General features: G+C 37.7%; 3 protein-coding genes across 4 annotated transcripts; 2 read left to right on the forward strand and 1 right to left on the reverse strand.

Annotated features, from left to right (window-relative positions):
* The first annotated feature begins 23067 nt into the window (after nucleotides 1-23067).
* Nucleotides 23068-30778, forward strand: LOC104091004 (auxin response factor 19-like). 2 transcript variants are annotated; one of them, XM_009596245.4, is made up of 13 exons: nucleotides 23068-23680; nucleotides 24157-24269; nucleotides 25927-26025; nucleotides 26125-26181; nucleotides 26330-26485; nucleotides 26571-26655; nucleotides 26754-26844; nucleotides 27104-27268; nucleotides 27371-27569; nucleotides 27654-27795; nucleotides 27889-29684; nucleotides 29769-29959; nucleotides 30216-30778. In XM_009596245.4, the coding sequence occupies exons 1-13, from the start codon at nucleotides 23617-23619 to the stop codon at nucleotides 30349-30351; spliced, it is 3294 nt and encodes a 1097-aa protein (XP_009594540.1). In that variant the 5' UTR covers nucleotides 23068-23616; the 3' UTR covers nucleotides 30352-30778. The 2 variants fall into 2 exon arrangements, with proteins under 2 accessions (XP_009594540.1, XP_070046076.1); XM_070189975.1 differs by lacking the exon at nucleotides 23068-23680 and adding an exon at nucleotides 23877-24009.
* Nucleotides 30779-30878: 100 nt separating this feature from the next.
* On the reverse strand, nucleotides 30879-55677 carry LOC104091005 (L-arabinokinase-like). Its single transcript, XM_009596246.4, has 30 exons — nucleotides 55626-55677; nucleotides 55230-55314; nucleotides 51953-52060; nucleotides 51309-51377; nucleotides 51105-51188; nucleotides 43936-44012; nucleotides 42870-42936; nucleotides 41871-41928; nucleotides 41601-41668; nucleotides 41464-41526; nucleotides 40998-41051; nucleotides 40791-40893; nucleotides 40595-40704; nucleotides 40384-40503; nucleotides 38748-38804; nucleotides 38103-38275; nucleotides 37833-37995; nucleotides 37226-37309; nucleotides 36733-36852; nucleotides 34611-34741; nucleotides 34450-34531; nucleotides 33783-33870; nucleotides 33317-33360; nucleotides 33115-33210; nucleotides 32953-33029; nucleotides 32007-32225; nucleotides 31758-31923; nucleotides 31546-31617; nucleotides 31276-31464; nucleotides 30879-31172 (listed from the first exon to the last, which is right to left on the reverse strand). Exons 2-30 carry the CDS (start codon nucleotides 55311-55313, stop codon nucleotides 31053-31055), a joined length of 2946 nt encoding a protein of 981 aa, XP_009594541.1. The 5' UTR covers nucleotide 55314; nucleotides 55626-55677; the 3' UTR covers nucleotides 30879-31052.
* Nucleotides 55678-58808: 3131 nt separating this feature from the next.
* On the forward strand, nucleotides 58809-59432 carry LOC138901240 (uncharacterized). Its single transcript, XM_070188986.1, has one exon. It carries the CDS (start codon nucleotides 58809-58811, stop codon nucleotides 59430-59432), a length of 624 nt encoding a protein of 207 aa, XP_070045087.1.
* Nucleotides 59433-72089: the final 12657 nt, after the last annotated feature.

Here is a 72089-nt window from a genome sequence, read left to right on the forward strand (position 1 = left end):
CTCTTTCTTCTCTCTATCTTCATTTCTTGTTCATATTTTACTAAATTGCTTTTATTTCATAACAACATGTCTTGTTCATGTTTTACTAAGTTGCTTTTATTTTATAACAGAGTGAAGTTTTTCAATCGTTAACTTTATTTTATTTTTTCCAAGTGAAATTTATATTTAACAAAAATCAACATTCATGAACTTTCTTTTATAACTTCAGCTTTAAAGAACTTTTTCTATCTGAAAAATTCAACCCAAATGTTGTAAAAAATGCATACTAATTAGTGTATAGGGTAAATACTTCTATAATAGAGCGACACGTGGAACCGGAGAAAGATAGAAAGTGAGCCGGGTGGAAACCAAGACCGAGGGCAGCATCTTCGGTTAGCACCGGAAGACTCCCCGAAGGGAATATTGCTAATAAAGACAAATGAATGTCTGCCACCAGATAACATTTAATTAAAAATATTCTGCAAATATTAAATACACGGTCTGTTATAGAGAATTATGACATTTATAGCATGCCGTTACACATTCTTCAATGGCTCCCATAATTATCATTTAAGAGGGCTTGATCCAAGGACCTTGTTCCCTAGGTGCAACTATAAATAGTGACCTCAATACCATTGTAATGGGACGAATTTTCTAATAAACTTATGCTATATATAATTCAAAAGCTCAATAACATTTCATTTCTTGTTTATTAAGATTCACATTGCTGCCTTCGGAAGCTCTGCTCACAGAATCAAGTTATATGTTGTTTTTCCTCAATTTCAACGCTAAGTCTTGCATTTTTATTTAATTTATTTATTATTTTGAGATCAAATCGATTCGTTTGTCTATAAACCACATATAAATTCAACTGTACCATTTTACGGGTAAACGATTCAGCGCCCACCATGGGGCTTAGACAGTTGCGTAGTTGAGTTGATCATTGCATCTATTACTAACCTGTTTAATTCTTTGTTTCTTAGCGAAAAATCACAAAAAGGCAGATAATAATGTGAACGTCACACACAACGTTGAGGCCCAAAGAAATCAGCCTCAACACAAAGACTTGATCAGTAATTCCCGCAACGAGGGGGATGAGGCCACGCCACTCAACGGCCAGCAATATCCACGACATGTTCGGGAGGCAACTCTTGATGACGCTGAAGACGAGCACGTCATGAAAATAGTGACAATTCTGAGGGAACAACAAAAGGCTATTATGGGCCATCTCTCGCGACAGGATCGCGACAGGATCAGGTCATGATGGAGTTAAGGCAAGCATTGTCGGGTGCTTCCAACAATGCGAACGAACGAGTTCCAGCTCCTCCCGGTGCTCCCGCAAACCAAACAGCACAAATGGTTGATAATAACACCCCGAGGAATGAGGTCGGCTTCGACAGGGCCAGGGGAACGGCAGTGGATCCGGTAACAATAATGAGAATGATCCCTTTAAAACCAAACTCGTGCGGTTTTTGAGGAAAGTAAACGCCTGAATAGTTCAAATCCCAGGCGCACCGCCAGTGTTGAAAGGATCAGACTCAAATAAATACAGTCAGTTATCAATCAAACCAAGCGCGACACTAGATTTGATCCCGAAGCGATTTTAAGTGCCAGACGTGCCGAAATATGATGGAACTTCGGATTCTCGGGAGCACATCACCACCTATACAATGGCGGTGAAAGGAAACGATTTAGCTCCACACGAGATTGAATTAGTCTTGTGAAAAAAGTTCGGAGAGACCCTCACGAAAGGGGCCCTGACATGGTATTCACTTTTACCCGAGCACTCAATAGATTCCTTTGAGATGCTCGCGAATTTCTTTATCAAGGCCCATGCCGGGGCGAGAAAGGTACAGGTCCGAAAGGCCGACATATTCAGGATTGCGCAAGGAGAGTCCGAATTGATGCGGGAGTTTGTGACCAGATTTCATAAGGAAAGGATTTTGCTACCGGTCATGCTAGATGAATGGACAACTGGGTCATTTACTAAAGGACTAAATCTGAGAAATTTGGATGCTTCCCGAAAACTGAAAGAAAATCTGCTCAAGTTCCAGGCAACAACATGGGCAAATGTACGCAACTGCTACGAGTCGAAGATAAGGATAGAGGATGACCAACTCGGTTTCCTGCCATCAAGGATGCGGCAGAGGTTTCTGATTGACGGATAGATTCGCTACCGATGGGAGGACTAGTCGTGGCCGGAATAATAGATCATTACAAGACAAAGAGGTATCGGGCCCACGGGACTCAACCTACCCCAAGCTGTCCTACTACAAATTCAACATCAGCGTAATGGAACTAGTGTCGACTATGAGGAACATTAAGGAAGTACGGTTCCTGAGGCCAATTAGATCCGACCACATTCAGAGGGATCTTAATCTATGGTGCGAGTACCATGGGACCAAAAACCATCAGAGGGGGGACTGTCTACATCTGCGTGAGGAGGTGACGACGTTGTTGAAAAACGACCATCTCAGAGAATTCTTAAGCAACCGGGATAAAATAACTATGGTCGCAACTGGGATAACGGAGAACCCTCAAAAGCAGAAGAAGATCCTCCCCATCTAACGATCAACATGAATTTTGGGTGGAACAAAATTAACGGTGTAACCTTTTCAGCAGCGAAAAAGATAAAGTTATCGGTCTCTCATAGCAATTTACTCCGAGAAGTCGCCGGGGATGATATCACATTCACGGAGGAAGACGCAGATTGACTCCTACTACCACACAATGATGCCTTGGTAATTTCTCTCAATGTTCTAGATTTTAAAGAGCCCAAACAATATTATCCAATGGGGAGTGCTGGAACAAGTTGACCGGAAGCATTATTCCGCCCACAAAGCTCAATTTAGCAACCGTGACAACCCGAGGGGAAATTCTGTTGCCCACGAATGCCGAAGGGGTAATAAAGATGACCCTTTTTGAAGTAGTAGATGTCGATATGGGCTACAATAATTTTCTTGAAAGACCACGGTTGAACGAGATGAAGGTTGTGCCATCAACGTACCATCAACTTCTGAAATTCCCAATTTCGGAGGGAATTAAACAAAGAAGAGGAGATCAACCGGCAGCAAGGGAGATGAACGCAGTCTTAGTTTCCAGTAGTAAAGGGAATGAGCATGCGGCATAGCAATTACATGAACCGACGTCTACTCCCAAACCAAACGAAGTCAACAGGGTAGAGGAGTCGTTGGAATCCTATCAGGTACCAAGATATTTCCAGGTACCAGAAGAAACGAACGCAACCAAATCCACAACAGAAGAACTCGAACAAGTCGCATTGTTCAAGAAATTCTTGGAGAAGAAGTTCCACTTGGGGACAGGACTGAACCCCAAGCTCAGGTCATAATTTATAAAATTTCTTAAATTTAACGTTGACTGATTGCGTGATCGCATGCAGATATGACAGGTATTCCGCCAGATGTGGTCGTGCACAAGTTGAGCCTGGATTCTAATATCCCTCCGGTAAGACAGAAAAAATACCAGATTGCTAAGGTCAGAAACAAATTTGTCAAAGAAGAGATAACTCTATTACTTGATATCGGTTCAATCCGGGAGGTAAAGTATCCTGACTGGCTAGCTAACATAGTAGTTGTTCCAAAAAAGAATAATAAATTTTGCAAGTGCATAGATTATAAGGATCTGAATAAGGAGTGCCCAAAAGACTCGTTCCCATTGCCAAACATTGATCAAATGATTGAGCGACGGTCGGGCATGAGTTGATGAGTTTCCTCGATGCCTATTCTGGGTACAACCAAATCAAAATGAATCCGGAGGATCAGCAAAAAACTTTGTTCATAACGAACTTTGGCACATATTGCTATAATGTGATGCCTTTCGGGCTTAAGAATGCCGGAGCCACTTATCAGAGGCTTGTGAATAAAATGTTTGAAAAACAAATAGGGAAAACCATGGAAGTTTACATAGATGATATGCTGGTTAATTCTTTGAACACATGTAATCATCTTAAACACCTACAAGAAACCTTTGACATCCTAAGGAAGCACACCATGAAGCTAAACCCGAAAAGTGTGCATTCGGAGTCAGCTCCGGTAAGTTCTTAGGATTCCTAGTGTCACAAAGGGGGATCGAAGTCAATCCCGATAAAATTAAAGCCATTGAGGACATCTCCGACCAGCAATCAAACGTGGAAGAGGTTTAAAGGTTAACAAGAAGGCTGGCCGCTTTAAGTAGATTCATTTCCCAGTCTTCGAGAAAATGTCATCACTACTTTTCACTTCTGAAAAAGAAGAAAAACTTAGAATGGACTCCGGAATACGAGCATGCTCTAAAAGATTTAAAAATTTATTTATCGAGCCCTCCATTATTATCGTAGCCGGAGGAAGGAGAGCAGTGACCGATTTACTTAGCGATCTCGGAGGTAGCGATACGTGTCGTTTTAGTTCGTGTAGACGAAGGTGTGCAATCTCTTATCTATTATGTTAGTAAAATTTTAACTAGAGCGAAAAGTCACTATCCATATCTGGAAAAATTGGCCTTAGCTCTCGTAGTCACCGCTCGAAACCTTAGGCCTTATTTTCAATGTCATCTGTTAGCCGTGGTGAAAATCTTTACCCATGCGGAATATCCTTCACAAATCCTGAACTATCAGGATGACTAGGCATGTGGAATATCCTTCACAAGTTAACTTTGATGCTGATTTGAGTCCTGGACTATTGCCCTTGGCCACCAAAGAAGCGGTGATGGTGTCAAAATCGACATCGGGAGTTTGGACCTTGTTCACGGACGGAGCTTCTAATGTAAAAGGATCCGAGCTCGGGGTAGTATTAATCATGCCCTCGGGGGAAACCTTGAGGCAGGCCATAAGAATTGTTCCCTTGACTAAGAATGAAGCGGTGTATGAGGCCTTGATTGCAGGACTCGAGCTGGCCCGGGGACTGGACTCCAAGGTCATAGAAATCAAATGTGATTCCCAACTGGTAGTAAATCAGGTCTACGGGATCTTCGACGCCAAGAAGGAACGCATACAACAATATGTAGTGAAAGTCCTGGCTCTGCTTGCATGGTTCAGGGAATGGTCAATAACCCATATTTTGAGGGAGGAAAACACAGAAGCATATGCACTGGCCAATCTGGGCTCGTCCACGAAAATGAAGGGTTCAGACTCCGATACGGTCGTGCAGCTTATGCACTTGGTATTGGATATGGACGGTTATTATGAAATAAATGCGACCAATTTGGTCTGCGACTGGAGAAATGAGATAATAGACTATCTCGAGCATGGAAATCTACCCGAAGATCCCAAGGCATCCCGGGCGCTAAGCACTAAAGCAGCTTGTTACTGCTTCAAGGGAGGCCAATTGTATAGAAAGTCTTTCCAAGGTCGTTGGCCCGATGTTTAGGAGCCTCAGAGGCTAAGTACGTCATGAGAGAAGTCCACGAAGGAATCTGTGGAAATCACTCGGGTGCGGACTCCTTGTTATTAAAGCTAATTAGGGCAGGATATTACTAGCCTCGGATGGAAAAAGATGCGAAGGCATATGTTCAGAAATGCGATAAGTGTCAACATCATGGTGCATCAATCAACAGAACTATTGCACTCAGTTTTATCACCTTGTTAATTCATGAAATAGGGGATGGACATAGTCGGCCCGCTGTCACCGGCTCCCGGTAAGGTAAGATTTCTTTTAATTTTAACTAACTACTTTTCTAAGTGTGTCGAAGCAGGTCCTTACCAAATAATCGGTGAGCACGAGGAGAATATAATTTGCAAGTTCGGGATACCAAAACAGATAACTTGTGACAGCGGGCCACAATTTATAGGTGCAAAGGTCACAAAATTCCTTGAAGACTTGAAAATCAAATGAATCACATCATCGCCATACCACCCGAGCGCAAACAGCCAAGTGTAATCAACAAACAAAGTGATTGTTCAAAATCTCAAAAAGAGATTGGAAGCAGCTAAAGGTAAATGGCCCGAAGATTTACCAGGAGTGTTGTGGGCGTACTGAACAACTGCCAAGTCAAGCACGAGAGAGACACCTTTCTCTCTCATGTACGGAGCAGAAGCCCTGATCCCGGTCGAAGTGGGAGAGCCAACTATGAGATACTTTCGGGTAGACAAGAAGCAAACAACGAAGCATTATTGGTCAGATTGGACTTGCTCGACGAACACAGGGACTTGGCACATATAAGGATGGGGGTCTAGAAATAGAGAATGGAAAGATATTATAATCGAAGATCCAATCTCTGTTATTTCAAAGTGGAAGACTTGGTTTTAAGGAAAGTGACTCAAAACACCCGGGAGCTCAACATAGGGAAGCTGGGTCTGACGTGGGAAGGCCCTTACCGGGCTTCAGCTGTCACCGGAAAAGAATCATATGAATTGAAAAATCAAGACAGAGTAAAATTGCCAAGCAACTGGAATGTGGCACACCTCAAAAGATACTATTGTTGATGAGCACCGCATATACTGAAAGTATATGCTCCACTATTTTTCCCTTCGTCCAGTTTTGTCCCAATTGAATTTTTCTAGCAAGGTTTTTCATGAGGCAATAATAGAAAACATACTACAAAGGAAGCATCATCAGCAGAAATAAGACCTTTAAACGACAAGGCGTTGAAATAATGAACAGCTACAGGACGGTTAGATAATCGTTTGCTCGGTAGCAAAGTTCTTACCGGGAAATAAAGCTTGCTATCGGGCCAAAGGTTACTCGACCGTTCACGAGTGCAAGCCACTAGGGGTGGTTAGATAGTCTTTGCCTCTATAGCAAAAATTCCTAATGGGATGTGAAGTTTGCTATTGAATCAAATATTATTCAACCATTCATTAGTAGAGTCATCAAAGGAACAAGACTTTCAATGTTCAAATTCGCATTCTTCGCATTCAAATACTGGGGGGGGGATGATATGAGAATACAACAACATGATTGCCACATAAACCGGGACTACGAAATCCGAGAACAAAGTTGTATCATCGGGACCGGGGACTGCGCGGCCAACCCCGTAGAAACAAGTTGTACAAATTAGCCACAAGTAATGGCAATTTCGTTTTAGCATAATGCATGTTTATGTACTTTTGAAAATAGAAGGAATAAAGTAAAGTCCTTTTATTTTTATCTTGTTTCTTGTCCGAACGATGAATTAATTTTATCATTTGAAAGTTAATCAAGTACTTCAAATGCTAGTGCCGGAATGAACATGCAACGTTCTCTTCAAGAGAAAGGTAAAAATAAGAGGACCCTTTCTTATGAAACACTCACAGTAAAGAGTTGGTTCCCGAAGAACTTATGCACCAAATCCAAATGCCATCGGGGAAAAGTGCACGCGAAGCCTTGCATAACTCGGTGCAAAAAGTAAATTTTGCACAATGCTTGAACGAAAAAGTACTTTTATATATAACAAACGTGCCAAGCAGCGAAAGTACAAAAGTATGAAAAAGGCAAAGGGAAAAGAAAGCAAAAAATTAAGATAATGTGTCCCCGAAACTTGGGGGAAGAGAAGCATTTGTTCCCCAAGAGAAGTAGGTTGATCTGCCGATGGCTCAAGACCTTGGCCGTCATCGTCATCCCCTTCAAGTTCCTCCTCAGTTCCCGAGAATGCGGAACCGGAACTAGAAGATTCATATGCACCAGGCTGAACCGGAAGGCCCCTTCGGGCAGTTGACTCCAGTTCACGAGCCTTGGCGATCTCGGCATCAAAATTATTGAAGCTCGCTTTGGCCTCTTCTACGGTTTTTCTCCTCATGCTATACATTGAGTATGTTTTTTCAACAATGAGGGAAGCTGCTCAGTGTTGAAGCTCTTCCTTAAGCTCGTCAACCTCGGTCGAAAGTTTATTCTGCTCAAATCTAGCGGCCTGAAAGCTAACTTCAAGGTAACGGATAATGGTGTTATAAACTTTATTGTGCTCTATGACCTTCTTATACTTCTCTTCCATCCGGGCATACTTCTGCTCGGCAGAAGCAGCCTCTTCAGCTTTGGAGTTCAAGGCTACTTCCAAATTATATAGTCTTTCAGTAGAGGCAGCCTCACGCTCGGCAGCAACAAGAATAATATTTTGGACCTCGGGCGGTCACTACCTCTCTTAGCTGAGGGTCACTACCTCTTGCTCTCTCTGCTGCAACCGAGCCTCCAACTCAACGGCTTCCGTAGCTTATGCTTCCAGTACCGGGAGGCGAGCAACAATTTGCTCCCGCTCGGCCAATAGTTGATCCCGCTCAGATGTGAGTTTCTCTTTTTCAAGGATTAACTTCTGAAGGCCCTCGAAAGCAAGGAAGTTAGCCTTCTAAGCAAAAGTTCAAATTAAAAATCTCGTCATAGCAAAGATAGAAGAAATAGTAAAGGGAACAAATATCATACTGCTATTGTGTTGTGCATAACATTGTTTACCATACACTCCCTCGAGAGAGAATGTATTTTGTTCTTATCTTTCTCTGAAGCAGAGGCTTCAGGTAATTGGCGAGTTCTACCGATCGAGATAGCATATGGCGCTCTATAGAGATCGAGAGGAAGACACACCTTCTCTTATGAGGATTTGCGAAGGGGGACGAATATTTATGCCCCAAATTCCCATGGACTGGGGATTGGGGAGGAGTGACATCCTCCTCTCGGATATTTGTGGCCAGTGGGAATGATGTAACAGTTGCTGGTAGCGAAGGCATGGTTGGCGAAGAAGGAGATGAAGCTGATGACATTGTGGTTTGGGAAGCAGATGTGGTAAAATCAGTGTTAGTTATTAGTTGCTCATAAACCAAAGACAGAAGGGGTCCGGTACCCAACCTTATTGTACCGGGAGCAGCGACTGGGACTCGGAAGCGAGAGCTGGCATCTTCCACTATATCAAACTCTCCCCAGAGCGCCTGTACATAGTCCTCGGTTGGTGTAACTAGCTCGACAGATTAAGAATTTTGTTAAGCTGATGAAAGTCGTCGTCTCCTCTATAAAGAAGGCCCTTCATCACTGGCTCCCCCATCATCATCGATCACTACAGTGTCTGCGACCGGCTCGGGCGCGGGGGCTTTTACCTTTTGATTTTTACCCTCGGGCGTAGAGAAACATCGCCTTTTTTGTTGCTTGTTCTCCGAACAAGGACTCTTAGAGGAAGCACCTGCACCGGAAGCAAGTCTGATAACACCTGTTCGGGCGAAGGCCTCCTGCAACAACCTCACCGCATCTACGGGATCAGCCAAAATGTCCTCCTCGTGGATGGTAACAGAGCCCTGCGGAAGACCCGAATTCAACAAAAAGAGAAGGTAGCCATTTTTCTTATACGCGAAGTAAAAATAAGATTAGTTCGAAAATTAACTTACCATGATTTTTGGCCTTCCACCGGTATTTGATGGCCAGTTCTTTCCACCGACGGGTCTTAGGTGTAGTAACATCCAAAATCTTTTGGACCCACTAGTCCAAGCCTTCAACCCTTGGTGGTATCCACCGAGTTGTTGAAATAATAAAAAGAGAAGGATCGGTAACATCATGAATTAGCCTTTAATTAGAGAAAAGACAGACGTTGAACTTACGTGTACAATTCCATGTTTCAGGAAAGGATGGAGTTGTGGCCAGGATGATATCTCTGGTGGCAACTACAACGAACCCATCCATCCATCCACGGTCGTTGTCGTCATCCATGCTGGTGAGCAAAGCATGATAACCACGTTTGCTAAAGTTTATCATTCCCCCACGGAAAAGCTTGGGGGAATAAATCAATCAAGCCAGAGTGAGCTCTTCCCTCGTCTCCTGCATAACCACCGAAGATAGGCTACTATCCGCCACACACAAGGCTCACCTGTGCCAAGCAGACTTGATAGCGGAAGCAAAACTCCAAGATTACAGAGTCAAGTCCACTGCTCAATGAGAACGGGCCCAAAGTGAAGGGGTACATGTAAACGTACGTAAAACCCTTCTTGGGGAAGGTTATCTGCTCATCTAGATCGGGAGCGATGATGTTCAAATCATAGCAACCACATTCTTCCTTCACATCAGGAATGCTAGAAGGACGGATGGAAGAAGGGTATGCACCGATAGCCCATGTGCGAGAGTTAGCATAAGGGGACTTCTTTTCAAAGTCCTTGTCTGTAATAAGTCTTCTAGGGATAATGGTGCTCATCGTAGGAGGATCGACATCATCAGTGCTTTCTTTGTTCTTTGAAGAGCTGGAGTTCTTGGAATAGGATGCCATGGTTAGCAGAAGGAAGTAAGAGTTTCTTTGAAGAAGAAGGTTAAAGAAAGTTAAAAGCAAGAGAGAGTTGAGTAAGAAAAGTTGAGAGAGTTCGAAAAATTGTAAAGTGTAAAAGGAGAAGAATGAAGCGTATAAGTAAAGGAATATGCGACTAAAATCGTGGCTATGATTACCTCGAGAACCGGCAAAAGTATTGTTGAATCGTGGAGTGACGCGTGTTCGGAGCATTAAATGCAGAGAAACGTGAGTCTAATCAAGCGTCAGAAACTTTTCAGAAGGGATCAAAAAAATTTCCGCCAGGAAAGGTATCTTCACCAACTTTCCGATGACACAAAGATGTGCCACCGGGAAGCAGGGGGCTATATGTATAGGGTAAAATCGGTTCATATTAAATACGTGCATAATAGAGCGACACGTGGAACCGGAGACAGATGGAAAGTGAGACAAGTGGAAACCAAGACCGGGGACAACAGCTTCGGTTAGTACCGAAAGAGCTGCCAGAGGGAATATTGCTAATAAAGACAAACGAATGCCTGTCACTCGATAGTATTTAATGAAGAATATTCTGCAATATTAAATACACAATCTGTTATAGAGAATTGTGGCATTCATAACCTGCCGTTATACATTCTTCAATGGCCCCCATAATTATCATTTAAGAGGGATTTGATCCTAGGACCTTGTTCCCTATGTACAACTATAAATAGTGATCTCAATAGCCATTGCAAGGGGACGAACTTTCTGACAAATTTATGCTATATACCATTTAAAAGCTCAATAACATTTTATTTCTTGCTTATTAAGATTCACATTGCTGCCTTCGGAAGCTCTGCTCACGGAGTCAAGCTATCTATTGTCTTACCTCAATTTCAACGCTAAGTCTTGCATTTTTATTTAATTTATTTATCATTTTGGGATCAAAACGATTCGCTCGTCTATAAACAACATATAAATTCAACTATACCATTTTACGGGTAAACAAATAGGCTTTTGTACAATATTTTGTTGAGTTGAAAAAAAATGAAGTTGAAGTTGACAAAAATATTAGATAGATGAAGATGTGTTTAACCAAAAAATTACTAGAATTTTTTTTTAAATATTTGTGAGTGATTTATTTTACTTGAAACACCCTTTAAATAATTTTACTGGAATTTTAATATTTATACATACTGATACTAAAATCAATATTTATAAATATTAAATTTAAGTATTGTTTATAGCCACAATTTCTCTTATTAAAAAAAAAAAAGAGCTGTTAGCATTGCATCTTGAAAGGGGTCCAACAGCCGCCAACATGTCAGCCAGGTCAGCACACCAGATAATCTAAGCAAAATACACAAAGGAAAGCAATGCAGAAAATTTCCTTAGCAAAACGAATTTAAGAACTAAATTGAAAGAATTAAGAAAACACCGATCATTTTTAACATTATCATAAAGATTTTTTTCCGTACACGTGACGTGAGCACAAAAAGTTAAAAGGAATTCCATCATTTTATTTATGGTCCATCCCAAAATACTTTTCTCATTAAATAGATAAGTTTTACCTCCATAATTAAAATTACTCATATAATATTACAATATTTGTTCGGAACTTCAATTTGACATGTTACCAATTGTGTGATTTTACCAAATTTCAAAATATTATTTTAAAACTTTCTTTACTATATGTAATGAAATAATCTAATTGAATATTTTAGTTCTAATATATGTGCCGATCACATTGAATCTACTTTATTTGCACTGAAGAATAAATAGTCTTTAGTTCTTAATCCTTTGAAAGGCTCTAACTACAATTGCAAAGGTATAATTCCAATTATTTTTCCCCAAGAAATTAAAATAGGAAGAAAATAAAAAGAAAGTCGAACTCTTCATCATAAACACCCAAAAAAAGAATAACAAAATAATCAGCTCAAAATTTCTAATTCGGACATCACTAGGTCTTTGCGTATGAAGTCGCATGATTATTTGCCATTAATTACCCTTTTGTTGGTATTGAAAATCAAAATTTAATGCGCAATTGACAACTATGAGTATATGATCTTAATTACCAAAACTGTCTTAATTAAGGCTGACTTTTTCTCTTCACCTTGACTTAGTACAATCAATCTTAGGTCAAATGGCAGCTAAATGAACTAATAAAAAAAATTCTGTATTCATGTTGAGTTATTATATCATTATTAGTTAGTTAATTAACTTATTAAAAGAAGTGGCTATGTCTAAAATTCACATTGTTTACCCTAAAAGCAGATAACAATTGAATTTATATGTGTTTTTAAGAACACGTAATTTTACTTGGCATAAACTGAGAAAATATGCAAACTGATATTGAGATTGATTGTAAAGAAAAATAAAAGCAAACCAAACAAGATATGTAGCTTGGGCCCTCGAACCAAATAAAACAACAAAAGAAATATAAGCGAAGTAAGAGAGTATTGAGAACCTTGAGAAAAGACTATTATATTATTTTTTTACTGTCTGAGACCCCCTTTACAAATGATCAGACCCCATTTATATAGTAGGGGAGTCCTACTCTTGATACAATTCTAAATATAGCAAGGACTCTCATGATGGGCTAATTAATCGGCCTCTTCTTGATACGTGCCGTGATTTCCGCCGAGATTCTCTCCCTAATTGCGACCATAACGGCTTTTTGTTTCTTGGCTCGATCTTAATCCTGGCCAATCTCGATTTTAGCCTATCTCGATCTTGATCGGTCTCTGGGTCTTCGAGCTCGATCTTGACCGACCTCGATCTTGATCGGTCTCTGGGTCTCGAGCTCGACAACATATTTTTCGTACCATGGCTCGATATTACAATGATGAATCTTGAACCATCATATTCCAATCTCGATTAATCATACGATAGCTTTGATTTTATCGAGGTTGATCTCGATTCCCCGGTTGGACACCATGAAATCAAAAAACTTGCCCGAGCCAACTCCGAATGCACATTTTTCGGGGTTGAACTTCATATTATACTTCCTTAATATATCGAAAGTTTCTTGCAAATGCTTTAAATAGTCCTCTGCTCGTAGGGACTTAATTAACATGTCATCAATATAAACTTTCATTTATTTTCCTATTTGTTCTTCGAATATTTGGTTTACTAGGCGTTGATAAGTTGCACCAGCATTTTTTAGACCGAATGGCATTACATTATAACAGTAGGTACTGTACTTAGTGATAAACGAGGTCTTTTCCTGAATCTCCGGGTTCATCTGTATCTGGTTATACCCGGAGTAGACATCGAGAAAACTGAGAGTCTCATAGCCGGCCATGGCATCGATCATACGATCGATATTTGGCAAAGGAAAAGAATCCATGGGACATGCTTTATTCAGGTCTTTATAATCTATACACATTCTAAGTTTGTTTCCCTTTTTAGGGACTACCACTACGATTGCTAACCATTCAGGTACTTTACTTCCCGAATGAATCCTATTTTGAGAAGTTTGGTTACCTCGTCCTTGATGAAGGCATGTTTGACCTCGGACTAGGGCCTTCTTTTTTGCTTTACCGGGCGGAATTTATGGTCCAGGCTTAGTTTGTGAGTGATAATTTCTGGTGGAATATCTGTCATATAGAGATGGGACCATGCAAAGCAATCCATGTTAGCTTTACGGAAATGAATAAGTTTTTTCCTGAGCTTGAGGGTTAGCCCCGTGCCCAGGTATACCTTTCGTTCAGATTGATGTTTGTCTAGTGTGATTTGTTCCAGCTCTTCGACCATTGACTTGGTGGCATCAGAGTCATCGGGAACTACAAAGGATCGAGGGATCCAGTAGTCATCATCTTCGTCGATCCCTTGCTCCTGCAATTGGGTCGAGCCGGTATATGTGGTTGCTATTTGGCCTCAAGTTTTCCCTTAGATCCCTTCGTTGATGAGAGTGCCGATACTGGTATCACTTCATCGTCTGAAAATATTTCCTTCACGGAGGGTTTCTCCCCGTACACTATTTTGACTCCCTCCGACGTCGGGAACTTCAGAACTTGGTGAAGGATTGAGGGCACCGCCCTCATGTTATGGATCCAAGGCCTTCCGAGCAGGGTGTTGTACCTCATGTCACCATCGATCACATGGAACTTTGTTTCTTGGATGGTCCCGACCACGTTTATAGGCAAAGTAATTTCACCCTTGGTGGTTTCGCTTGCCATGTTGAAGCCGTTAAATACTCGAGCTGCGTGCACGATTTGATCTTGTCAAGCTGTTCTATGACCCTCGATCGAATAATGTTGGCCGAGCTACCTCGATCAATCAAAACACGTTTAACTTGAATTTTATTTATAAGGACAGATATTATCAGTGCATCGTTGTGGGGTTGTAAGATCCCCTCTACATCCTCGTCGCTAAAAGATAAGGTCCCCTCTGGTACGTAATCTCGAGTCCGCTTTTCCCTCGTGATCAACACCTTGGTGCGTTTGAATACGACCCCCTGAGGAATATCAACCCCTCCAACAATTATGTGGATCACGTGTTGCGGCTCTTCTTGCTCATTCTGTCTGTTTAAATCTCTGTTCTTGAAATGGTTTTTAGCCCGATCGCTTAAGAATTCTCGAAAATGCCCTTCGTTGAACAAATGGGCTACCTCATCCCTCAGCTGTCTGCAATCTTCTGTTCTATGACCATGGGTGCCATGATATTTGCACATTTGATTAGGATTTCTCTGGGCCGGATCAGTCTATAGAGGTCGGGGACACCTCGTGTCTTTGATGCGCCCAATGGCCGATACAATAGCTGATGCATTAATGTTGACGTTGTATTCTGATAGTCGTGGTGCTTCTTTGGGTTCGACATTTCTGTCGAAACCTCTTTTACTCACGAGCCCTCGAGAGCTCTGTCTTTGATCAATTCTTCTATCAGTTCGACCGGGGTTGCGTCCAGGCCCACTGTTTCTCTGATCTCCACCGTATGGCTGATATCGATCTTTGTTTGACCGTGGTTCCTGGTCAATATCCTTTTAAACTCTGTCGATGGTCCTGTTTGGATAAACGGACCCGGAAGGAGTCCCCAACTGGTCATCCTCGACCCTAATCTTTGACTGGTACCGATTATGTGCGTCGGCCCATGTTGCAACTGGATATTCGATCAAGTTCTGCTTCAACTATTGTGAGGCTACCGAACTTCGTATGTTTAGGTCTTGAGTGAAAGCCTGAACGGCCCAATCGTCGGCGACTGGGGGTAGATCCATGCGCTCCATTTGGAACTGAGATACAGACTCTCTGAGCATCTCGTTGTCTTTCTGTTTTACTTTGAAGAGGTCCGACTTTCTAGTCTCGACCTTTATCGCTCCGGCGTGCGCTTTGACGAAGGAATCTGTGAACATGGCCAAAGAATCAATGGAGTTAGGTGGTAAATTATGGTACCATATCATCGCCCCCTTTGATAAAGTTTCTACGAATTTCTTCAGCAGTACGGACTCAATATCATCGTCCTCTAGGTCGTCCCCCTTTATTTCGCATGTGTAAGAAGTAACATGCTCTTTGGGGTCGGTAGTTCCATTATAATTGGGAATTTATGGCATGCGGAATTTTTTCGGAATGGGCTTAGGAGCTGCGCTCGGGGGGAAGGGCTTTTGTACGAACTTCTTTGAATCCAAACCCTTCAGAATCAGTGGTGCTCCCAGAATTTGATCAACTCGGGAGTTATATGTTTTCATTTTTTTGTCATTCGCTTCAATCTTTTTCTCCCCTGATTCAATTCGCTTTGTCAGCTCCTCGAACATTTTCATGATAGCGGGGTCGGTTTCTGACTCATTCCCATTTGACCTCCCAAGCGCTGGTTCGGCCCTGTGAACAATTTCCTGTGATGGCTCGAGTTCGACCCTACTTGGTGCGTGGTTCTGATTTTAAAGTTGTGCTATTGCAGCTTGTTGAGCTTGCAGCATTTCGAATATTATTCGAAGGCTGATTCCGCCTTCTTCGCCGCCTTGTGAGTTCTGACCGGCTGATCGAACGTTTCTGCAGATGCTGTTTTCGGGGGTCGACGCCCAGATTTGCATTCAGGGCAACATGGGAACTGACATCGATGGGGTATGCAACTGGTACTCCCTCGGGGTCAACTGGAAGCGCTTCGTTTCCTGGGGCGGCTACATTGTCGTTTTCGTCATGAAAATCAAGGCCGTTGTCGATGTGTGTGGGTACTGCTTGAGAGTTCGACATGCTGATCCTGGAATAAAAAATACTTACAAGAACAAGTGTAAAGTAGTGTGTGTTATAAAAATTAGTACCAGGCAATCACTATTGTCTTTAGCCCCACGGTGGGCGCCAAATTGTTTACCCTTAAAGCAGATAACAATTAAATTTATATATGATTTTAAGGACACGTGATTTTATTTGGCATAAACTGAGAAAATATGTAAACTGATATTGAGATTGACTGTAAAGAAAAATAAAAGCAAACCAAATGAGATATGTAGCTTGGGTCCTCGAACCAAATGAAACAATAAAGGAAATATAAGCGAAGTAACATAGTATTGAGAACCTTGAGAAAAGAGTATCATATTGCTTTTTTACTGTCTGAGGTCCCCTTTATAAATGATTAGACCCTTTTACATAGTAGAAAAGTTCTACTCTTGATACAATTCTAAATATAGTAAGGACTCTCATGATGAGCTAATTAATCGGCCTCTTCTTGATACGTGCCGTGATTCTCCCTCTAATTGCGGCTGTAACGGCCTTTTGTTTCTTGGCTCGATCTTGATCCTGGTCGATCTCGATCTTAGCCGATCTCGATCTCGATAGGTCTCTGGGTCTTCGAGCTCGATCTTGACCGACCTCGATCTTGATCGGTCTCTCGGTCTCGAACTCGACAACATATTCTTCGTACCATGGCTCGATATTACAATAATGAACCTTGAATCATTATGTTCCAATCTCGATTAATCATACAAAGGGCAAAACTCGATTTTGATCGTATACACACGCTATTATAAGAAATGCAAGTATAATCGTCAAAATTTAAAGTTTTTGCTTATCGATACATATAGAAATTTCATGAAATTGTTAACAATTTCAATTAAAATTAGTTCTTTTTAATGAAATTTCAATTACTTTTCCCAAGGAAGAAGTCGAAAAATCAGCAGAGCAAATAATACGTAATTTTCATTGCAAAAAGAAAGAACATAATTTGAGTAGGTATACTCCCAAATGGTAAATCTTATAATTTCTACATATCATAAAGGCATTTTATTTTATTTGAGTTTTCCTATTCTATATCTTTATACCTTATCTTGTTCAGGTGCCTTACTCTATTTCACCAACAACATTTGTTAGTTCTAATTTCTAAAGGATCATTCAGAACATATTCCATTTTAAAGATCATGAAATATATTCCCCATTTAGAAAGTTTATGTCCAATTATCAATAGTTTTCCGGTAAAAATTATTTACATCCCTCAATTTTGCTTTTAAAAATCAAACTCATCCCCCTATTTTGAACAATAATTATTTTCATCCTCCCATCCTAGCGCAATGTCTATTTTACCCTTCATACTTTTAATTTTTCATATATATAATAACTTTTTTATTATATATGATATTTTTAGTTCATGACATTATAAATAGAATAATTTTATAAATTTATGATAAAATCCATTACTACTTTGTTATGATTATTATTTTAATATTATGTGTATTAAGTATGCATATAATGTATGTCTATGTGCGTGTGTCTGTGAGACTTTAAGTGGGCGTTTGGACATAAGAATTATAAAATTTCAAAATAGGGGGAAAATATTTTTCAAGTGAAAATGGTATTTGAAATTTAGAGTTGTGTTTGGACATGAATATAATTTTGGATTGTTTTTGAAATTTTGTGAGTGATTTGAGTGAAAATTTTCAAGTGAAAATTGAAAATTTTATGAACAAACACTGATTTTGAAAAAAAGTAAAAAAAATTTGAAAAAAAAAGAAAAAATTTCTTATGTCCAAACGGGCTCTAAATTCCTTTTCCCCCCTCTTATTCTCTACTGTGTATATAGACTTTTGAGTTTTAATTGTTATTAATAAAAATATTTCTAAATTGTAAAATAAAATTCATGTAAAGTATAAATAAATAGCTTTTAGGAATTTGTTATAAATTTCATTTTTTTTTATTACATGCATGGACTAATTTACGGAAGTTTCACTTTCTTTTATTCTCAATTTTATAAATAGATTGTGTTTTGATTGTTATTAATAAAATTATTGATATGGGCAACTTATTTATTGTATTTTATTTTCTCAATTTCTTATTATCGAATACCATTATGCTTGATTACTACTTCTCATTTTTCTTTCCAAAATAATATTTATTTTTTACTGATAAGTTCATAATATAGATTAAAACAAAAAAGTATATAAAAAAGAAAGAGATAAACATTGTAGAGGGTAAAATAGGCATTTTAAAAAGTTAACTTTAATGTGAGGATGATAATGATTATTGTTCAAAATTGAAGGATGTGTTTGATTTTCAATGCAAGCTTGGGGATGTAAATGATTTTCACCCATAGTTTTCCAATACCTTAAATCTAACTACCAATATTTGTTGAATATTTAATAAAGATTAAAAGTGTGAACTTTGGACAAACTTGAAAGATCAAAAATACTTAGGGGTATATTTAAGGGTCACTTTTAGACTTACTCCTAAATTTAAAGGATTATTTTTATCATTAACTCTAAAGTTTAAACGTATATTAAAGACAATGTGGTGTCCTTGTGAAGTATACTTTAAAATTTATAAACATTTAAAATTTTGAATTGACAGGAGTGCACTAAACAATAAACCAACTATTTCGCTCTAGAGAAAAAAAAAAAAAAAGTTTCTTCCAGCTCTCATTGAGACGCTTATTCCACACCTGGATTTGGAATATTAATTGGATGTAATTTTATTTATTTATGGAAAAAACTTCGTTTTTAAATACTACTTTTTAGCAAATCTAACTTAGCCATACAAAATTACCTCAACATAGATATACTTGAAAGTGACAAATCCAAAAAAGTCCTTAAAAGTAGTATATGCAAAGTTGATAGTACTCTGCATTAACTTTCATTTTCCACATTACAAGAGCCAAAGTAGCATATGAATAAAAAGAGGACCACATTAACTAATGTTACAACCTTTTTTTATTTTATTTTATTTTTTACAAAAGAGGCAAATATCCTATCATAAATTGATTATATACAATTACTCTGCATCACCTTTGAGTGTTTGACATGGATTTTTACATTACAATTGTTGCATTGACTTTACTCAGACTGTTAGACTAAAAATAAATCCGGCAATTTATTATGACTATATTCAATGAAGAATCAAACAATTCGTACCTGCAGTAGAAAAACATTTCTATCAAAGTTGTAGCTCAAAAATATGTCTTAGTGAATTTGTTTAGCATATATGTCATAAATAGCACAAATTAATAATAAAGGAGTACTTTGTAATAGCAAAAGTTGCAATGGACAAGTCGGAGTAACCAAATATACTCGGAGCACGTTTGGCCATGAAAATTTTTTTACTTTTTTTTGGAAAATTTTCAATTTTTTTTTTCAAAATAAGTGTTTGGCCATAATTTTTAATTTTCATTTGAAGGTGAATTTTAGAATTTTTCGAAAATTTAAAAAATTCTAAAAAATTATTTTTCAAAATTTTCACTCACATCACTCACAAAAAAATCAAAATTTTACAATTCTTATGTCCAAACGCCCAATTAGTATTCGTTGTGGAAATGCCATCAGGTAGACACTTTTAAGCATATTGTTTAAAAAATATTCACAATTTATAATATATTTAAAGATTAGTCAATTTCGCTCAAACTTCAGGACACGACGTCCTAGAGTTTAAACCTCAAAGTTCAAACTTTAGGACATCGTGTCTTAAAATTCGAAAATTATCTCCACAAGTTCGAATCTTATGTCCTTAATTTTAAATTAGTAGTTCAAAAATTCAGTACACTTAGTCTTGAATTTCAAATTAGCAGCTCAAAAATCCAAGACACTAAGCGCCCGTTTGGCCATGAATTTTTTTTTCACTTTTTTCGATTTTTTTAATACTTTTTTTCGAAATCAGTGTTTGGCCATAAAATTTTCAATTTTCACTTGAAGATGAATTTTGAATTTTTCAAAATTTAAAAAATTACAAAAAGCTGTTTTTCAAAATTTCACTCAAATCACTCACAAAAACTCAAACAAAATTATATTCATGTCCAAACATAACTCTAATTTTCAAATACCATTTTCACTTGAAAAAGATTTTTTTTTTTTTTTGAAATTTTACAATTCTCATGTCCAAATGCCTACTAAGTCCTGAATTTTTCAAATTCAGGATATTTATTAGTCCTGAAGTTTGGGTGAATTTGGCTAATCTTTGAATACATTGTAAATTATGGATATATTTTAAATAGCGGGCTTAAAAGTGGCTATTGCTGCCTTCGCCCGTATTCGTTTGGTTCGTTTGGTTCCGGGATTAAGATATTAATTTAAGTATTAAATTTGAGATTGTATTTATTTCCTTTTAGTTATTCAAATAATTAATATCTTTATAAATTTATATCAAAATCTTAATATTAACTATTTCACTAGGATGCGAGATTATAATTCTGGAATAACCTCATTTCGAATTAAACAAACCCTTAGGTGTCATTTGACATGATGGATAAACAAAATTAATTTTGGGATAAAAATTTAGTAGCGCCTTATTCCTTGTTTGGTTACTAATCCTATGATAAATTATCCCAAGATTAAAAAAATAGAAGAATTAACCCAAATAGCCGCTCACCCAACCGTTTAAAAAAAAAAGCCGGTGGATGTATAATATATGCATAATTTATGTATTATATGTGAATAATTATGTATAATCAATGTATAACTATGTATATGGCTAGAAAGAGTAAATGATAAATGTGGCTGGCTATTTGGGTAAAAATCCCATAAAAATAGTACTAGATAACTTATACATGCCAGATGTGAAAAGTAATCCTAGGATAAAATACTCTCTCCGTCTCATATTAACAATCGTGGTTACTAAAAATAGTTGTCTCAAATTATTTGTCACTTTAGAAGTTCAAGACAAAATTAATTATCTTTTTTTTTTTACCCTTAGTAATAATTATCTTTGAAGACTACAAACACCTAACTTTATTCAAATACCAATGAAGAAAAATTAAATATTAAGACATGAATAAGGATAAAATAATCAAAATTTTATCCTAATTAATTTTTCTTAAAGGGCGTATACAAGATAATCATGACAAATAATATAAAACGGGGGAGTAGTAAAATTAACGATCTTAGAATTAATATAACTTACCAAATAATCAATAATAAATAATTCAAAGATAACTAATCATGACATAACTAATCTCAATACAAACTTGTCTTCTAACCAAATAACCCCTCAATATACTTAACATGTCAATTGTTGCCGAAAACTGTCGCTTATCAAATGAACATCAATACAGCTAATCCATAAAGTCAAAGAATGAAACTTTAAATTCTTTTTATACAGAAATTACCAATAAATATGTAAAAGAAATGAACTCCACATTTTTTATCTTGTGAGTTTGTGACATATAATTCTCTAATTTTCTTCTACTCAATAGTCATTGTCGTCATTAATGAGGGCAATAAGGTTAAAAATATAGCAGTGATAGTGATGGTCTACAGTCCATGAAGGGTCAATCGGACGAGAGTTGTTCATATCCGTTATTTTTGTAATTTTAATAAATTTTTATAAATAAATTTTTAAACCGTGTCGAAAGTTATGAGTTCAGTTAAACTCGTTAGTTGTTCACTACATTCGCCTCTGATTATACTTCTCGTCCTATTTTTTTGTGATAATCTTTGGCTTGGTACAAAGTTTTAATTCTTTTTTTTGAAATTAGTAGTCTAAAACAATTCTTATATATTTGTGTGGTTATAAATCATCTCATTAAAGAGTCGATTGGTTGGGAAACAAGTTATCCCATGATTAATTGTCCATCCTTCCATAGGGATAAAAATAACATTGCAATTCCGGGATAACTAATTCCAAAATTAGTTATACCGTAATTTTATCATAACCAATCGTGGGATAAACTCTTTAATCCTCAACTCAATTATCATTTATCCCTCGTACCAAACGAGTATATAATAGAAACGAGCCCTAAGGGTATCATTTGATCATATTAACGGTTCCTAAGATAAACCCCTTTCCTCGCTAGCAGAAGAAGGTTAAAAAGAACAATAGCCTGTTTGGCCAAACTTGTAAAATATGCTTATTTTGAGAAGTATTTTTTACAAAATTACTTTTCAAAAAAGTATTTTTGGTGAGAATCGATTTGTGTTTGGCTAATTAATTTAAAAATCACTTTTGAACAGTAATTAGTGTTTGGCCAAACTGTTGAAAACTGCTTCTAAGTGTATTTTTCTCAAAAGTATTTCTGAAAAAAGTATTTTAGGACACAAGTTATATTTTCTATTTCTCAAAAACGGCTTATGCTTCTTCTCAAAATTACTTTTTTTTCCTTCTAAAAGCTTTGCCATACACCTTAATTTTTGGCCAAAAGTACTTTTGGTCCAAAAAAAGTTGGTCAAATAGGCTAAAATAGTAGAATTTTTTTTTTTGGTAAGAGGAAAAAATCGCAACCGCTACAATCTCTGCCACAACTTCTGTCCTTCGGGTGAGCACTGATAAATCTCCCCTGTGTAATAGCTTGCAAACCACACAGGAGATATAAACCGCACTAAATAAACCTTTTGCGACAGGCTCAACCAAGAATACACCGAGAGGGAAATGATCCTAAGTCAAAATCAACCAGACAACCCGAAGGGTTGAAAAAAAAAAAAACCCAAAGAAAAGTTAATAGTATGTATATTAATCATAAGTACATACTCCTATTAAGCACCCATTTTAAGTTTCACCTCAATGGTCAACTTTGCTAGGCCACAGCCACAGACAGAGAATATAAAACCCAAGAAAAGGAAAAACACATTATATACATAAAATATTATTTATCCACCAAAGAGAGAGAGAAGGAATAAACAAGAGAGAGAAACAAAAGGCCATTTCTGAAAAAGGTTCTTTGTAAAGAGAGCTAAAAGAAAGAGCACATTAGAGTTGTTTACATATAGAGTGAAAGAAAGATATAGTGTGTGTGTGTGTGTGTCTGGGAGGTGTAGTGTAGAAGAGGGGGCAATTTAAAGTAAAATTGCAGCATTTGGTCTCTCCCTTCCTTAACATCCCCTTCTTTTTCCAAAGCTTCCTTTGTCCCCCCAACTAAACCCACCCCACCCCCTTTTTTCTCTTTCTTCCTCTTTTTCCGGCCACCCCTTTTCGCCGGAAAACACACTCCCTTCTTCCCGCCGGCCACCACCACTCTTTTTCTTCTTACCTCAGAGAAGCATAGTATAGTGCAAAAAGATTCTGTTTTTGATCTATTTTTGTGTTGCCGGAGTTTGGTGAAGTGCAGCTCCGATGAATCTCCGGTGAGCATATCTGGGCACTTTTATGTTTTTAAGCTGAAGAAAATAAGCATAAAGGGAAAATGAAAACGCCGGGGAATACAGCCGGAGCTCAGCAGGCTGCTGCCAACGTTAATCCTGCCGAAGGTCTGTCACTATCTTTACTTATTATACATATTAATAAATATACTATTATTTATATATTTATATAGAGAGAGCGACATACAAAAATATACGTACGTATATACCTTTCTCTAGTAGTAATAAGCAGATATTGTTAGAATAAAAAAGACAAAGCTATATCTCTTTCTGGGCTTTTGTCTATTCTTTTCTTCCATCCCAATGAAATTTTCCTGGAAAATATTTTTTTCCTTTCGGTTTTATTATATGCTTTTTCCCTCAATGACATCCAAACTATGCATTACACCTCTGTTGAAGAAAGCAAATGGTATTTTCTTGGAAAAGTTTGATTCTGGGTGAGAAAGTGATAAAAATCTTTACTTTTTCCATAGTCTTTCAATCTAGCAAGAATATAAAGGGTTGAATTTTATGGAAAATAAAGGTGTATTGATTAACAATTAATGGTGGCGCAATATAATAATTTTTTTTATTTTTTTTTGCAGGTGAAAAGAAGAGCATAAACCCAGAGCTATGGCAGGCCTGCGCCGGACCTCTGGTTAACTTACCGGCCGCCGGGACCCACGTCGTCTATTTTCCTCAAGGCCACAGTGAACAGGTCTCATACTTTTTATATCCAAGTGACTGACTTAATAATTTTTTTTTTAATTAAAGCTCATAGAAGGATGTGGTTTAATATCAGTAGAGGTAAAAAAGAAAGTTGGTGATTTCTTTTTTATTTATCTAAGTATTAATGATAATAAAGTTATATTTGCTAATAAAAGATATTATGAATAGTTTAGGTGCGCATAAAAAAGTTCTGTATGCGGCTATTTGCTAACGTGAACCAATATGGTGCACGTTATTGCCCTTCACCTTACTTACGTCAGGCTGCAGATGTGTATGGGGTAACATTATTGTTGATTTTGATAGTAGAATGCATTGTATTTATTTATTTTTCTTGTCCATGTTCTAGTAGGAGTAATTTACTTTTTTTATTTGTGGATCACATCTTATTTTTTCTTTCCACCTCTATTATGGTATCTCTAGAGTAACATGCACCTTGTGTCAGTATGTGTAGTTGTGATCTTTATCAAAAAATTGTTATTTGTTGTTTGTTTTGTTGGCTTATGCATATGCTTACATGTGCACGTGCATATATATATATATATATATATATATATATATATATATATATATATATATATATATATATTTGCCACACGGTTTTTAGAAAAAGAACAAAGATGAAAAGATTGGAAAGGCATCATCTTTAGTACCTTTGACTATCATTTTGCCTATTAGCAGGTAGTGGGGTTGTTATGAGGAAAAGAGGGAATAAAAAATGTAACCTTTATGGCTGGGTTAAAGTGGCGTTTGCTTTAAAAAGTGAGAAATTAAAAAATAGACAGATTTATAAGTGGTAATTGAAAAATAGTTACAGTTTTAAAAGTAATCGAAATTTAGTCACTTTTCATGTAAAGATAAATCTGAACGAAAATAATGTTCAAAATCCGGAAAATATTCCAGCATAATATACTGGAGTTCCAGTATAATATACCCGTCTAGCATAATATGCCGGAAGTTCATACACAGATGTACCAATCTCCACTATATTATGCTGGACCGGTCCGTGTTTCAGCAAAATAGTGGCTATTTTTCAATGATTTTGTAAACGGTGGCTATTTTGAATTACCAGTCCGAAAACTGGTTAGCCCGTGCTATTTTTACCTTTAAAAAAGTTTGAAGAAAATTTTCCTTATCTAAAAAATATTTCATAAATTCTTTTTAGACCTTAATGATGAGGAAGAAAATGATCCAAGTTTGTGGTAGCGGTAATGAAATGGAAAAAAAAAAATCATGGGTGACCAAGATTTAAATTCCGGAGAGACAAAAAATGCTTGGATTTCTTCCTATTTGACTCACTTTTGGTAGACAGAGTTACCCAATACTCGTTCCTATGGAACAATTGAGGTACGCGCAAGCTCGTCCGGACGTGACCGTTATTGAAACAAAAAATTATGTGGAAGAGAACAAGAAGGAAAATTGGATAATAGTAAGAAAGAAATGAAAAGTTAGCACTATTTGGAGTGCAATGGTGAAGTGCCTTTTCCTTTTATTCAAGTTTTGATTACTTTCAAGAAATTCTTTTGTGCTGGAACTGAAGTAGTTGCCATATTTTAGCTAGTGTAGTATGGTTATATGGTTAAGATTAGTTTTTATATGCAGAGTTAGTCATGGGTCTAATTTGTTTCTCTTGCACTTAAAATTTTCAGGTTGCAGCATCTATGAAGAAAGATGTAGATGCCCAAATACCAAACTACCCAAATCTTCCATCAAAGTTAGTTTGTCTCCTTCACAATGTTACCCTACATGTATGTATTTTCAGACTTCACTTGCCTTAATGCAAACTTGTTTTTTCTTTTGAAGTCTCTGCTGCTCAACAATAATCAAATGTATTTTTTTGTCACTAGGCTGATCCGGAAACAGATGAAGTTTATGCACAAATGACACTGCAGCCAGTTCCTTCAGTATGTCCCTTCCTTGCTGTGTCTACATTTAAAGGCGATTATTTCGTATACTCAACAAATTCTTCTTTCTTTTGAGAATGAGGGTCTCATTTATAGTATATTCCAATTGAATGTAACACTGATTTAGTTAACCTTTGGTCTTGTGCAGTTTGACAAGGAGGCACTGTTGAGATCAGATTTGTCTATGAAAACGAATAAACCGCAAACAGAATTTTTCTGCAAGACCTTAACTGCCAGTGATACGAGCACACATGGAGGCTTTTCTGTGCCTCGACGTGCTGCAGAGAAAATATTCCCGCCTCTGGTAAGAGCACATGAAAATTTGTCATTTGATGCTTTTTGGTTGTTTCTCTATCTTTTGTGTGATAGGCTTGGTTGTTCATTATAAGGATTACTCGATGCAACCACCTGCCCAAGAACTTGTGGCTAGAGACTTGCATGATAATGTGTGGACCTTCCGCCATATTTATCGTGGTAAGTTTGTTTATTTGCTATATATGGATATACTACTCCAAGCATTGCCAGATAAAATTGCCTTGTTTCCTATCCCTTACCTATCTCTGGTGATCCAGGGCAACCCAAACGCCATTTGCTAACAACGGGGTGGAGCCTATTTGTCAGTGGGAAGAGGCTTTTCGCTGGTGATTCGGTCTTATTTATTAGGTAATGATACTGGCAATGTCATGCCACCTTGAATGTTATATCTCATTTTTTTGTGCATTTGAGGAAATAGTAATTGTAAGTATAAACTGATGACTGAAATAGAATGCTAAGTGAGATTCATAAAGGGAACCAACTCAGCTGTTGGATTCTCTTTGGTTCGTTCATAGATTCATAAAGGGAACCAACTCAGCTGTTGGATTCTCTTTGGTTCGTTCATATGCTTCGGTCATCCTTAACGCTCTTCAATCTATGTCTACAGGGATGAAAAGCAGCAGCTTCTACTCGGTATTAGGCGAGCAAACAGACAGCCCACAAACTTATCATCATCTGTGTTGTCAAGTGATAGCATGCATATAGGTATCCTAGCAGCGGCAGCCCATGCAGCTGCAAACAATAGCCCTTTCACTGTGTTTTATAACCCAAGGTCAGTGAACTTACTTTCTTAATAGGCATATGCATTTCTTATAGCAATTTATCTATCCTTGATCTTGATGATCTTAAAAATTTTAAACCTCTATATGAACAGGGCAAGTCCGTCTGAGTTTGTCATCCCTTTAGCTAAGTATTACAAGGCAACTTATAGCAGTCAAGTATCGCTTGGCATGCGGTTCCGCATGATGTTTGAGACAGAAGAGTCAGGAACTAGAAGGTATATGGGCACAATTACCGGCATCAGTGATTTGGATCCGGTGAGGTGGAAGAACTCACAATGGCGCAACTTGCAGGTACAGTTTTCTAACTGGTAATTTGACTGTTTTATCTTTACTTAAGGAATGTACTAACCCTTCACGCTTGTGAATTGTGATTAGGTTGGTTGGGATGAGTCAACTGCTGGGGAGAGGCGTAACCGGGTCTCAATTTGGGAGATTGAACCTGTAACAGCACCGTTTTTCATCTGTCCTACTCCGCCATTCTTCAGGTCAAAGCGGCCAAGGCTACCTGGAATGCCAGGTATGAGGAATTTGACAACCAGAATATGACTTTCAATTCTGATGATATCTTTTGACATTGTTGGATAACTGTAGAAGATATCACTTATTGCAGATGACGATTGTTCTGATCTGGATGGCCTATTCAAGAGGACAATGCCGTGGCTTGGTGATGACTTTGGGATGAAAGACCCGCAAGGTCTTCCAGGCCTGAGCTTAGTCCAATGGATGAACATGCAACAGAACCCTTCAATGCCGCAGCCAAACTACCTGCATTCTTTGTCTGGTTCCGTTCTACAGAATGTCGGAAGTGGAGCAGACCTCTCACGTCAGTTAGGTCTACCTGCAGCACCTCAGCTTCCTCAGCACAACACCTTACAGTTTGGTACCCAACGGCCAAACCAACAAGGTCAGATGCCAGCTACCACATTGAGCCCTGTAGGATCCATTATGCAGTCGCAGCAGCAACAGTTGTCGGATATCAGTCAGTTACCAAGACAGAATCCAATCAACCAATCCGTGCCTACAAACCAAGTTCAGGCCCAACTTTTGCAAGCGCAGAGTCTTGTGCAATCTCAGAATGTCCTTCAGCAACAACAATCACTTCAAAACCAGCTGCAGAGGAACCTTCCTCAGCAGCAACAGATTATGAATCAGACTCAGCAGCAGAGTTTCATGCCATCTCAGCCTAGCGATCCACTTAGCCAACAGATGCATTTATCTGATAACCAATTACAGTTGCAGCTTTTGCAGAAGCTGCATCATCATCAGCAATCACTTCTAGCTCAACAATCTGTATTGCAACAACAATCCCAGCTTGGGCCAATCCAGGATCAGCAGAAGCAGCTCTTGGATGTATCACAGAACTTTTCCAGGTCGCTTGCAACAAGCCAAATGCTGGATATGTCTCAAACCACGTCCACCTCCACGTCACTCTCCCAGTCGCAAGTTGTCCAGCAGCAAATGACTAGCCAATCTAATTTTCGTTTTTCCCAGCCAAATCAGCAATCAAAACTTCACCAGCAACCTGGAATTCTACCAGAACTACCTGGACAAGTTGGTCAGAATCTACCACCGACTACTAATCAGCTTTCCACAAACTGTAGTAGCTTATTAACAGGAGCTGCAGGTGGAGGCCAGTCGGTGGTTACGGATGACGTCCCATCATGTTCCACTTCACCATCCACGAACAACTGTCAAAATGCGGTTCAGCCAATTATGAGTGGTAGGATTCATCGAGGCACAGCTGCAGGGGATGAAGCAACCCAGTCTTCTGTACCCCTTTTGAATTCCAGTGGATTCGAAGCTATGTCCACTAATAGCAATCTAATTAAAGATTTGCAGCACAAATCTGATGTGAAGCCCTCAGTGAACATCTCCAAGAGCCAGAACCATGGATTTTTGGCTCCTCAAACCTACCTTCACACTGCAGCGCCCCACATGGATTATCTAGATAGTTCATCTTCAGCAACCTCAGTCTGCTTTTCTCAAAATGATGTCCAGTTACAGCAGACAATGAACCCATTGTCTTTCAGTACTCAGCCAGTCATATTCAGAGATAGTCAAGATGGAGAAGTTCAGGGTGACCCCAGAAACAGTGTTGCTTTTGGATCAAATATGGACAATCAGTTAGGACTGCCGATGATGTCTGATCCTTTGGTCACAAATAGCTTGATGGACTCAAGGAAAGATCTATCGAATAATATCTCATCAGGAGGCGGCATGCTTTCTAACTATGAGAACCCCAAGGAAGCACAGCCAGAACTCTCATCATCAATGGTTTCCCAGTCATTTGGAGTTCCTGATATGGCCTTCAATTCAATTGATTCTACCATAAATGAAGGCAGCTTCATGAATAGAGGTGCCTGGGCCCCACCACCTCAAGTACCTCGTTTGCGGACATATACCAAGGTTGGTTAACTTACCAAATCTGTGTCCTACCTCACATAATGTTTTGAGTTGAGTACTAACTTTTTTGCCTCTATGCTCTCAAAGGTATACAAGCGTGGTGCTGTTGGAAGATCGATTGATATCGCACGTTACTCGGGCTACGAAGACCTTAAACAAGACTTAGCTCGTAGATTTGGTATAGAGGGACAACTGGAGGACAGACAAAGAATAGGATGGAAGCTTGTGTATGTGGATCATGAGAATGATGTTCTGCTGGTTGGTGATGACCCTTGGGAGTAAGTTCTTGAACTTTGCTTCTATCTAATGTTGTATTTGCATTTTCGATTTGAGCAAGCAGCATATGCCGTTCTCTTGGAAGCCAAGACTTCGAACTGAACTACCTTAGAACCATACAACCTTTTATCCAATTATGTGCGTCCCGTGGAGACTTGATCAATGTAGCCTAAAGCTGTTTCTATAATCTTTGCCCGTTTCTTTTTCCGTGTGCGTATTCGTGGCATGCTGACTTACATACGTAATATGATACTTCAGGGAATTTGTGAACTGTGTCCGCTGCATTAAGATTCTTTCTCCGCAAGAAGTCCAGCAAATGAGCTTGGATGGAGATTTTGGGAATAGTCTCCAAAATCAAGCTTGTAGCAGTTCCGATGGGGGAAATGTAAATTAGCTGTGGCTTAAATTCCTTTCTTAGAAGCTGGAAATTTGTATAACTTTAGGTGTTTATTGATCAAGCTTGGTGGAAATGTGCCACCATTGGTTGTTCTTCTCTTTATACACGATGGAAAACGCAAAGCAGCTCTCTCCCTAGGATCTTGGTATAAGGACCTTTCCTTGGTTGAACAGGAGACAAGAACACAGGTTGGATTTGAGTGTGCTTGATCACCCTGTGTGATTGCACCTGTCCAATTAGAGGGTTAGCTCGTGTTGGAAGGGGGAACCTGGTCTAGCCTAGGTAACCATAGATAGAGCTGTACGATGTTTGCTACGAGAGTTTATCCAAATTTTCAATATGTATGGTGTAGCGTTGGAATGTATAGTTGTTTAGAATGTTCTCTGATTTTCCCCTCAATCTCTTAATGAAGTAAATTTCAGTAGCTGAGGTGAATAGTGTAAATTTTTGTTTCAGTTCATGTTATCCCTTTTCTCCCTTTCTCAGGTGTTCTGTTGTAAGATGGCTTCTGCACAAGAATAAGATTAACTTGAATAAATATACTTTATGATCAACACTCAAAAACAATTATTGTTTCTAAAGAAAGAAATGATTTGTGATGTGTAAAAATTCCAGTGTCAAAACTCGTGCAATTTGCTTTTAATATCCATTCCTTTTGTCTAGTTTTCAACTACTAACTACATCTGCTCTTAATCACACTAATCTTTAATAGAGGATCGAAGGCGTATTTGAAGATGACCAAATTTTGCTGCTCCAGGCGAAGAGCCTTCAAACATGTATGGCAAGAATCCAGTGGCAGCTTTGTATCTTCGTTGAATCTGCAGATAGAAAGATTAACGTTAATGCCAAAAAAAGAAAGATTTTGAACTATAAAAGAGCAAAGAGGGATTGTATAACAATAATAAAGCTGTAGAAAGGTACCTCAATAAGTTGTTCATTGCTTCTTAAACAGTTCCTCCCAATAACACAAACTGTTCCACCAGAACCTCCACCAGTAATCTTTGCCCCAAACAAAGTCCCGCCTTCAGAGTGCTGCATTTCTTGTACCAAGCTAACCAACCTATCTGTACCATTTGACCCAAGCCCACAAGCGCTGTAACTGAAATGACACTGCAATATGAGAAACACTTGGTCAGAAAACTTCTATACAGGTATTCAGATTGAGACAAAAAGAAGCAGTATAGCATATACCTGATACATCAACTCTCCAAGAGCAGATAGTTGATCATTGGAAGGTGCAGCTGATAATAATGCTTTAAAAGCCTGATAGCAATTGATACACATGTCAATGAATACGAGCAATCTAATAACAACAGGAGATAAAAAGTGAAATCTGACGTAAAGGACCAGAAACCTTCTTATTCAGACAAAGATGATTTGAAAAGGAAATTCAAATTATGGACCTTGACTCGGAAATTCTCATAGATGGGATGCCTAGTTGGTGCTCTCACAGCATAATTGCGCTCCTTATCAATTGTTGTTACAGAATCATCATGATCGAGATACTTCTCCACAAATTCCTGGCCAGATAAAGATTCCGGAAGTCTAGTTGCATAAGACGCCTCATATCTGAAATTAGAAAATATGTTAACCATAGTAAGCAAAATAGGAGAATAAAAGACGGAAATAAAAACTACATATGCATAACAAACCTATGAGGTGAGAGATTGCACAGGTAATCCAGAGACGCTTCCGTTTCAAGTAGATCCTTGCTATTCTCATCAGCTTCATCAGGGTTGAACTCATTGATTTGCTGGGCAGAGGAAATGTTTGACAAGGAAGAGCGTAACTCTACCGACGCAGTGGACTTTATTATCTTCCTCCCTATAAAGGCACCAACTCTCACAGATTTGTAGTCTGAACCACCAACACTGCAGCAAACTCTCATAAGTACTGGAAGGAAAGAATGTAGACATAAGGCCAAAACGTATATCCTAATTTGGTAGAAATCAGTTATTCATTAGGCGGAGAAACTGGACCGCGCTCCAGATAATTGAAGGGAAAGCGTGATTTTTAGTTTTGCACCTCCTGATGGACACTGCAGTCAGCGTTTTTCAATCTTGAAAGATACATGGTAAACTTGAAAAAACATTGGGACCTATTGTGAACTGATCCTACAACAACAATAATAACATATCCAGTGTAATCACACGAGTAGGGTCCGGGGAGGGTAGTGTGTATGCAGCCTTACACCTACCTTGTGAAGGTAGAGAGGCTGTTTCCGATAGACCCTCGGCTCAAGGAAAGCAAAATCACAGCAGTTTTCAAAAAGAAATACGGTAGGGGAGAAGCAAAAAGAAAGCAGTAACAACAGCAAGATAATAAGATAACTGGAGCACATGAAAACATGTAAACTGAACCTACATTTGGATATATTTTTGTTCTTCCTCCAAAGTTGAGAAAAAGCAAAAGTATTCTTGATCAACTCAGTGGAAAACATTCTTGAATTCGTCTATTTTAGAACTTTCTCCATTAAATAAATTCCATGGAAACTTTTAAATATGGCATGAACTGACGGTAATGCTTCACTTTAGATTGAAAACAAATTTGATGGAGATAAAAGACGGTTAAAAGGAAATACCCAGTGGGAAGTTTTACCTGTGTCGTATTCCAGAATCAATTCCCCAAAATCGGATGGTGGGTGGTATATCAACAAGTCCTAGCACCTCAGCGGGCTAAAAGAAGAAGTGAGTGCTAATTCTGACATCGCGGTTGGTCCCAGTAACAATGTAACGCCTAGCATAAAGAGTTGCTGCTTACCTGACACACCATCGCGAGAAGCTTGTCGGCCTCTCCACATGTAGAAGCCATCTGATCCATCACCCCACAGGGAGCTCCAACAATATGATTCTCCACCTATTGAAGAGAATAAAACTTGAGATGGAGGGTAAGTTTTACCAGTTGAAAAATCAGAACGAAAAATTTGGAAGAACAAGATGAGATAAGTATAAACACAACGTGCCTTTTGGCAAAGTAGAGCTAGATGTCGGGGGTCAATGTTCAATCCTGCAAAATGGAAAGAAATTTGTGCAATTCAGTATTCATTTAACATTAAAAAAAGAACCAGAAATTATTCATTGATTCCAACTTAAATCAGCCAGATCTTTCAAAGTTGGGATCTTTTACACAAATTTGGGAATCAGAATAACGGACTGCAAGAATTTTGCTAACTGCCCGCGCATTGTTCAAATTTAGCATCAATCTAAACAACTTGGCAATATAGGCATGTGAAACAAAATGGATAAAAGTTGTAGGAGACAGAGATCATCAAATTCCCAAAGTGACTACTGAAAAATCATAAAGGATGTGACAGACATTTAAGTGTATTTGAGATAATGGTGTAGTTTGTGGATACAAATTCAGAATCATTAAAAAGGAAATATTTGTTGTTGTGGTGGAGCAGGGTATTCTGCAGATAAATGTAGTACCATGAGCAGCGGCAACAGCAGTCATACTGGCAACTTCTATAGCAGCAGAAGATGATACACCTTTGCCCTCCGGAACACCAGAACTTACCTGTGTTAACAGGTAATTGATATTTCAAAAAACTTTAGTTAGATGAACCAGAAAAGACAGGAAAGAGGCTAGTAAAGCTGTATGAATAGACCTTATTAGTTTATGTCTGACATGAGTGGAAGCGTTAAGATAAACCACAGAAGCCTACATGAAATGTTAAAACAGAAAAGGTAATTTTTACATCCATTTAACTTGTGACTGGAACAGAAAATGGCCCTATCCAGAAAGTTTGTTAATGCTGATGGAATGAAGTATCACATGTCTGTAAACTGATTACAGTAACTTTAATTTGGAAAATAATTTGGCTCCGTACAAAATAGTCACCCTATCTAGATGTAAGGAATTAGCTTCACATTTGGCCATTCTTATTTTATTTGCAAATCCTAGTGGCCTACATCATACAATGAATTTCTAAAAACAGCTCATTAGAAGACAGTAACCATTTCCTTTTTCATCACTGGAAACATGCTTCATAGAACAACTAGTGCACATTCTTAGTTTCATTCAAACAGATAACTGCAATCTGTAGAAGACTTAAAATAAAAATTTGCAGAAGCTGTGAACACCTGAAAGGCTTACCAGAATGCTAATACTATCCTCAAAACGGATGCCTAATTCAGTCATCAGTACCAGAATCGTCCCAGCAACATATGCTGCCCACCTACAAAGGATGCTTCATATTTAAGAGCTGGTACCATCTAATTAAAAGCGAAAGAATGAAAATACAAGAGTTCACTTGCTTCTGGGCCGGGTCTCGGGCAAAATAATTGTATGCTTTCTCATATGTAATTGGCTGCCCATCCTCCACAAAATCAGAAAGGTCCATATCAAAAGTTGGTCCACGATTACCTAATTCTGAGCCAAATGATACCTGGATTTGGATTCATCAACAGTAAGTCACAAACTTTCATGAGCTAAATAGACAATTAGATGTTGTAGCAGGCAAATGGTGTTAAAAGTACCACGAAAGAGGTTAAAATGCTAGCGAGCTAAGAAAATTTGCTTGCTCGAGTTTTTGTCGCAGATAGTATTTTTTATAAGGTAATATATTATTAATAAAGGTACCAAGATGGTACAAATACAACGGGCCAGCTACTAACACAAACAGATCTCCTTCCTACTTATCACCTGACTCCTCTAGAAAATCCATATAGTGTTCCAAATTTTCCATAACACTTCTTGTGTACCGGAAATACAGGTTCAAAACAGTTTCACATTTGGGGGCATTACCCTTCTAACTCCATACATATTTAGAAAGAGCTCCTACCATTGACTTGCCACTTGCAATGAAACAAGAGATGATCAACCGTTTTCTAAATCTCCTCCATATATATAGCATCTGTTACTTAGAATAATTCCTCTCTTTTGCAGGTTTTCCTGAGTTAAACAAGCTTCCCTTGCTTCCCGGATATGTACGTTAATGAACAGAAACCTTTTGACTTCCCAAATGCGTATTTAAGTTATACCCATTCATATACCTCCTCATTTTCGCTCAGAGCATCAAAAAAGGACAAAAGGAAAGAAAAAAGAACAAAAGAGTGATAATTTCAAGTTATCGAAAGAAAAGAAACTAGATGCTTCCTTTTCAGTATCTAGACTTGAAGCAACACAAGCTTCTTGCACGAGTAATAGAGACACTGACAGTTGGCTTGAGGATATACATGAATTAATGTTACATGGATTAACATCCGAAATTTATATGTTATTGTACTAAAGAGAAAGATAATGCTGGGGCAAACAGGTAAGTAGCTCAACAGCAGCAATGTGGAAACCACACATAACTCTAATACGGAGATTTCGACAAACTTCATACAAATGTGATGTATAAGATTGACACAAATTTACACATTTTAGCATCATTGGTGAAGAAATGTTACGCAGATATCAGACTATCAATATGGGAAGTTCTCCTTTGGTGAGGGGGCCAAAATGTTAAAAGCACAGCAGCAATACTACTTCTTTAACCTTAAAAATTGTAGTGCCTAAGAAGACATGAAACAGTGTCTGTTAAACTAAAATGACTTTGAAGAGAATGTATATATAAATCTTTCCCAACAAAGGGAAGACAGCTAACTGTCACCATACATGAATGCACTGGAAACCATGGATCATGTGAAAGTCACATTTGATCACATTTAGTGTTTGACCATTGAAAGTCACATTTCAGAATAACGTCTGGTTGCAAGATTCTATGTTTTTCTGGCATGTCAGGTGACTCGGGTAAAAAAACATGAGTTTAGTCTCAAGTTTGATGAACAAAACAATAGATAGAAGGCCAAATAACCCCTAATCCTAGTGACGTGCCTAGATAAATGTAAAATTCATATCTCTGTCATATGTTACCATCCTCTTTATTTTCCTTGATACAAACTTGTCTTACCTGTGTTGGATGTCCCGATGCGTGCCAAAAACTGAAAGTAGTCAATGTAATAGTCTATGCCAGAGCTACTTAGAACCTATCTTCAAATATGCCATATGTTAGAAACATATAGCATTACTCCACAATATTTACACCAATTGCCAACTGATGAACATTTGTGAACACTGGCCTTACACTTATAGGGTGTCAAGAGATTGGCGGGCATAAAGCATAGAAATTACCAATTTAATATCATGCATAAATGAAAAATATCTCATCATGGCCGAAACATGAAAACTATTTTCCAACTTAAACCTGAGAAAAACAAATTGCTTCCTCCTGATGGCAGAGCTATGTTTTTGCAATTATTTAATAGACCATTGTCTAGCAGTCGCAGCCACAGCATTTAAAACAATCAATTAAGGAATTAGGATGGTTGTATTTTCCTAATAACACAATATATCTCATGCAGTGCAAATATCGAAAGAGTCGATGATTCATACAATTTGAAGAACACCAGTAGGCCCTTCCTCGGGCTGCCTAGCCTTAGCATGTTTCCACAATTTTTGCTTGCTCGGATGATTTCTCTGGATTGCGACATGGCATGCCTCCCGGGTGGGCATCTATGGAAGAAAATGTTGACAACATATCGTTAATAGACAGCATGATCTAACATGACAATGATGCCTAAAAAATACTTCCTATATTGAGACACATTTTATATGAGGAAAACACACTTTAACAGTGTCGAAAGGAACCAGAATGTTCTAGCTCAGGCAAACATCAATTATTTGAATATTTGACCACATTGAACAAGAAAATACAATGCAGCTCACTAGTGAGGAAGTAGGTGAAGATATTAAAATATGAATGGGTAAAAGAGTTTGAGCTTTTATAGGAGGCAAGGCATGCATTCAACAAGTCACAACATAAGACCAGCACAAATACTCCCCAAGCATAAACATGGAAAATATAACTAGGAAAAGGGAACTTTACCTGTAGAACTAAACTACCAGAATAGTCAGCAATTCCTCCCATTACGTCCAATCTTCCCGGTGCTCTTGAAACAAAAATCTCTTCCTACATTACCAGATATTGTCATATTTCCCGTTCTCAAGACATGCAACAAGAGAATCTAGAGGCTAGCCTCTCAATTCGAAATAACATGGTGATGCAGACCTCCATTAACAAACAAAAAAACAATGCTATCTCCCGTTCAAGGTTCTAAGTTCTAACACATGTATAAGCTGGGCACATTTCCCAATAGACTAGCCTGAAATCTGGTAATTCTGTAAGTCTTCTCGAGTTTGATTGCACCTTTACACATAAGTACCGTTACAAGACAAATGATTACTGTGGTAAATGAATCAATATCACAAGTTGTGAAGACCTGCAATTCATACGGATGAACAGTTGGAAAAAATTTCCTTCAGCAGTTTTCTCCCCTTTCTCGTTGAGTTATTTCAAAATGTTAATCATGTGAAGATTTCCTTCTTATTAATCTTATATATTATAATCAGATTTATAAACCACATACTGCGGAGAAACCTGTGAATCCATGAAGGAAAAAAGATTCTACACTGAATGAGTGAAAGAGATATACCTCCCAGTTGAACATTGCAGCAGCAGCCAGATGTTCGCGTGTTTGGAACTTGTTATTATATTGAGGACTACATGAGGACTGTATTTCAGCCAAGCTCTTCAAGAAACCAAGTGTATCTGGGAGTCCTTGATGATCTCCATGAAGAATTGCAAAGTAATCATTTCTGCAAAGTAATTTAGGCGAATATTTGATAAGAAGCATGCCTAAAAGTAGCTGTAGGACATAATAGACTATATATAAAGACAAGAAGGTAGGAATTAAAGAATTTACTCTTTTGTAAGACCGCTATTATCAACAACTTCCTTATTTGGCAATTGAGTACGTGAACTAAGTTCATTTTGTGCAAGCGAATACCATGCAGGGATAGCTATATCTTTCCCTATAATCCTTTGAAGCTGATAGCCAAGGACTATAGCGTCTCCCAGCCTCCGCGCTCCACTAAGCTGAAATGAAAGTTACATATACAAGTTATCAGTAAAGCAAATGATATTGTTATGCAGATTTCGTGGAGTATCCTGTTTATATCCAATAAGCAGACCTAACATCAGTTCACTATTATGCATTTTCCAATCTCAATAATCAATATTTTTTCATATGTACTCCAAGTTACTAAATATCATATGATAGAGTTGATTTTACTTAGTAAAATTAACGTAATTCTTTAAAGTTCAATAAATTATTAAGCAGCTGCGGAAGTTCATATATGCCAGAACAAGATACCCAACATCATCTTTTGATTTGGTAAAACCCCACGCGCAAACCCCCCCACCGGGAACCCAATAGTGGCTCTTTACCGCCTTTGCTCGTTTGGTGAGTCAAACCCAAACCTTATGGTCGGTTCGAACAAAAATTGATAGCGTGGTGGCGCCCAAAAGTTGAGCACATCTTAAGAAGATGAATTTCGATGAATCTTACCCCATGTGAAGCGTGATATTGTCCCAAAGCTGTATCTTGTAGTAGTCTAGCAGCCACCTAAGATCCATGAGGCAATAGATGAAGAAGAATCAAATAACAAGATAATATTATTTCTTTAGAACCACAAAGTTGAACAATTCCATTAGGAAAAAGGAAACTTTTCTGGATAAGAATATACACTGAACTCGAAGAAATATGCCTTCTTTTTATTTTTTTAATCTTTTTTTTGAAAAATATGTTATTTTACTCTTTCAATAGAATTCAGGTATAATCTATGCTTATGCAACTTCTAGGGACAATGCAAAAAGGCTAATATCCAGCTATCTGCTCTATATGAGCTTCCGAGAGACGTGAAGTGGAGATTTCCAAGCATTTTCCTGGGGACTTAGAAATCTTAGAGATGAAAACTGTGCAACGAACTAAGGGACAATAGCTGGTGACCCTTTAACAGCTATTAGGGTTTAAGACATGACACAAAAGAAGCAAAAGTTTTCTCAGAGAATATCTTTACAAAGGGCTGCAATGTGAAACTTTTGCCTAACATCTTTTAAGTAACTTGATGGTGCCCAATGTATCTCCTGAACTACAAAAACTATGTTCTGCTGATCAAGAAACTAGGTCCTACCTGACATGCGTATTCGAGCATAATCCGTCATTCAATATGTACAGTGCTTATTCCAATATGTCATTCATAATTTACAGTGCTTACATAAACTAATAGACATGCATATTCGAGCATAATCTGTATCTTTCAGGAAGTACATAATAATTCAACTAAGAATACAAACATGGATGTCAGGTGCAGTTGTAATATTTTTTGTATAGTTAGTTCCCTTACATTCATCAGAAAACATATTGGAAAAACAAATTGAAAAAACTAACAGAACAATGCGAGGTTATTTTCACAGTTGACACATCAGCTTTGATTTTTAGGTATCTCTTGTGAACTTGCCTTTGGCTTTTGAAGAGCGCTATCAAGCATATAGATAAATGTTTTTTTTATATCGTAAACCTTTGCGAACTTGCATTTGGCTTCTAAATCAAGCATATAGATAAATGTTTTCTTTTTTTAATATGGTAAACCTCAGCTCCCCCAAACCCCTACCCAGGAGCTCGACAATGATTGTTTCCCGCTTCGCTCCATTGGTGACTCGAACCCCAGCTTACTTGGAGGTGGAGAATCCTCACCACTAGGCTATCTCTCTCTTGTTATTAAGTAAATGAAAAAAATGTAGCATTTATGAATCATCATCAACATTTGATTGAAGTATCCAAGTAATGTTTTCTGAGTTATTTGACAATGATTTTAAATATGGCGCCTACCTGTTTTAGTGGTTATAAAGCTACACCATGAAATGGACAGAAATAAATACTCCCCGGTTTAAGTTCATAGCAAGAACACTCAGATGCTTTTAGGGGACTGACATCCATCGTTGAAGAGTATGCTGGTACTGGTTTCTTCTAATAGATTTTGTTTTTATTATATCCAGCATTTATGGAAGCTCGCTTCATTGGTTTTTTATAACATGGTTACTCAAGTGTTTTTCTATCAATATTTACTAACTATAGTCTAAAAAGAGCTGTTTTCATCACATGCCCTGTGTTTCGAGAATAATCATTCAGAAAGCAAAGGTACCTCGCCGCCATTGACTCCTCCATCATAGGATGGTTTCAGTGCAACAGCGCGTTGAATATAGGGAGCCCAGCGTCCAGTGAGCAAATCCCTCCTAATCATCTCTACACCAGCTTGGTAATGCTGTGTTGCATATTCACACATGAGCTTTATAATCGTATTTTGAGTAAATCAGAGGTATATCAATAACAAAGAAATAGCCAATGCCACAAACCTCAATCATATTCCTCAGAAACGGTTCCTCATTAAAATAATCTCTGCGTACAAAGACAAGTGGCACCTTGTATGCCAAGGCTTCACTTGTTGTGCCATATCCGATTTTACCTGAAAGAAAGTACATGCTTGATTTTAAGTGTAGTCATACGCTGAGAATAATGTTTTCAATCTTATAGAGCTTTAAGATACCGTACCAAGCATGACGTCTGAAGCTGCAATAGCATCAGGAGTGTAAAAGTCTTTAGGGAGTTTTACAAAGTTGGAAGGCACCTCCTGATCTTCAGAAGCACCACAGACCTTTACCAGCAACAAAGGCCATATTTTTGCGTGAAGCGCTAGCAGATGTCAAATGCAACTAGAATGAGCAAAGTAGAAACTGAACAGAAGATTATAAAACTAACCAAGCATATCCATCCTTCAGGTAGATATTCCTTTTTCAGCTTCCATCCAGCAGGCTGCAAGTTAAAATGCATATAAAGTTGTTATTAAGTGCACAAGAAAAATCATGCGACATCTACTAAAAATACCTTTATATGTTACTGAACCTCCAGGTGCATTTTTCTCAATAGAAATACCTTATATTCCACTCACTTATTCCCATAATCAAATGCTAGATATATTAATTAGACTATACCACCACCGCTTGATCATGAAATGACAACAAGATCTAATGTGAAAACTATAATTCAAAGGTATCAAAACCAATCTTCCAAGTATTAACTGATAGAAAAATAAAGCTTGAGTTGTTACTAAAATAAATAAATAAATAAAGCTTGAGTTGCTAGGTTGAGAAACTTGAGAGTAGTCTCTGGCAAGAAAATATATCACACGAAATTTAGCATTACATCTTTAAAATGTGGCATCTACCTGTCCACCAAAGTTATAAATAAGGACTTTTTGGCTGTCTAGAATTCCAAGCTCTTTCCGAACCTGTATCACAATAAAATATTAATCACATCAAAAATCAGAACATGTCAGGAGGATGACTTAGGATTGCCAGTCACCTGTTCTCGAGTTTTGTGTAACCTTCTCACAACAAGGGGAACATCAATTACATCACGGAAAGCGGGCACTGCAAGGAGTGTAATTTTTCGTAAACAATCAAAATAGCTCTATGAGAAATGGAAAATAACAATCCAAAATTACTATATTGAGAACAGCACATCTATTTAAAATGTTGAATATTGACTATAAAACCAAAGCAAAGCTGAAAATGAGATACGGAAACAGGGTAAAATCAAGATGAATATAGTTGAGACACGGAAATTACATACTTGGGCAGTATCCTGGCAGACGAATTACAAACTCACAGTGAGAATAATCCTCTGCTATCTGGATTATCATCATTCATCAGATCGCATTGATGTTGGATTTTCCAATGGCAGTCCGATCAAAGATAGACTTAGAAGTATGAAATGAGAATATGTGCCAATATGATATGACCCACAGCAAAGTACACAGACAGAAATAGAAGAATGATTGCTTTTGTTTGAGCAGGACATTAGAGCAGGGAGTACAAACAAAACACCTGCTTTGATTATTTTACAAGTGCTTAAATAAAAAGTTTGGGGCATCGCAGCAATCGGATGCAACTCGTTAATAAAATTCCATCGTTAGCAGGTCCAGTCCATAGAAGGTCTTGATAAAATTTAGTAAGTATTCCCTCCATCCCAGTTTATATGATTGTCTTTCCGTTTTGGGCTTGACACCATTCCAAAAATAATAGTATATACAACCTTCACAATTCTTAAGTAAGATCTATTTCTCCCTTGCCAGATGCCTAAAACATGGCCTACCATGGATTGTAAAGACAATGTAAACATAAAAAACAATTTAAAATGAGCAAAGAAGTGTCTATGATGTCAGAGAGATCAGTGTTAGAATGAGAAATACAACAACAACAACAACAACAAACCCAGTGTACTCCCACAAGTGGGGTCTGGGGAGGGTAATGTGTACGCAGACCTTACCCCTACCTTCAAAAGGTAGAGAGGTTGTTTCCGGTAGACCCTCGGCTAAGGATAGAATGAGAAATAATACACTAAAATTTCTGAAAGTCCAAATAAAGAAATCTACAATTTTTGATTAAAACTTCACAAGATGTTAGTACTAAATGCAAGACACTTTAAATGGATACATATATAGTGGCTTCAATAACCCACCTGACTGTTTTGATGGAATTTTTGAAATTAACTTTCAGAGTATTTTGGGTAGAAAAGAAAGGGTAGAACCCATTCGTGGAATACATATATCTATTGAAGATTAGTAATCACCTGCCAAATTATGGAACGATTGTGATATCCAGCAGCCATGACATAATCAGCATAGATGAAATCCCAACTGCCAAAGTTTTGAACAATGGAGAGCGAAACAAATTAACATCTTCCCATCTGTTTATATGATGGTAATTTTGCATTTTCAAACAATATGATAACCTCATGTATCCTAGACGATAAAAGAAATTATAAAGGACGATGAAACAGTATTCCTTTTTTCACCTTTCAAAATAACAGATAACAGATGCAGAAAAACCTAGAATATGTGGTACTCTAATTTCCTAAAGTAATGACCAATGAGCTCATAAAAGGAGAAAGTAGATTCAGCTACCCATTTTACAGAGAGGTCCTAGTATTGATTACTTAACTACTGGAATTTTTCATAACCACACAATAAAGTCACCTAACATGTTAATCCAAAGATATAACTGGAGAGTTGAAAAGGCAAGAAAAATATGGGCCAATAATGAACTGGTCATGAAAAAAGAAGGTAATCACTTAAAGTTCGTTAAATCGGTGACACTAAAATAATCGTCAGCGGAAAAGATGATAATGTGATATCAGAATCTTAATGCAGTATGTATTTCAAGACACTACGAAAAGCACATTCAGTCATCAAAAGAGCAACATGCTCGTACTCTTGTTCTCTCTCTCAGAGTTAAACATGCTAAGTAGCAGATGGACTCATAGCAGGAACAAGAACTCTAAAATTTTGGCAGACATGAGTACGAACTGGACAATAGTTCTCAATTGATGAACAAGGTAAAAATTGCCAGAAATATTCATAAATGTCTACAGAGGAAACAAGTAACTGCTACTTAAAAAGCCTCAAAATCACCTCTTTTGGCCTCAAGGCTCAACCTGACATAGTTTAACTTCAATGAAGTCTATTTGATAAAAGTCTTTATAAAGGGGTTTATGACAAAAACTACCCTACCCTTGATGCACAATATTAAGCAAAGACATCCGCACAGTCCCAGAATCCATGTGATAGTTAAGTATATAACACAATGGACAAAACCTAAACTCAACATCATGAGTGAACATCAATTCTCTGTGTTACCTAAAGTTTGTGCAACAAACTGCACGAATTCCAGCATCGGCAGCTGCTCGGCATGCAACAGGAACTACATCTGAGATCTACCAGTGAAAAATAAGAAGTTTAGGCACTTCAGTAGAATTATATCCAGCAAGAACCTATAGCCTTATTAACTAGCCAACACACAAATGCAGTGCAACTCTTTTCTTTATTTATTTATGAAGCATAAGCCTTGTAAGGCCTTCGTACTCATGTTGTACGTAGTATCCAAAGAGCCACATGTTTGACAGCTAAAGGTGTCTATTTCATATTTAAAATTCGTTCAGATTTTAACTACTGGACACTCTTGTCCTCTGCATGTTCTTGGCACTCAAATATGCCCACATATTTTGCCTTTTTATAAGGTTACAATTGATAAGAAGAAGAGGCGTAAATAGGAGAAGCACGGGGAAAAGAACAAGGGAAAGGTGAAGCACAAATGATTCCATAAATACACCTATGTATTACTGTTACAGAATGAATGTAGACATACTTTTATGTAATGTACATAGCTAGCAGAATTATAGGGATTCACAGCAAATTCATAGGATCTCCTTTTTTATTCTTTCTATAGTTAGGGCTCTATGTACTTGTATATATACTTGTTACTTCTTAAAATAATACACAAGGAGATTGCTCCATTTTCTCTATAGTTTACATGGTATCAGAGCAAATACATTTAATTCGCCGACGTTGCTTCAGAAAGTTCGCCGAAAGTCATAGACCAGGTCTGGTACGAGGGGATTAGTTCGAGATTTTATTTGTGATGTTGGCTTGATATTTTCGATCAGAATTTTGTGGTTTCTTGTTCATCAGGCTTCGGTTGGATAGATTTCAAAGCATTTCAGGTTTTGTCAATTTTGTTTTCTTTGGTCAAAATCATCTTCTTTTTTTTGACTTTACATTTGCTGATTTGGTGTCTGATTACTATCTAAGGGCTCCATATTCTTGGTAAAATTCTCCTCTGTAAATCTTTGGCTTGTTGAGCTTTATTCAAGTGAAGATCATTCTGGTGATTGGGCTAGAGGAGATTCTGTTACTTGATATTTTGGATATTTGTTGGGGTATCTTTTTAGTGGAATTTTACTGGTTCCTCTTCCATTATTTTGATACTTTGAGTGTTCTAGTTGAGCAAATTCTTGGTGGAACTTTTCAATTATATCAATTGGAACTATGAGTGTTTACCGGACGGGCTGGACATGGGAAAAAACAGCCCGTCCGGTTAGTGGGGCGGGCTGGTTAGTGGGCTGGAATTCCGGGCTGGTAGTGGGCTAGGATATTTCGGGTTTTGGTGGGCCCGTTCGGGTTCGGGCTCATCAGGTCTGGACCGGGCCGGGTTATTTTTTATTTTTTTTTAGTGTATTATGTTTCCTTGTTCAATGTAATTGTTGCTTAAGTGTTTGCAAACTTTTAAGTAATAAATTAAGTATTTTAAGGTATAAAATTAAACTTTTAAACTTTAAAATTTAAAGTTTTAAATTTGAAATTTGAATTTTAAAATTTGAAAATTGAAATTAAGTGGCTACATAAAATTATTTAATAAGACAAAAATGTAAGGATCAAACTTCAAAGGCTTTCATTTCATATTTTCATTGCATAATAATACTTCAAATTAACTTGTCTTATAAACTAACACATTAAACTTAAATAAGTCTAACAAATTCAAAATAACCCAAATTGTCTCAAATCAACTTAAATACGAATTCATGGAGGACGCACAAGACAACCCTTGATATGCCTCCTTAAACCAGCTGTGCCCTCCCATTTTCGATGAACATTAAAGACTCGACCACAGTTCTAGCACTCTACTTTGCGAACTTCATTATTTTCTTCTACCACCTCAAAGTGTTCCCAAATATGTGAACGCACTTCAGAAGCACGGGGCATGATTTAACTTGAACCTAACAAAAATGGTAAGCACACTTCACTTGATAATTGTAATTTTGTAGTGGCTACCGTAAATAATTGATAAAACTTGAAATATTAATTAATTGAGAACTTGAGAGCAATAAGCAATTCGATAATCAAAAGGGAATTGAGAGAGAATTAGAGTAGAAGAAGAAACCAAGTTGCGAAAAAAATGAAGAAGAGGAGGCTATTTATAGTTATTAAAAGGCTAAGAATGCAATTTATCAATTATTGGGGGGTGGAGGGGCTATTTTAGTAAGGGGATAGGCCGAAATGGCTAAAAGTGCAAAAAATGGCCGTTGCCCAACGGTCATTTTTTATTTTGACCGGTCAGAATTTCAAAAAAAAAATTACAACATAAACCGGGATGGACCGGGCTGGAAGGGTTAGCGGGCTAGCAGGGTTTCGGTGCACCGGTAGCCAAAAAAGGCCCAAACCTGTCCGGCACAACCCCCTACCCTAGCTAACCCGCCCACCCCTTACCGAACCAGGCTGAACCGAGTCGAACCGGGTTGTTAGTGGCCCGACCCGATTAACACCCTTAGTAGGAACTCTTTTATGTTTAATTCTCACTTATTCTCTGGTTCATTGGGCAAACTTCTAATTCTATATTCCGTGGGGTAACTTTATTTGTGTAAAGTTTTGGTTGTGGTCAGTTTGTTGAAGTTCCCTTTTGTTTACTGATTTTGTGGACTTATGGCTACATCTCCGAGTCAACAATCTTGGTTTTAGATGAATTTCTAAAATTCCTTCATCAAAACTCAATTAAGGAATCTTTTTCGGCTACTGATTTTGCTGGGTCAATAAAACATGTCTTATCACCTCTTCAAATAAATGGGTGATTGATTTAAGTGCCACAAATCACATGACAGGTAATCCAAATATTTTTTCTAGTTTTCGATCACACAAAACAACCTCTCCAGTTACTGTAACTGATGGATCAACTTGTAACAGTGTTGGTTATGGGACTGATAAACCAACTTCCTCTATTACCCCATCATATGTATTAAGTCTATTAAACTTGGCCTTTAATCTGATTTCTGTTAGTAAAATCACCAGAGACCTTCATTGTTGTGTCGCCTTTTTTCCCGACCATTGTTTATTCTTAGGTCTTACAAAGAAGCAGGTTTTTGGTAAAGGATATTTATCAGGTGATCTCTATATTCTTGATGAATGGGAGCCCCAGTCTTTTGCATGTTCCAGTGTTGTGTCTCCTTTTGAAGCACATTGTCGATGGGACATCCCTCTCTACCTCTGTTAAAGAGGTTGTGCTCTCAGTTTCAGAATATTTCTTCATTGTAATGTGAGTCATGTCGATTGCAAAACACCATCACATCTCATTAGGTCCAAGGGTTAATAAGCGAGTTGAGTCAGCTTTTGAGTTAGTTCATTCTGATGTTTGGGGACCATGTCCTATTGTTTCCAAAATCGGGCATAGGTATTTTATCACTTTTGTAGATGATTTTTCTCGAATGACTTGGATTTACTTTATGAAAAGTCGTTCTGAAGTGTTTACTCACTTTTCTGCCTTCTGTGCTGAAGTCAAAATTCAATTCAATGCTTCCGTGCGTATTCTAAGAAGTGATAACAGCTAAAGTATACATGTCAGAGTTATTTCGGTCCTACATGAGACAACATGATATACTACATCAGTATTCATGTGTTGACACACCCTCTCAAAATGGAGTTGCTGAGAGGAAGAATTGACATCTACTTGAGACTCTCGCGCACTTTTGTTCCAAATGAAGGTCCCTAAACAATTTTGGGCTGATGCAGTCTCTACAGCTTGTTTTTTGATTAATCGCATGCCATATACTGTGTTTGGTGGTAATGTACCTTACAATGTTCTTTTTCCAAAAAGTCACTGTTCCGGTAGAACCTAAGGTGCTTGGATGTACATGTTATGTTCGAGATGTTCGACCATTTGTTACCAAGTTGGATCCCAAAGCATTGAAGTGTGTTTTCCTGGGCTATTCTCGCCTTCAGAAAGGGTTTCGATGTTATTCTACTGAACTTGGCAAAAATCTAGTGTCAACTAATGTGGTATTTTCAGATACTACACCATTATTCTATGCACCTCCCATTTCTAATGCCCAGGGGAATAAGATGAGTGGCTAGTATATCAGGTTACCTGTACTTTGACAAAAGAACCAAATGTTCATCCATCTCCTAGTTCTTCTATTGAGCAATAATCGACTATTATGCCTTCAGCACTTGCTCCAACTGTGTTAGCAAGACCGCCAACTGTTCAAGTTTACTCGCGGAGACTAGAGACAAATGATACAATGTCCTGCAACAGTTCCTTCGTCATCAGATCCACCTCCGCCTGATCCAGTAGAAGACCTTGACCTTCCTATTGCTCTTCGCAAAGATACACGTACTTGCAAATCCGCATATTCCATTGCTAATTTTGTTTCCTATGACCACTTATCCTCTACGTCTAGAACTATGATTGCTTCTCTAGACTCCATCTTATTACCTAAAACGGTGAAGGAAGCTTTGAATCATCCAGGACGGTCTGATGCAATGCTTGAGGAAATACATGCCTTGGAGGATAACCACACGTGGGATTTGGTGGATTTACCCAAGGAAAAGAAACCAGTGGGATGTAAGTGGGTCTTTACAGTTAAAGTTAATCCAGATGGTTCTGTGGCAAGACTTAAAGCTAGACTTGTGGCTAAAGAGTATGTTAAAACTTATGGGGTGGATTATTCTGATACCCTCTCCCCGGTTGCCAAACTCATTTCTTTCCGCTTATTTATTTCTCTAGCTGTTTCTGAGAATTGGCCTTTGCATCAGTTGGATATCAAAAATGTGCTCCTTCATGGGTGATCTTCAGGAGTAAGTGTATATGGAGCAACCACCCGATTTTATTGCTCACGGGGAGTATGAGAAAGTCTGTCATCTGAAGAAGTCCTTGTATGGCTTGAAGCAAAGTCCTCGAGCTTGATTTGGCAAATTTAGTGAGGTAGTTCAGGAGTTTGAGCTAAAAATGAGCAAGTGTGATCATTCAGTCTTCTATCGGCAATTATCGACAATCAACAACTGGAACTATTCTTCTTGTAGTATATGTTGATAACTTGTTATCACAAGAAGTGACTATGCGGGGATTTCTTCCCTTAAGTCTTTCTTGCACACCAGGTTTTATACAAAGGACTTGAGCATGTTAAAATACTTTTTGGGAGTAGAAGTAAATCGAAGCCAGAAGGGAATTCTTTTATCTCAGAGAAAGTATATTCTTGACTTGCTTGCAGAAACTGGAAAGTTGGCAGCTAAACCCTGCAGTACTCCAATGGTTCCTGATGTGCATCTTATGAAAGATGATGGCGATCCTTTTGATGATCCAGAGAGATATAGGAGGTTAGTTGGAAAATTAAACTACCTCACTGTGACTCGTCCAGATATTGCTTTTGCGGTAAGTGTTGTTAGCATGTTCATGTCCGCACTAACGGTCAAACATTGGTCAGCTTTCGAACAGATTTTATGTTAGGAGCTCCTGGACTTGGCATATTATATAGTAATCACGACCATACTCGCATTGAGTATTTTGCAGATGCTGATTCGGCTGGATCCAAAATTGATAGAAGATCTACTACATGCTATTGTGTCTTTGTTGGAGGGAACCTAGTATCGTGGAGAAGTAAGAAGCAAAGTGTTGTATCTCTATCCAGTGCTCAATCTGAGTACATAGCTATATCTCAGTCTACGTGTGAGATTATATGGATATATCATCTTTTGACTGAAATTGGATTGGAGCATCCAATACCAGCAAAACTCTGGTGCGACAATCAAGCTGTCCTCCGTATTGCGTCAAATCCGGTGTATCACGAAAGAACTAAGCATATTGAGGTTGACTGCCATTTTATTTGTGAGAAGATTCGGGAGAACATAATATCCACAGGCAGGAGAGCATCCAACTGATTTATTCACAAAGGCGTTTGAATAAAATTCGAGTTGATTACCTTCGTCACAAGCTAGGCATGATCAATATTTATGCTCCAGCTTGAGGGGGAGTGTTACAGAATGAATGTAGACAGAATGAATGTAGACATAATAAATGTAGACATACTTTTATGTAATGTACATAGCTAGTAGAATTATAGGGATTCACAACAGATTTATAGGATCTCCTTTTTTATTCTTTCCATAGTTAGGGCTCTATGTACTTGTATACATACTTGTTACTTCTTGCAATAAGACACAAGGAGATTGCTCCATTTTCTCTATATCTTACAATTACAAATGAAAATATTTAAGATACAGATATCTATATTAGCATATACTGCATGTGTTTATGCTCTTATAATTGTATTTACATCGTTACACAATTGACAGAAAATATATGAAGTAGTAATGTAACCCTTTAGCGTCTTGATAGTATTGCATCCCACATATTTGGGAACAGCCAACAAAATAGATTGTGTGTACAAGACACTATCTTGTCGGAGTGCACATGCTATGTAATGCAGCAAAATATACTGGACCCTTTAGCTATAGGCAGACAATTTCCTCTTTGGTTTACATTTGTTTAAGTCAAAGGAACTTCACTAATTATGTTGGTTTCACTTATCAAGATTACATTTCTGGGATATGTCCACTCAGATGAAACAACATTAATGTTTCTAAAACGTTTTACAGCTTTTGATAGACAAATATTGAAATTCACCAACTATATTTTGTAACACTAAAGATCCCACTTTATTAGATTTCCCCTCGAATCAGAATCTAGACTCTTCTCATTATGCAAGTTCAACCCCTAGTGGGTTATCTGCATTTTCCAGTCCTACTTACAGTTCAAACAATGATATCTCCTTTCAGATTAATGAAAAACACAGATACTTTTGATTAAGAGATAATGCCATCTTAAATTAGACAAAATTCTTTTCATATGGGAAATTTTACTTTTATCTAAAATTTATTTGTTTCTTAAGGTAGAAACACGTTCTCGGATTTTGATAATGATGTTTTCATGTTTCTGTTTAATCCAACTGGTCAGTGTAAGTACTTTATTAGATTTTTATCAATTCGCTTTTTGTCAGACATCTAAAAGCATTTTTCTCCCTTCAGCAAACTTCACCAGCATGAAATGCCATATGCTTTCACTCTTAAAGACACTGCAATACCAAGTAGTACTTCTGGATAAAGCAGAAATAGATCTTAGCTAGCTTGTACTAATAATACAGCGATGGTTGGGATTTTGAAACTAGCAGTACAAAAGAAGAGTAGATGTCGCAGTTACATATTACCACTAAGTCAGCCTTGATAGATTTCAACCATTCCACTTCTGTGGCCAAGATCGAATCCCTGGGTAGTACGGCTGTCTGAATATACTGGATTAAAATAAAAACAAGTAGCACTCTCAATCAAAATGCCTGATATGAATAGAAATCAGATACTTAAGTAATTGCCGCAATAGAACTTTTTGCCTCATCATAAACTATGTGGCCCACCTTTTCCAGTGAAGCAAGACGGTCAACTGTCAAAGCATCTGCTTGAACAGCTACACAATCCAACAGAACCTGATACACTAACATCTCATCCTTAGTAAAATTAGGGGATTTGTACATAAGGTTTGATGGAAGGTCAAAATGCTAGTGCCTCAGACTTTCTAGTTAGACGGAAAATGTTAAAGTATATTCATTGCCCTTGCCAGTGGAGACTGAAATCAATCACTTAAAAGAAGAAAAAAATTCCAGCTTCCGCACCTTGACACCATTTGCTGAATAACTATACATCCATTTGCCCTTTTTTTCTCTAGAAAACTTTAAAAGCTGAGATCATCACCCTTAGACAAATTCATCCTTAAACATAATGTAATTGGAAAGGAAAATTTTGTTCTGCTTCTCCACAGGATTAAAACATCAGTAGAAGTCCCTATTCACTGCAGCTCTAAGTTGATTATTTCAAATCAGACAGCAAAGGATGAAATCATGCATTACTAGCATACCAATAAAGTTGATTTCATAGAGAACAAGCATTTGTGATCCCCCCCCCCCCTCTTTCACAAGAACCAAAAACATACAGTCACCCCATGCAACGCTCAGTTATCTTAACCTAACTAACCTTTACGGATAACTTATCAAAGAGGACTAACCTTACGGATAAAAATTCGAGGTGATTGTATCTCAGTAGTATAAACATAGTCAGGAGCACCCGTAACCACGTGAACTTCATGTCCTTCTTGAATTAGATGACGGACAACCTCGCATTACAAAAAAATTGAAATTAGGGAATATTGGTAAACAAAACGAGCTGGTACTTACAAATTAATGATCATCGCAGGCAAGCTTCCAAGTTCCACAAAATAAACCTAAATGTGATGGTCTCTTTTCCTTTTCTTTTTCTTTTCTTTAACATAAACATGATGGTACAACGAAACAAAGAAAATAGCAGAGGTGTCGACTCCTTATGTCATCTAGTCCCATCACGTTGTGCAGAACACTAAGTTCCTTAGTACATCAAAATGATTTCAATGATAGTCAACTAAATTCCATAAGTAGAAGAGGCAAAGATCCTACACAAGATGATATGGAAGGGTCAAGGCTAAATCCTTCACGATAGTTATCCTGCTACACGAAGTTGTCCGAAGGAAAAGTTAAAAAGGAGGCCTACAAAATGGTCTATAGAACCAAATCAATTAGGAATGAAGGCACATTGCTTGGTGTATGGTGCAGGATGCCATCTTAACATTTAAGAAAGAGGAGGAATTGTGATATGGTGCTCCTTATTTAAGAAGTCCAAAGAGAACACAGATAATCTATTGCTGCACTGTAGGATAGCATCACAGTTGTGGACACTTATGTGCTCAATGTTTAGGTGTCACAAGGATTGACAGCAAGAGGGAGGTAGCTTGGAAAACATTGCTGATGTCCTTTCCGGATAATGAGGAATTAAAGAAATAGGCAACTGTTTCAAAACAGTAAGAGTAATGTAGGCAGTATATAAGATCTTTATTTCACTCGTACTTTTTGTGTTAAGAGAGGATACCTTGTTGTATTGGTTGTTGAGAAAAGTTGACAGATGACTGTGGGTAAACCATATACTCATTTTGTACTTGTATTTGACACAGTCTTGGTGTTTGTTTATAAGTAAAAATCTTCGGACTTCACCAAAAATAAAAAGCAAAAGAATCCAAACCATTAAAAGATGGTTTTTGGGCCTAACTCAATCCAAAAAGATTGTTAATGAGCTGAAAATTACCTGAGACCTAATAAGGAGACACAACCCTTCCCTCAGACCAACGTGGGACATTTAACACCCCCGCAAGCTCATCCCAGCCACTGAAGCGTGGATAACATAACATGAGGCCCAACATTGAGAAACACAATAACATGGATGAGTCTGGCTTTGATGCTATGTTAAAAAATGGTCCTTGAGCCTAATTCAAGCAGAATAGCTAGCTCATGAGCTAAGAATTGCCCAAGACTATACAAGGAGACAAACAACCTATCTCTCAACCAATGTGGGACACTTGACACATACAAAAGAAATACTATCAAAAAGTTAACAGAATGCAGTGTGATCTCTACTATTAAGTAACAATTATTAGCCAATAAAAAAGTGACGATAACTGGCCTTAACCTTCCAACAGATGAGGTCACTGAACAATTACTCCATCTAGTTCAATTTATATAACACCATTACCTTATTACGCCGTTCCAAAAAGGACACATTTCTGTATTTGAAAGCAATTTAACTTTAAACTTCCCATTTTACTCTTAATGAGAAGCTTTTATAGCCACATATATGTTATGGTATATTTTAAATCACAAGTTCTAAAAGTCCTATATCCACACAAATGTTATGGAATGTCTAAGACCAGAAGTTTCAAAGTCTTTCTCTCTTTCTTAAACCCCGCGCCGAGTAAAATCCAATAAATTGGAACAGAAAAAGTAATTGCTTACAATATTAGACCTCTTGATTGAAATAATAATACATATCTATCAAGTACATGCAAATACAACAAACAAAGCTACGACACAAAAATAAATCTCATAATATAAGCCAAATATCTAATGTTATATATAAGAAAAATAAAATAAGGTACCTTTTTAGATCTTGCATGTTAGGTAGGCTAAGCAGTATTATCTTTTACATTATTGGAGAAGTATGCACTCTAATCTAGAGCACTTTTAGCTTCAAGCGCCAGATGAGTTTACGGAAGTCTCTGAGATTCACCTTAATAGTAAGAACAAAAGATTATGCTCTCCCAAGGCTTAATCTTTGGGTAATTCTGTGCAGCAAAACTTGGCAGACAGGAAAAATTAACCTAGTTTGGCCACTACGATGATTCAAAACCTTGGTTCCCAACATAGTTCATTTCTTTGGCCATTAGGCCATACCTAGAGAAGAACAATATAAAATAAATTGCAATAAATCGAATTTGACATCTAAGCTTATTTTCAGTGTATTCCGAGTCTCCGACACACCACTTGTTACCAGATATGCATTCTTAAAAAATGATTCTTGAGCTCCATATATGTGTACCCCTCCTTTTGTCTTTCACATTTTTAACAAGTACTATACCAATAAATGTACACAATTTCTCAACCAATGTTATAGACATCTCTGTTTCAAAACAGTACTTAGTGTTGCTTATTCTGTTTAAAGTATAGTTTTAGTGGCTTATGTTTTTTTATTAGGCCAACCAAGATTCCCTGACAATAAAGGAAGGAACTTTGTCTTCAATTAATTTTGAGAACATCATCCAACTTCACATACATGATCTGACTTTGCAGTACCATCGTGTAAATTTAGTCCTAAAAATGATTTGATCACATTATGCAAGTAAACCCGACTTGCTTGGAATTGAGGCGTAGTAGTTGTTGTATGCAAATAATCGCCCTCAACACATTCAGTTTATTCACATTTCTCAAACTCTATCGCTTCAATTATCTTAACTGCTGCCAAAGATTGTTTTTTAAAAGCATGCTACCCATCTACAAAGTTCACAAATCACAACGCGATATATAAACTCATGCCAGCACATTGAACAAATTATAACAAATTAAGAGGAATAAAACTGGATCAGTAAATTAGAACACACTATCAATTGTTGCTAATTCCAACATTACTAAATGTAGTTAAAAAAACACCCAATTAGCAAATATTCCTTCCGTTCCAATTTATGTGATGCACTTTTTTTAGTCTGTCCCAAAGAATGATACATTTCCATGTTTAGAAACAATTATACTTTAAACTTCCGATGTTTCAATTTTTATTTTTTTTGGTAAACTACATACCCAGTCAAACACTGGACGGAGGGAGTATATAAACTTGCATTGACAGGAAAAAATGAACAAAGGTTTCAATGCAGTTCAAAAATATTACCAAATAATCATAACAAATTGAACAAAAGAAAAAGAATGTACCTCAACAACACGGGTGGCGTGGCCAAATCCATGACCAGTAACATAATAAGCAAAAACAAGTGACTTCTTCTCTGATCCCGCCATTCTTTTTCTCCAATAATTACCAAAAAAAAAAAAACTTTCTTATTATGTGTGAACCCCAAATGGATTTAATGTGGATCAAGTGAATGCAAACTGAAAAAATCTTGGAGAATAAAATCAGATCGAACGAGATTTTTGGGCCAAATGTTTATCTGATCTCAATAATTATATACAACTGAATGCTGATGTAAATGTATTTTGGATTATTAGATAATAGGTAACAAAATCTGGATAAATCCAAATATCTGTTAGTAGGTATTTAATGTGAATTAAAAAGAAAAGGAGAAATATTTATATGATGAACAGAAATAGTACATCGAAAATAGTGAGGGCGGGAGAGTGCGGGACTCTTCTGATTTTAGTTGTTGGAACTACTACAAACTACTGACTTTTCCATGTGTACTTTTTTTTTTTTTGTCTTTCCAATTTTTGCCCTTAAATTCGTTTTTTTCTTTCCTTTTGAGTCCTTTAAATCAATGCTGGATTATATTTTTTTGGTCAACCTTTTTTTATCTTTTTTAATTTTAAGCTTTGTCCAGAAATATCCACCAGAGTATGTGAAGAATGCAACTAGGAGCATATGGCATGTTAAAGCTTGTGTACAAGCAACTAATTCTCGGGATATCCATGAATTTTAATACCTAAAACTAGGTATTACGATTAATTTTTTGACATACGTGACATAAAACAGAGAAGGCACAAGTGAACAATAATAAAGTCTCTAGAATTTAAATTTATGATATTGTAATTAAAATATCGGAGAACAAAAAAAATAGTAATTATTAAAGCACATCAACAAAAGCTTGCAAATAAATAAATAAATAAATAAATAAAAAAGAGCCCAACATGACCATGTCATGGATTTTGATTTTGGGGAAGGGACATAAAAAATAATAATAACAAGATGTTGATGATACATAAATAAATATAGATTTATCAAGAGCATTTTATTTTTCTTCTAACAGGGTAAATCAAGATCCTGGTATTCAATTTTTATCTTTATGTGTTTCTATTGCATTTATTTGCAACAACAATAATATATTCAATAAAATCTATTGCATTTACTTATTAGGGGGGTATTATCTTCATGGTAAGTAATGGAGTTACGCACAATTAGTATTTTGGACTCTAAAATTTTTAGTTGAAATGAAAGCAATTGTTACACTCCACGTTCCCCCCCCCCCCCCCATAAAGTTGAAAAATTGATAAGTTTGGCTTCAAGGGCAGCCACTCGGCCGGCGACACGTTATGGGAAATAAAGAGGTGATTATATTTTATCAGATTGTGCCAGCAGCCCCACCGGGCGCAGTGGCCGGTGCGGGGCGACCCGTTTGGCACTTGAGGCGGTGAAATTTCTAGAACCTGATATAAGAAGTAGGGTAACTTCTCTCTCTTTCATTCTATGAGAATCTTACTAGCTTTAAGCTTTTCCAAAACGCTCCTAAACTTTCTAAGAACTCTCAAGCAATTCAAGGCTAAATCAAAGGTGAATCTAGTGAAAATTTAACGTACAGAATTTCGTGATCATCACTGTATCCTTTGACTTCTTGTTATACTGATTTTGGAGATTCCTTGGAGGTGAAGACAATCACCATATGAGTGTAAGAACTCAGGAAAAGTAGTTAGCACTTCAAAAAGATATATAGGGAAGCCTTCTTTCTTAGCATGACTTGATGTAAGCTTTTTCTTTATAATTAATCCTTATGTTGTAAGCGAGAACTGTTCTAAGCCTTTCTTGATAATGTTGTTCGTGTTCTTGTACATTCTTAGTCGGTGGCAGTTTCTTTCAAGTTGGAAATGTCCCCGGTGGTATCTTGAGATTGGGAAATGTAATTCATTTTGAGTCTAATTTTGATATCTCTTGTAATGTGTGTGTGTGTGTGTGTATATATATATATATATAAAACTTCACCAAGCCCTCTATGAGGCCAGTACGGAATAAAATATTATGTGATATTACCGATCCTCTTGAGGCCGATTACACTGAGTTCTGTTGAGACTGGGTACAATCGAGATCCGGGTATGACCGAATACTCCTGAGGCCGGTTACGCCGAGTCTTGTTGAGGTCGGGTACAACCGAGACCTCTTGATGTCGGGTATGATGTGATAAAGATATGAGACCTTACTAACTCCTATCCAAGGCCGGGTACGATATGATATGAAATGCCCCAACGAGTGGCTGAACATTATATAAGATGATAAGCCCGAAAGAGCGGCTGAATAGTATTATATTATATATCTAATGCATAGCCCCAATGTGTGACTTGATTTTTACAAAACTTGCATACATTTATGATTCAAGATTACCATATTGTATATGCCCCCGGTGGCATGTATTCGGCATTCAGGTTAAAATTATGTATTTGTATCTCTTATGTTATGTCTTTAGTTTACTTAAATTATCCTCCTTATATATTCAGTACATCTTTCGTACTGATGCCCATTTCTTTTGTGCATTGTGTTCATGCCCACAAGTATAGATAGACCCGGTGATGTACGTCCCCAGTAGGGTGCACATTTCAGCTGTTGGTTGTCGCACTCCACTTCTCCGGAGTAGCTGAACAGAAGTCGGTAGGTACTAGAGACATGTACTCTATCATTTTGGGTATGGTGGAACCCTGTCCCGACCAATTTGTATATTATGTACTCTTAGAGGCTTGCAGACTAGTGTCCAGTGTGTATGCAAATATGGTTATGACTCTGTTGGCAGTGGTTATGTATATATAAGATCATAAAGTCTATTCTGCAGTCAATTGTGAGCATTTTTATAAATTTTAATATTATACTTGGAGTCCTAGTTGGCCCAAATTTCATGTTGAAAGGTCTAAGTATGGACGTTTGTTCACGCGGGCCTTCAGGCGTCGTGTGTCAGTCACCCCCTCCCCCCGAGATTGGGGTATGACAAACTTGGTATTAGAGCATGTTTGTCCTAAGGAGTCTACAAGCCGTATCTAGCAGAGTCTTGTTTATGGGTATGTCGTGCACCATACTTATAATCAGGAGGCTACATGATATTTAGGATGGATACCTCTCTTTCTGATCTGGATCATGCGATAGAGTGAAGTCGTAAGTGTTCACTTGTAATCCTCATCTTGTTTATGTTACTAGTGATACCTACTACAAGACGTTATGCGGATGTTCAGAGATTAGATGAAGAGGTTGGGGAGGGCACCAGTTAGGTGCCACCTTCCCATTTAGATCAACGTGAACCTCACGATGAGACTAATACTCGGGTTTCATGAACAACACCACTACCTCTAAAACAACATAGAGAAACTAACATACCTTGATTCCTCCTCGGTTGTTCTTGATCAGGATTTAGACATGAAAAGTGTTGTGCACTTGTTAACTCGATTAGTAGCCTTGTAGGCCCAGTGTCAGGCCCCTAGCACCTCAAATAGAGCGGTCCGTATGAGAGTTTGAGATTTTGTTAACCTAAACCCCTTGTATTCATAGGAATAGATTCGAATGCAGATCCCCAAAACTTTTTAGATTATATGCAGCAGACTTTACAAGTCATGCATGCCACTGATACTGAGTCAGTAATGCTTGCTTCTTATAGTTTGCGAGATGTTGTTGTGTCATTGTATGAGACTTGGGAACAATCTAGGAGACCTCTTGCCCCACCGACAGGATGGATGGCATTTTGTAAAGCATTTTTGCAGCAGTATTTGCCTATTGAGCTCCGTCGAGCCAGAAATAATAGATTCTTATGGTTGGGGCAAGGCAATATGAGTGTCCGAGAGTACAAAATGCAATTTAGCTCTTTGGCTAGGTATTCCCCTTCGGTTGTGACTGAGATGAGTGATCGGGCACATCAATTTGTGGGTGGTCTGGGACCACATTTGATTAACGAATGTACCACTCCTAATTTGAATCCGAATATGGATATCTCTCGTATTCAAGCCTATGCACAAAACATGGAGGATCAAAAGAGGCAACAACGAGCCGCTCGAGAGCATGATAGGAGACAACATAAAATAAACCAGTCCATAAGAAATACGGGAGAATTTCGAGGCGGGTTTAGACCTCTGTTTCCTCGGCATCCATCTTATCCGACAACTAGTGCAACATTACAGTTCCAGGATCAGCGTCATGATCGGACCACTTATTCCGGTTAGGGTCAGAATTCTCAGGAATAGAGCTCACGGTATAGTGGAGATTCTAATAAGATGAGACCCCAGATGTAACACCCCGAAAAAATTTCGAAGTACTTAAGCGCTATTAAGAATGTTGATGTGCGCTAATTATATTATTTTATGTGCAGACGAGGACTATTAATATAATAAATATTAATTGGATATGATAATAAGTGTACGAGGTATATAATAAGTGGTGTAGGATCTAAGGAGATCCCCAAGTCCAAGTCAAGTTGAATTTTTTTTGATATACTAAAGTTTCAAATGGGTACGCACAAGATCAAATTTTGGATGAGCATATATATATATATATATATATATATATATATATATATATATATAAGGAGTTATGTGATGATCAACCTATCAAATGAAATATCTTTGAGTCTAATTTCTAACGCTTTAAACCGTTTGTCATTTGGACACTCCTACAAGAAGTTATGACTAAATTACCAAAGGCTGGAAGAATGTGATTCTGTGGTCAGATGTGCGACCGCAGAATTATTATGCGATCGCGAAACTGCTTCTGCGACCGCAAAACTGCTCGCAGAATGGACCAGTACAACCCAGTTTTTGGCATCATTTTTGCGGTCAATTGTGCGACCCGCATACCCATTCTGCGGTCCATTATGCGACCGCAGACCTGAGTTTGGAGGGTTAATTTTTCTATTTTCATAACCGATCCCATTTTGATAAATAGGCTTTGGGGCTTATTTTGGGGCAATTATCTGAGTTTTTTTTAGAGAAGTGAGAGTGTTCTAGAGAGAGGAAGTAGATGAAGTATTTTGTTCATCAAGATCTTGCCCAAGTTTTGAAATCCAACAAGGAAATCTCACAAGATCTTCATCTAAGAGGTAAGATTCAAACTCCTAATCTTTAATTTCGAGTTTGGGGTAGAAGATGGTTGATTAGGAGTATGATTCTTGGGTATGAGAGTATTATTTATACATGCATGTACCAATAAGGTTTGTGAGAAGATTGTTGAGCTTAAATAAGTAAAGATTGGGTTGTAGAATGAAGGAAATCTTGTAGAAGAACCTTGTAGCCAAATTTGCACACCTAGTATTTGATAAAATGCTCAAATAAGCCGAAACCATGAATACCTTCCTAATTTGTATTCAACTTTGTTATGTATCAAAATATATTGGGATTTCTAGAATTTTCTGAACATTTTAGTAATTAAAGAAAAGCTCAAAGCGAGGTATATTGGCTAAAATTCTTTCCCAGAATTGAATTTCATGATGTTCTTGTAAGTCCTGAGTTATTCTTTATAAATCAACTATTCCAAATAAACTTTGTGTTGAAAGATATATGTTCAAAATATGTTCCGGATGCTCTTATCATATGATGTTATCCTTCGGGAATGTGTTCAAAGTAGGAGTTGGGTATAAAAATATTATGACTCCAAGTAGTGTTTCAAGTGAAGGCTTTTATGCCAAATTATGTAAGAAGTCTCAATGTGCTTAAGACTCTTAATTGCTTATAGGTGTACTAAAAGTCATGATTAGAGATTCTTTGTTGTCGATAATTTATAAAGATGCTTGAAAGTGAAAGTAGTGAGTTGGGGATATAAAGTATGAACAATGTGCCAAGAATGAAAGTTATATTTGTGGCCAATAGCGTCAACGAAATAAAATGATGTGTGAAATATTATGAAATGAGCCTTGATTCAACTATTCCAAATTGACACCGAAAATAGAATTATTCAAAAGCTTATGTACTCAAGTCATGTCCAAACGTGATTGTTATAACTAATGCTATACTTGGTAGGTATTTCCAATATGTTTTGATTCTTACATATTCATGAGTTGAAATTATGTATTGCCCTTTTCGGGAAAAAGTATTTCAAGAGTATTCTATATGATGATGTTTATGATGATAATCCTTGAAAGAAAAAAAATGAAAGTGTGGAATATGATATACGACCACAGTGCCATAAATGAAGAATAGTATGTAATGCCAAGGGAGCCAATGAAATAATGATGTTGTAAGTAGTTGAAAGTAATTGTGAAGTGATATATGGTGTGGAAGGTTATGAGATGAACGTATTTGTACTTATGTTTCCAATATGGTATAAGCTCCTACGCCCTCATGAGGAGAGGCTATGGTGTTCCTAAATATTTTAAATATTCTTGATGTCTTATGATCACCCATGGAAAGTACAAGTAAGTGATGGTATGAACATGAAATGTGGCCATTTGCCAAAATAAGAATTATGAGGTGTTGTATGTCCCTATGGTTTTAATGATAGTATGTATTCTACTAAAATAATTAATGTAAATGACTTCGACATTAAGTCCCCAAGAGACATGAACTTAGCGAATGGCCTCAAGATGTCAAGTGAGTGAATGACGAGGTGAAAGGGAGATGTCCTATGCTAAATGATGATGAACCTTAAGAAAAGAAATTGGGACCATGTGCCATTGAAATTGACTTAATTATTTACCATGCATGTGCTAATGTAATGAGTTGTGTTTCTCCATGATGAGCATGAACATGAAGTAATCCAATGATATGAGAAATTACGACCTTAAATGTAATGACAAACTATGTCGCTTTGAGTTTATATATGGTATTGTGATTGAGATTACACCTCCACCCGCATATATTGGGGTGAGGTGGTAGGACCGCTTTGTGTAGGGATTGTGGTATTGTGATACACCTCCACCCGCATACATTAAGGTGAGGTGGCAAGGCCGCTTTGAGTAGAGATTGTGTTATTGTGATACACCTTCACTCGCATATATTGGGGTGAGGCGGTAGGGGCACTTTGTGTAAATATTATGGTATTGTGATACACTTACACTCATATATATTGGGGTGAGGCGGCAAGGCCGTTTTGTGTATATTTTTGGTTTTGTGGAATACACCTCCACCCACGTACTTTGGGGTGAGGCAGCGAGGCTGCTTTGTGTGGAGTTTCTAGTATTGTGATTGCATGTCCACCCGTATATATATTGGGGTGAGGCGGCAAAGCCGCTCTGTGAAAAAAGGTAGTTGTAGAGAATCCCCGACTGAGAATTTATAAATGTTATTTGAAGTTCTTAACAAATCTGTTTGACTTTTATAGGTATCTAAGCCTTATGATTGTTACAATTATTCATCATATTCATATTGTATTTCAAAGCCCTTGAATAGGTGTATTTGTATTGTACAAGTGATATTGTGAACGGTCTATGAGACGCATAGGTGTATAATATGATATGTGAACACTAAGGATGGTCTATGAAATGTATATGTTTAAAATAAGAGAGGAAGGTGCCATTTTCATTGGCCTTGTTTGTACATGTTGTTATAATTACACTATATTATGTATTCCACATATAGTCATATGACTCAGTTGATCCTAAAAGAAGTTAGAATGATGCAAGTATAATAGGACTTGAAATGTGATTCTATGAGATGTTTCGTAGTCTCTTGATGGACTTTATTTGCCTCTTATTTGAGTTACCGTATTTTCATATGTTGTTTTGACTGCCTTACATATGAGTAATATTCCACATGTACTCATGTCCCTTTTGTTGGGGGCGCTGTATCTTTTAATGGATACATGTATACTTCCACAGATGATATGGATCTTTGATAAGGATCTTCTTCACTACTCAGCTTATGGTGAGCCCACTACAAATTCAGTGGGTATTCGAGTCTAGTTGGTTTTATGTACTTAGGTATCTATTGTCATAGAAGCTCCATGTGCATTGTGGGTCATGTAATTAAAGTTTTGAGTTTTGTCATGTATTTATGTTCACAGTATTTACATCTATTTATAAAGCTGTGTACCCACCATTAGAAAGCATTTTAGGCCATTGAGCCAAATGTATTCAACTTGAAAGTCAAGATCTAATTATGTTATGATAAATCATGCATGAGTAATGATGAGAGGTTAATATAAATTAGGCTTGCTCGACTAGGTTTACTCGGTTGAGCGCCTGTCGCGCTCCTTGAGTTCGGGGCGTGACACCCGATACCGTATTGTGGCCGATGTGGTAAGAACCATTTTGGGCCATGCCGCCAAGGTTCAGACTTATGTTGTTCATGTGGGAAACCCGACCACATTATGCACTTCTGCCCAATGAGAAATGAGAGTAGTATGATGCAACCGACAGGATCAGTAGCAACTTCATTGGTATGTCCTCATGAGCAAGGCATGCAACCATATAGGTGAAGAGGTGGAGGCAGAGGTGGAGCGTCTAGCTCATGTGGACAACAGAATCGCATCTATGCATTGTCAGGTCGACGTAACCTAGAGTCATCACCGGATATGGTTACATGTATAATATCCGTATTCTCCACTAATATGTATGCTTTGATAGATCTAGGTTTTACCTTATCGTATATCACCCCATTTGTTGCTTGTAAATTTGGTAAAGAATCTGAATTGTTACGTTAGGCATTTGAAGTATCTATGCCTGTAGGTGAGTTCGTGATAGTTAGACGAATAAATCGAGGGTGTGAGGTAATGATTTATGATCGTCACACCTTAGCTAATTTGAATGAATTAGAAATGGTGGAATTTGATGTTATTATGAGAATGGATTGGATGGCTTCTTGTTATGCTAATGTGGATTGTTGGAAGAAGGTCGTTCACTTTAATTTTCCAAGAGAGCCCGTCATTGAATCGACGGGAGATGTCGCAACACCTTAAGAGAAGTTTATTTCTTATATTAAGGCTCGAAAGAAGATCTCAAAAGGATGCATCTATCTTCTAGTGCGAGTGCAGGATGCGGAGGCAAAGCCTCCAGCCCTTCGGCCGGTCCCAGTTGTTAATGAATTTCCCGATGTATTTCTTGATGAGCTCCCGAGTATCCCTTCCGAGAGGGAGATCGAGTTTTGTATCAACGTGCTTCCCGATACGCAAACAATTTATATTCCTCCATAAAGGATGGCCCCTGCTGAGTTAAAGGAATTGAAAGCCCAATTGAAAGATCTTCTAGATTAGGGCTTCATCCGACCTAGTACTTCCCCGTGGGGTGCCATAGTGTTATTTGTTTGTAAGAAAGACGGTTCGTTAAGGATGTGTATTGATTACCGACAGCTGAACAAGGTAATTGTTAAGAACAAGTATCCACTTCCAAGGATTGATGACCTGCTTGACCAATTGCAGGGCGTTAAGTATTTTTTTAAGATCAATCTTAGATCTGGTATTATCAGTTAAGAGTCAAGGAATAAGATGTTCCAAAGACAACCTTTCATACCCGATATGGCCATTATGAATTTCTCATCATATCCTTTGGCCTAATCAATGCACCTGCGGCTTTTACACACCGGATGAATCGATTGTTTAAGTCATTTTTAGACATCTTTGTGATCGTGTTCATAGATATTATTTTGGTGTATTCTCGGTCAGAAGCAGAGCATGCAGAGCATTTGGAACGGTTTTACGCACCCTCTGGGATCGTAAGTTGTACGCTAAGTTTTCTAAATGCGAGTTATGGTGAAACTCAGTGGCTTTTATTGGGCACATAGTATCGGATGAGGGCATTAAAGTCGATAATCAAAAGATCGAGGCAGTTAAGAACTTGCCAAGGCTCATAACTCATACGGAGGTGCATAGTTTCTTGGGTTTAGCTGCTTATTATCGAAGGTTTGTAGAAAACTTCTCTTCTATTGCTGCTCCATTAACGAAGTTGACACATAAGGCGGCTAAATTTTAGTGGAGCGATGATTCTTAAAGGAATTTCTAGGAGTTAAAGAACAAATTAACATCAGCACCTGTTTTAGCTTTACCCGAAGGATAAAAAGGCTACGTTATATATTGTGATGCTTCTAGGGTAGGGTTAGGCAGTGTTCTGATGCAGCACAGAAGGGTTGTTGCATATTCTTCAAGGCAACTAAGGAAACACAGGCATAATTACCCAACTCATGACTTGGAGTTAGTGGCTGTTATATTTGCTTTGAAAATATGGCGTCACTATTTGTACGGATTTCACGTTGATGTATTTATAGACCATAAGAGCTTACAATGCATATTCAGGTAGAAATAATTAAATTTGAGACAACGGAGGTGGCTCGAGTTGTTAAAGGAATATGATGTTAATATTATATACTACCCGGCTAAGGCAAATGTTGTGGCTGATGTGTAAGTCGGAAATCAATGGGCAGTCTAAGGCATGTGGAGATTGATAAATTGGAAATGACTAAGAGTTTGTACATAATGGCCAGTTTACGTTTACGGTCGCTTGATACAGGTGATAGAGGAACCATAGTTTAGAATATCGCTGAATCCTCATTAGTGGCCGAAGTAAAGTCACGACAATTTGACGATCTAGTCTTGGTGAGGATAAGGGAAAACATCCCTTTCAGAAAAAGCGGTTGTTCAAATTATCCGAGGATGGAGTCCTTAGATATAAGGACCGGTTATATGTACCCGATGTCGGGGGACTCCAAGGACAGGTTCTGGTAGAGATTCACCAGTCCAGGTATTCCATTCATCCGGGGTCTACCAAGATGTATCATGATATTCGACAGTTATACTGGTGGAATGACATGAAGAAGAACATCGCCAAATATGTCGTTCAGTGTCCAAATTGCCAACAAGTTAACCTTGAACACCAGAAGCCCGAAGGATTTCAGAATATTGAGATTCTGACCTGGAAATGGGAGATATCAATATGGATTTTGTTACCGGATTACCACGATCTCACCAAAAGTTTGATTCCATATGGGTTATTGTGGATAGACTCACCAAGTCAGCTCATTTCCTATCTAATATTTTACATATGTGTATTTGTCATTATGTGACTTGCGGGAATGGTTTGGTTTAGTCTCGGGGGAGTTTTGGATTGAATTGGGACACTTAGTCCCAAGGTTGGAAGCTTAACTTGTGAGGGTTGATCAGAGTTTGACTTTTATTTAAACGATCCCGGAATGTTATTTTGATGGTCCAAATAGGTCTGTATGGTGATTTTGGACTTACGCGTATGTCCATATTTGGATTTGGAGGTTCCTAGGTTGATTTGGTTCTATTTGGCGAAAGTTGAAAAGTTGAAGGTTTGAAGGTTCATAGGTTTGACCATGAGTTAACTTTGTTGATACCAGGTTCGTATTGTGGTTCTGGGAGTTGGTATAGGTTCTTGTGTCATTTGGGACTTGTATGCAAAATTTGAGGTCATTCCGAATTGATTTAATGTGGGTCGGCATGCATTTTGGGAAGTTGAAAGTTCATTAGTTCCTTAGGCTTGAATTGAGGTGTGTTTCGTGATTTTAATTTTGTTTTGCAGGATTTGAGGCCTCGAGTAGGTCCATGTTATATTTTGGGATTGGTTGATGTGTTTGGACGGGGCCCCAAGGGCCTTAGGTGTGTTTCAGATGGATTGCAGATCCTTTCCTTGATGTTTGGCAGGTTCGGTCTGCTATTTTCGTACTTACGATGGGTCTGGAAGTCCGCAGAAGCGAACCAAGGGTCCTCAGATGCGGTGCATGACTGGGAAGGCTGAGCCCACATATGCAGAGTGGGGAGCGCAGATGTGCAAGCGTAAGCGCAGAAACGCAGGTTCTTTAACTGAAACGGACGCGCAGGTGCGATGGAGCGCCCGCAGAAGCGGATGGTCGGGAGATTAGTGCATCCCGCATCTGCGATGGATTTTCCGCATATGCAGTACCACAAAAGTGATGTTTTGTACCACAAATGTGGAATCGCTGGGCAGACTATTATATTTCTAGGGTTTGGTCATTTTCATTATTTGGAGTTGTAGAGCTCGGCTAGAGGCAATTTTTGGAAGGATTTCACTACAATCGAAGGGGTACGTACACTTTACTTGATTTTGATGTTAGTTATTGATTATCATGGATTATTACTGTCACGCCCCCAAACTGGGGTGGGACATGATTGGCACTCAACCCTTACCACTCGTTGAGTGAACCCTGTACTATTTGTAACAAACTTCAAGTTCAATAGCAAAGAAACTAACATGTTTAAATATTAATTCTAATCAAATTGCAGTTCTTAAGCTGACTGATAAAATATACTCCCTCCGTTTCAATTTATGTGAACCTATTTCCTTTTTAGTCCGTGCCAAAAAGAATGACAAATTTCTTTATTTAGAAAAAATTTACCTTTATTCAATGATTTATAGCCACACAAAGTATTTGTGATTTATTTTACACCACAAGTTCAAAAGTCTTCTCTTTTTTCTTAAACTCCGTGTCCAGTCAAATGGGTTCACATAAATTGAAACAGAGGGAGTAATAAATAAAGGATAAATCCCAAAATATTTTAATACTGACCCACTAACAAGTCATAAGCCTCTAGAATATGAAAAATAAAATTTAAAATACATAGCCTACGGAGGCATCCCCCAGAAATAAAATAAACGTAAAAAAAAGTTATAAATAATAGTCTAAAAAGGGTCCGCTACCACTGGGATGAATCAACAGAGTCTGTAAACTGAATCTAGAATATCTCCTCTAGCCACATGCCTTGTTACCTGCGTCCTTAATACCTTCCACACGACATAGTAGGCCCAAACAAGCTATGTACCACCAAAGGATACCTAGTAAGTCTCATAAGCTACCTCCTAAAAAGGCAGAGTGAGACCTTCTGGAAAATATAAGAAAGAAAAGGGATATACGAAAAATCATATAAATCATATAAAATTTTACAACCAAGTAATAATCTAAAAACTGAAACTGTAAGCTAAACTGTAAGCTAAAACGGAAACTTAACGTAGAAATTGAGCCCATAACTGATATCTGAAATAGAAAGTGAGTTATATATATTTTAAGATATAACTTTGCAAAGTTAATTGTTACGCATAATGGCCCTGCGTACGTGATCATCTGGGAATACGTACGAGGGAGTGTCGATCTATCTTCCCAATAAACAGTTGGCACCTGCGAGCGTGGGGTAGGTAACCCTGACATCATAACACTCACGCTGGGGGAGGTTCGCCACTTCTCCCTATTGAAAGTGAATATCAAAAATAAAGGCACATAACAATTGGTAATACATATAAACATGTATTCATGTCATATATAATATCGTACTGAATAATAATAAGTGAACTGAGTATTGGATCACGAGAAGACATGACTTAGCTTTATCTAACATATGGAGAACAAGAGTTAGAATAGAATTTCCTACTAGGAAAGTAAACCTCAACTCACCTCAATTTGCCTTTCGGTCTAATCGTACGTTTAAGATGACACGCAATTCAATTTTAAAACCGTCATGATCACGATACTGATAAAATAGAATAATTAGTGAGCTAAGGAAACAATCTTTCACTGGCAAGGGACAAAAGAACATTTGCTGGTTCAAAATATCTTACATGCCTAACAAGGAAAATCATACCAATTAAAATTCTTTACTTCTTTGTCCAATATATATATATATATATATATATATATATATATATATATATATATATATATATATATATATCAACAAGGTTTAGTCCTTTAGCAAATTCCTCAAAATTATCCTAAAACCACTAGTACAAGAGATCATGACCAAATACCTTAGCTTTTCTAACAATTGTTTTCCCCAATGTACTGTGGATGTCATCTATTTCTTTGTATAAGAGTTAATTCATCTCAATCTTATCACTTTATTATTTTAAAATTTTTCCAAATACACACTTAAACCTTAACTCTTGTCTACAACTAGAATATTTATCTCCATATATACTTGGTAATTAAAGAACAAAGGAGGAACTAACAGAGAATGAAACCTAGTGCACTGTGTCAACAAGGAGATGTTACATGTATAACTCAGCAGAAGTTGTACGCCGTTCTCCTTAAGATTCTGTTTCCAATCCTTAAAAAAATATTTCTTTCCTTTTTCTTCCTTTTTCCAATTGCCAACACTTATTGGGATTGCTGGTTTCTTTCCCTTTTACATATGCCATTCTCTTTAATTTGTACCCTTAGCTAGTGGCCCGCGTAAATATTACTTAAATTCATATCTTAGTAAAAGTGGTCATAACCTACTTTAGAAAAGCAACCAACAGGCTTAGAAAAACGTGACTTTCATTCTTCTTTTAAAAAAATGTAAGTCTAATCATATTCATTAAATTTGCCACATATGCTCTCCATGGACATTGGTCTAACATTTACTATTCGGTGATATACCCCTGGACAAATACAACATACTACGATCACGATAATAAACATATCTCATTCGTATCATTAGGCTCGTAATCGGTGTATTTAGAGTCTAAATATTCCCGGGGCCTTACAATTACACCTAGTTTATGTGAATTAAATGTGGAATTTGGGGGCTTTTGACTATGATTTTGGAGAGTGAAAATTGTGATTTGGGGATTGATTTGAGGTTGGATTTGGATGAAACACATATATTTGGAATCATATCAAAATGGGTATTTGGGATTTGTGAGTATTTTCGGATTCCGGGGTGCGAGCTCGAGTTGACTTCTTGGGTTGATTTTGTATAATTACATCAAGATCATAGCTTTTATTGTTTGGGGTTATTTTCTATGGTTTTTATTTATATTATTAAGTTGTTTTGGCTAGATTCGAGCAGTCCAGAGGTTTATTCACACGAGAAGGGATTTCTAGAGTACTAATTTAGCTCGCTTGAGGTAAGTATTTTACTTACACTTGTTTGAGGTACTAGTTTCTAGAGTTATTAGTGATAGCTACGTGCTATGGGTGGCACACATGTGAGGGGGTTAAGACCATGTGTGTGCACCAGGGTATTATCCATGCTCAGGATAGTGATTAGGCTATTATATGCCTTGAATTGATTGCTAAGCTTCATGTTATCATACTTCTTATGTTGTATTCTCTTTGTGAGCTATTTGAATCATGTTAGAGATTATTTGTTGATTGATCTCCTATTCAAACGTGTTAGTTGCTATTCTTATGGCGTAATCGCCTAACTAGAACTATGGCATCACACTACGCATATGACTAAACTTTAGCATGCCACTTATATCAGTTCATGAGCATGTAAATCTATATTGAATTGTTCATGTACATGTATCCTATATATGCTTTCTGTGTGATATGGACTGGATTGATAGCACATGAGTTACCCGTGCAGATCTGAGCTGTGTTAGCAAAAGGGTTATCCGTGCGGTGGTTATATATGGCATGTGAGTTACCTGTGCAGTGTGTGGATATGGATCCATTCCCCTAGGATCACTCTCTTATGTTTCTCTCTTGATGGTGTACACGCGGTATGAGGAAAAACTAGCTTGTGTGTGTTTTGGTTATTGCATTTCTTCCCTATTAGAAATTTCCTTGGATTACATGTTTTATTCACATATCTTCTCTATATGCTTAGATCAGGAATATATACATGCCTCGTTTTGCATATCTTCTCTATATGCTGGGCTGTTAACTGAAACATAGCATGTTACATTATCTTTGTGCTCTGAGGAGGCTTTACTTGTGAGTTATGATGTGATGATGTTCTTGCTGCATACTCGTGATATTTTTGAACTGTACATGTTATTAATGAGTATCATTAATAATTCTTGCCTCTATGATCTCGCCAAGGTTAGTTATGATACTTGCTGAGTACATGGGGTCTGTTGTACTCATACTATACTCTGCACTTAATTTTGCAGATCCAGGTGTTGGATCAAGCTGTGAGTAGCAGTGATTCGTTGCTGAGGATTACAAAGAGACGAGGTAGAGCTGCAATTCAACCACAGTCTTTGGCGTCTCTTTTTATTTATGTATTGTTGTTTTCATTCAGACAGTATTTTACTTTGTATTTCAGATTTGTACTTCTGTTTTAGAGCTCATGACTCTGTATTTACCAGTTTTGGGGGATTTTATGTATTGACATAGTTATTTATGTTATTGTTTTTAGACTTGCACTAATTTTATTATTTTTGTTATCTTGTCCGCTTTTATTATGTTTGGCTTGCCTAGAAAGTGAATTTGGCGCCATTATGACTGATTGGTGGTTATGAGTCATGACAGGTTAGTATCAGAGCCCTAAGTTCATAGGTTCTATGGGTCATGAGCAAGTTTATTAGAGTTTTGCGGATCGGTACAGAGATATCTGTACTTATCTTCGAGAGGCTACTGAATTGTTAGGATAACATCACTTTCTTGCATTCTTATCGTACAGATTTATTATTTTCAAAGTATGAACCTTTACTCTTTTATTCTCTCATAGATAGCGAGGACACGATCAGCCAGATCTGATGGACAAGCACTGGGCAGGACCGCGAGAGGCCAGGGCTGAGGTGAAGCCCACACTACAGCTAGAGCAACACCTGTGAAGCCACTAGTAGCTCTAGTGGAGGAGTAGGTTCCGGATATTATTGAGCCAATTAGACCAGCTCAGACACTTGTGAACACCTGTGAACACCTGTGAAGCCACTTAGCTCAGGCATGTATGATATCAATTGCACTAGCTACCTCTCAGGCTGGGGAGGAGCCTAGACTCCCATTGTCCGTACGCTGGAACAGCTAGCTCAGGGTTATCAGACACCAGGAGTGTTGCTAGTTCAGCCAGTTGTTGCTGCTCGAGCCGAGGTTGAACAATCTATTACTGATGAGGAGCAGAAGAGGTTGGAGCGATTTCAGAGACTGTATCCTCCCAGTTCAATGGAGGAAAGTCAGAGGATGCTCAGTGTTTTCTTTATTAGTGTCACCAAATTCTTCACACGACGAGTATTGTAGACTCCAATGGAGTCGACTTTACCACTTTTCAGCTCA

This window comes from Nicotiana tomentosiformis, chromosome 11 (genome assembly GCF_000390325.3).
Source record: "Nicotiana tomentosiformis chromosome 11, ASM39032v3, whole genome shotgun sequence".
NCBI lineage: Eukaryota > Viridiplantae > Streptophyta > Magnoliopsida > Solanales > Solanaceae > Nicotiana > Nicotiana tomentosiformis.

What these genes read in the sequence shown, in the direction of transcription:
- LOC104091004 (XM_009596245.4), top strand. Translation starts at nt 23,617, where the DNA reads ATGAAAACGCCGGGGAATACAGCCGGAGCTCAGCAGGCTGCTGCCAAC. An exon ending in CAACGTTAATCCTGCCGAAG is followed by an intron (nt 23,681 to 24,156) that starts GTCTGTCACTAT and finishes TTTTTTTTGCAG; the next exon opens with GTGAAAAGAAGAGCATAAAC. An exon ending in GTTTGCGGACATATACCAAG is followed by an intron (nt 29,685 to 29,768) that starts GTTGGTTAACTT and finishes ATGCTCTCAAAG; the next exon opens with GTATACAAGCGTGGTGCTGT.
- LOC104091005 (XM_009596246.4), bottom strand. Translation starts at nt 55,313, where the DNA reads ATGGCGGGATCAGAGAAGAAGTCACTTGTTTTTGCTTATTATGTTACT. An exon ending in TCTGCCAGGATACTGCCCAA is followed by an intron (nt 41,669 to 41,870) that starts GTATGTAATTTC and finishes CACTCCTTGCAG; the next exon opens with TGCCCGCTTTCCGTGATGTA. An exon ending in TTTATAACTTTGGTGGACAG is followed by an intron (nt 41,052 to 41,463) that starts GTAGATGCCACA and finishes TTTAACTTGCAG; the next exon opens with CCTGCTGGATGGAAGCTGAA.
- LOC138901240 (XM_070188986.1), top strand. Translation starts at nt 58,809, where the DNA reads ATGCAGCAGACTTTACAAGTCATGCATGCCACTGATACTGAGTCAGTA.